The sequence below is a fragment of the Alligator mississippiensis genome, chromosome 6 (genome assembly GCF_030867095.1).
Source record: "Alligator mississippiensis isolate rAllMis1 chromosome 6, rAllMis1, whole genome shotgun sequence".
Classification (NCBI taxonomy): domain Eukaryota; kingdom Metazoa; phylum Chordata; order Crocodylia; family Alligatoridae; genus Alligator; species Alligator mississippiensis.
The window spans coordinates 23,344,765-23,416,853 of NC_081829.1; the positions used below are offsets into that span (position 1 = coordinate 23,344,765).

At 46.2% G+C, this 72,089-nt stretch overlaps 1 protein-coding gene and 1 long non-coding RNA gene across 3 annotated transcripts; one reads left to right on the forward strand and one right to left on the reverse strand.

Moving 5' to 3' along the window:
- Window positions 1-14,735: 14,735 nt before the first annotated feature.
- CXCL12 (C-X-C motif chemokine ligand 12) lies at window positions 14,736-38,348 on the reverse strand. The gene is made up of 4 exons (XM_006260520.4): window positions 38,198-38,348; window positions 32,141-32,258; window positions 28,220-28,306; window positions 14,736-19,300 (listed from the first exon to the last, which is right to left on the reverse strand). Exons 1-4 carry the CDS (start codon window positions 38,256-38,258, stop codon window positions 19,285-19,287), a joined length of 282 nt encoding a protein of 93 aa, XP_006260582.1. The 5' UTR covers window positions 38,259-38,348; the 3' UTR covers window positions 14,736-19,284.
- Window positions 35,953-48,069, forward strand: LOC132251136 (uncharacterized). 2 transcript variants are annotated; one of them, XR_009462989.1, is made up of 3 exons: window positions 35,953-36,511; window positions 46,837-46,905; window positions 47,573-48,069. It is a non-coding gene; the product is annotated as an uncharacterized LOC132251136 (long non-coding RNA). The 2 variants fall into 2 exon arrangements; XR_009462988.1 differs by having other exon boundaries at window positions 46,837-48,069.
- The last annotated feature ends 24,020 nt before the right edge of the window (window positions 48,070-72,089 follow it).

Consider the following 72,089-nt stretch of genomic DNA (forward strand, 5'->3'; position numbering starts at 1 on the left):
ATGTGGCCCCTGCAGGGGACCATATCCCCTGCAGGGGGCGCTATGGCCCCTGTTGAGGGTCTGTGGGCCTCTGTGGCAGGAGCTGTGGCTCCTGTGGGGGGGGGGGGCAGTCCATGAGCTGTGGCGGGGTCTGCACCCTGCAGGAGGCAAGGGACCCACCCCTCCTGAGCAGCCCAGTCATAAGTCCCCCAACACCCACAGGCCCCCCACAATCCACCCACAGGCCCCACCCCTAAGCCACCCTCACAAACCCCTCATCCACATACCTGGCACTGTGGGTCAGAAGTGAGGGGACTGGGGCAGGGGGGCAGGCTGTGGCTTGAGAGTGAGGGGCAAGAGCAGGGGCAGGTTGTTGGCATATCAGTGCTGCTCAGTGCTAAACATCCTGGTGAGTGAAGAGGGTAGGGGCAGCTCTGATTTTTCTATGAGAAAAAAAACAGAAGTAAATGGCAAACTGTATAGATATCTAGATTTTATTTTATTATGAATTGGTAGGCTTCCAAATTGATTTAACATTGTAAATATATCAATAAAACACACTCTCTCTCTGTCTCTGAAAACATTATATATATGTGGTCTTTTGTCTTAATTGTGGAAGAACATAGATTTTGTGGTATCTTAAAGAGTGACCTTGGGATTTTTTTTATCAGGGATTTTGCAGTTTTTAAATAGGGAACACCATAATTCCTGCTAGTGACGCAAGTAACCAGGTAGAGGAGCCTGCTCAGAGATGGAACCCGGGGCCCAGCTGGAGGCGGTTTACCTCCTGGCCACTTGAGGGTCTCTGCTGGGTGTGCCTGTGAGTGTAGCTGAGGCAAAAGAACTGGATGTGCACCTTCCCCACGCCCCACCATCTCCAAGCTGAGGGGAAAGCTTCCCGTTGCTCCCACCAGGCCAGTTAGAACTCCCAGAAGGCCTCCCTGAAGCCCACGTCCTCCAGCAGACTGGAATTAAAATGCCAATAAGCTGACCCCGGACGCACAGGCTCCAGCATGTCCTGGGCCCAAATAAGGTGATGATCGCTGAAGGGGGTTGGCCAGACACTGGAGGAGTAGACCTGGGCAAAGTGTGGCAATGAGATATAAATTCGGTCCAACTGGGAGTGGCACACCTGCTCCTCCCCAACCCTCACTTAGGTGAAGGTGGGGGGTGGGGGGGGCTGCCAGGGGGACAGGTGCATCAGACATCCACCAGGGAGTATTCTGTCAGGATCTCCCTGGGGACACCCACAGTGGCCTGATTCCACTCCTTGCCTGACCCGTCCAGCACATCCAGGGTGACGTTAAAGTCCCCACCAAGGACCAGGCTCTCGCAAGGGTTGATGGTGCCAATGTAAGTGGCAGCCTGGCAGAAAAAGAAGCAGCAGCCCAAAGCAGGAAGGGGAAAAGCCAACATCCTCCCCCACCTCCCCAGAAAGCTCCTGTCTATTTGTATCTTCCAGATATTGTGGGCCATAAGGCCCACCTACTTAACTAATAGCCCACACTGTGTGTGGCCAAAGGTTGAAGGATACAACTAATTTTTCTTTTTTTTTTCCTTTTTTGTGGGACAACTAAGGACAAAAACGGTGAGAGTGACGTGGCAGTCAGAAGTTCAAAATGTGAAAAGAAGTTCTCTGGAGGGGGACAATGAGCAGAGCCCCCTGGGGCCCACTCCTCAAACGCATCTAAGGACGCCACCCACTGGTGCTCTACCTGGAAACATGCTCAAACAAGTGAGAGGTCCCACAGTCTCTAGTCACCTTCCCAGCCAGCGCCTCCTTCCTGGTCAAGTACATGGCCCACTTGGTCAGGGCCATGGCCAGGGACAGGAGGAGGTTGAGCACAAAGTCCCGTGACTTGGTGGGGCCATGGATGGGGTGACCAAAAACAAAAAGGTGGGGATGAAATTCAACCAGAACCTCAGGAGGAGGTTCTGGAGGTGGAGGTGGAGGGGCTGCAGCCTGGCACACTCAAGGGTCATGTGCACCAGGGTCTCCCTCTGCCCGCAGAAGGGGCAGGAGACCGGGGTGTCTGTGAAGCTCAGCACATACACGCCCATGGCGATGGCTCCATGGAGGAGCCACCAGCTGAGGCTCCCAAGGACTCATGAGATGAAGATGGAGTACTGGCTCAGCCACTGGGGTGCCCCAGCCACACCCTCACCAAGCAGGTGCTGCCACTTGGTGTCTGTGAGGGATGCGAGGGAGGCATGATGGATCATGCAGCACACAAGTGTGTAGAGGTGGTAGCAATGGACACTGGAAAAGTGGACCAATTTGGTGTCTTGCAGCCGGCTCAGGTGGTGGAGCAGGAAGCTCTTCCTGCCCCTCCCGACACTCTGAAGAGGGATGGGGTGGCCAGGGACCTCTCCAGCTCGAGCACTTCCCGCTCAAGCTGCTCCCAGACAGCATTCCTCTGCTAGGTGTACCCCAGAGTGTAGCTGTGGCAAAAAGGCAGGATGCACACCTTCCCCATGTATCACCATGTCCGAACCAAGGGGAAACCTGCCTGTTGCTCCTGCCAGGCCAGTAAGAACTCCTGGAAGGCCTCCCTGAAGCCCACATCCTCCAGCAGACTGACACTGAAATGCCAGTAGGCCAACCCCGGATGCCCAGGCCCTAGCGTGGCCTGGGCCCAGACAAGGTGGTGATTGCTGAACGGGGCCAGCCAGATGCTAGAGGAGTGGGCCCAGGCTAAGTGTGGCAAAGAGATATAAATCCAGTCCAACTGGGAATGGCATGCCTGCTCCTCCCCCACCCTCACAAAGGTGAAGGCAGGGGGGCCGGTAGGATGACGGGCACTCCAGACTTCCACCAGGGAGTAGTCCATAAGGATCTCCCCTAGGACACCCATGGCAGCTTGGATCCGCTCCCTGCCCGACCAGTCTTGCACGTCTTGGGTGACATTAAAGTCACTGTGAAGGACCAGGCACTCACAAGGGTTGAGGGTGCTGATGTAAGTGGCCTCCTGGTAGAAAAGATCCACCAACTCCAGGTCCTTCACAGAGGCGTACACGTTCAGAAGGTTCAGGACCAGGCCCTGCACTTGGACCTGGAGGTGCAGCAGGAGGCCTGACACCACCTTAACATCCTGGAGAACCTCTGGTTGCAGGCTTGGGGAGAACAGGGTGGCCACCCCGCAATAGGTGCTGAGAGGTGACTAAAAAAGACCTTGCCTCCCCACTCCATCCACCAATTTGGCTCATCAGCCAGAGTACAGGGCTGTAGTCAGGGTCTCCTGCAAGAATACCATGGGCTACCCCCGCTCCTGAAGGAAGGAGAGCATCCAGCATCTCTGGAGACCCTTCCTGCAGCCCTAGACATTGAGGGTCACAACCTTAAAAGACTTCATGGCTGGGGGGTAGAGTAGATGGTTCAGCAGGGGCCTCACACATCTCACCACCCAGTGTGAGGCACACTGGCTTGTGCAGCACCTTCCCATAAATATAGAGGGCATCTACAAAACTGGGGGCCCACCTATAGATCTGGGCATTGCAGCTTTTGGGCCCCTTGCCTTCCCCTGCCAGTGCCCTTGCAGTGGCATGGATGCTGTCAAAATCTCTCCAGCAGTCTGAGGTGAGATGTACCTTATTGGCAGACTGCTGGGTGTACTAACAGTCAAGAAATGCAAGTAGCTCACCCCTGGGGATTGCCAGGACCGAGAGGTCTGCAGGTTCCAGGGAGCCTGCTGGTTCTCAGGTGTCCTCCTCCTGGTTCTGGGGTTCAGCGGGCTCCTTAGGTACTGTCTGAACCCCATGGTCTGCTAAGACCCTGGAGTCCAGCTGGGATTGGGAAAGCTCTGCAGCCCCTTGGGATGGGGGTTGGGGTAAGGGTGGGGGCAGGGTTCCCTCACAAGATGGCAGGGCAGACCTAGGACCCCCAAGGGTCTGTGCAAGTTCCCCAACAAGATCAGACTGTTAGTCTGGGGACCCCACCTCAACCCCTTGGTGTGGGACCATTGGGCAGGCTAGGAGTGGGGTTTGACTGGGAGTGGGGAGGAGACCCATCAGGCACCGGGGTGGCATTGGTGCCTGTCTCAGGGTCTTGGAAGAAGGGACTTCCCCCCTCAGGACTCAATGGGGTGAGCCCCAGGACCCCTGTCTCCCCCAGATTGGAGGGGGAGGGCTCCGCTACCAGATCCTCCATTGGGTTGGCCAAGGCCTCAGCCCTGCTCCTTCTCTCCCCTTGGCTGCTGCTGATCTCTCTGGGACTCTGCCAAACTTGGTTTGAGGGCAGGGTCCCCTGAGATCACAGGGGAGGTTGGATAATGTAACTGGGGTGCCAGCAGGGCCTGAGGGGGGAGGAGTACTGGTGGCAGGAGCACCCCTGTAGCCAGTGGGACCCATGGATGCTCTCTCCTTCTGGCTCATGGGTCACTTATGACACAAATGCCCCAGGGCATGGCACCAGATGCACCGTAGGTCCCCCAGTATATAGAAAACCCTCACCAGGGCCCCCTGAAAAGGAATTGAAAGTCACCCCTCGGCTTCCAGCCGTGCTCCTGCCGCCAGCTGGATCATGACCTGGCAACAGAATGAGCGCACGTGGCAGAGGCAAGGGTCTCAGCACCTCAGCTAGAGGGCCATCACTGGGGAGGTAACCCTCCGCAGGGTTTGGAGCTGGGGGAGCAGGGCCCAATTAGGGACATAGGGAGGGATGGAGATAAGGACCACCCTGGTCCACAGCTCTTCTAGGGTCTTGAAGGGGACATACTTGCCCTCTACCATGAGCCTCCTCTCCACCACCTTCTGTGCAGAGGCCCCCGAGGCAAGGAAAAAGACCCCCTTGCTATGAAAGCAGGAGACCACCACAATCTTGGGGGCCCCCACTACCCCAGCCAGGGCCTGCACCGAGGTCTCAAAGTGCAGGTTGTTCTTGGGTAGTGGGCACTTCACCTTGTGCCCTTGAGTGAGTGCCAGAAAGGGGGCCCGCCACCTAAGCTGGAAAGGCCAGCAGTGGAGGGTCCAGGCCCCATGCCTTTGGGTCACCCTGCAGCTGTTTGTGGATAACTGTGGTTCCCATGCTGGGGGGTCACCTTGGTGGGGCCAGAGCTAGGGACAGGGACAGGCTGAGTGGGTGTGCTGACTGGTGCAGCACACCTGGTCCCCTCAAGCACTGGTGGTTTAGGCTTGGGAGCAGGGCCCTTGTCCTTCCCACCCCCAGCTGTGGAGGAGGCTGAAGAGAAGCCCCTACCACTGCCCTTTCCCTGCATCCCTGATGGTGGGGGAGGGGGCTTGGGAACCCCTCTGGGGGTGGCCTGGCCAGGGGGGACCCCCTGGCCCTGCTTGCTCCCTGCTGGAGTCTCACTTACCCCCACAGCAGAGGTTGTAGGCTTCTCTACCTCTGGAGGAGGTCCATTGGACTCTGCTTCAGGGTTGGGGCTGCAGGGGCATGTGCCCTCTTGGGGACTTAGCTAGGATCTGCCCCCATAGTGGGGGCTGCAGGAAGTTCTGTGGGGGCATCTGCCCCTCCAGAATGTTCCTGCCCTGCCATGGGTTTACATAAGGGTCAGGAAACTAATGAGGAAAAACAAAAAATACAGTGGGGCTAGTGAAGCTAATAGGGGCAGGCTGGGGCTGTGGGAGAAGTGGGGACAGGTGGAAGAAAAGGGTTCTGAAACTCACTGAGCTATAGCCCCACAGAAAATCAGGTGGGCTATGCCTGGGGAAGGTAGGTGAAGGGAGACACACACACAAGGGCTGGGGAGTCTCAAGCTGGCTTACTCAGCCACACAACAAACACTAGGGCAGGGGGAGTGGACCACAGGACTTACCACACAAGGGCAAAAACACCCAGGGAACACTGCTGAGACAGATGTAAAAGATGCCTGGAGCAGTGGAGGGGCTTTGTTTGTTGAAGATCAGTCTAGGAACCCCTCAGGCCTCCAGCCAGGCACTCAGCAGCAAGACAGTAGGCAGGAAAACAAAGCAGGATCAGAGGCAACTGTAGGGGAGTGCAGGAGTAATCAGTCAATTAGGGAGTAATCCAGTGCAGCTGTGGTGTTGATTGGTGCAAGGTGGTGCAGCAGTGACTCTCCCTCTCCTGAGAGGGGGCAGAAGCCGAACAGATGGCAGCAGCAGCAGCGGTGGTAGCAGCAGTCCAGTTCAGCCACTCAGGGTGTGCTTCAGGTGAAAGTGGAAGTGAAGGTGGGGGTGGACTGCCAAGGCAGCTGGGGTAGGCAAGGCACCTTTAGGCTCCTGCAGTGATGTTGGGATAGGGGCCCATAGGAAGTGCAGGCTCCCTCCCCAGGCTGTCTGCCGACCGTGGCTTCGTGGTGGGTTGTGCAGCAAGCTGGAACAGGAGTGCAGAAGCTGGGGTGTGTTGCTGGGGTGTCGTGCAGTGTAGTGGGCCCCTCCCCAAGGGGGGGGCAGCGGCATGCAGCAGAGAAACCCTCCCATGGTGGCAGGGTGGCAACAGCAACAGCCTGATTCAGGAAGGGGTGTGGCCAGCTTTTTTCTAGAAGCTTCTGAGACAGCTAGCAACAGCACTAGCAGTAGCAACCTGGAGCAGGAAGGGGCATGGACAGCTTTCCCCAGAAGCTCCTGAGAGTAGGCTAGCAACAGGAGCTTGGGGAATAAACAGAAGGAACTTGTCCTCCTGCTAAACGCAAATAAATATGATGTCATAGGGATAACGGAGACTTGGTGGGACTCCAACCATGACTGGGACACAGATATAGATGGCTGGCTATACCCTGTACAGGAGGGATCAAGTGGACTAAAGGGGTGGGGATATAGTTCTCTATGTCAAGGAAAGCTACGCATCACTGCAAGCCAACATTGGCACCCATGGTGGATGACTTGAGACCCTCTGGGTTAAAATCTGTGGAGAACACGGCACAGGGGATACTATGATGGGTGTCTACTATAGACCCCCCTACCCATGGTCAAGACCTCAACCAGGAGTTTGCCAGGGAATTGACTGAGGCTGCGCACTCCCAGTGTATGGTTGTCATGGGAGACTTTAGCTACCCAGACATCTCATGGGAGGAGCACTCAGCCAAATCCAAGCAGTCGCAAAGCTTTCTCTCATGCGTGGATGACCTCTATCTGACTCAGGAAGACTACGGGCCAACAAGAGGTAAAACGCTGCTCGACCTGATACTGGCAACCGGGGATGACCTAATAAGCGATTTAGATATGTGGGAAGCTGGAGGAAAAGCAAGGGCAACGTTGGACCCCTGCTAAACCAGATGGGACAACTGACAACCAATGCCCATGAAAAAGAAAACTTGCTTAATGGGTACTTTGCGTCAGTTTTTCACCAGTCCCATGGGATGCCCCTGCCCACTGTGAGTCAGGAAGGCCCAGGTGAGAGAGATTCCTTGCCCTCCATCGAAGCTGACCTCGTGAAAGAACACCTTCCTATGCAGGTTGGATACCTTCAAGTCAGCCAGCCCTGACAGTTTACACCCAAGGGTACTCAAGGAGCTGGCAAGCATCATAGCTCAGCCCCTGGCATGGATCTTTGAGAACTCCTGGCACTCTGGTGAAGTGCCTGAAGATTGGAAGAAGGCCACTGTGGTGCCTATCTTCAAGAAAGGGAGGAAAATAGATCCAGCAAACTACAGGCCCATCAGCCTAACCTCTATCCTGGAGAAGGTCTTGGAAAAGATCATCAAAGAGGCCATCCTTAACAGACTAGCTGATGGCAATATCCTGAGAGAGACCCAGCATGGGTTTGTTGCGGGTAGGTCTTGCTTGACCAATCTCATTTCCTTTTACAACCAGGCGACCTATCACCTGGACAAGGGGGAAGAGATTGATGTCATATATTTTGACTTTAAAAAAGACTTCAGTCTGGTATCCCATGATCACCTTTTGGCAAAACTGGCTAACTGCAGCCTCAACCTCACCACAGTCTGCTGGCTGGGGAATTGGCTCCGTGGTAGGACCCAGAGGGTGGTGGTTGATGGAAGCCAATTGTCATGGTGCACTGCGACCAGCAGGGTCCCTCAAGGCTCTGTCCTAGGGCCTATACTTTTTAACAGCTTCATCAATGATGTAGACATTGGTGTCAGAAGCAGGCTGGCCAAGTTCCCCAACGAAACTAAACTCTGGGGTAAAGCATCCACGCCTGAGGACAGGAGCGTGATCCAGGAAGATCTTGACAGGCTCATGAAATAGGCGGAGGAGAACCTGATGGTGTTTAACACCAAAAAATGCAAGGTTCTTCACCTTCAGAGGAAAAACCTGCAGCATCCTTATAGGCTCGGCAGTGCTACGCTGGTTAGCGCTACAGATGAAAAGGACTTGGGGGTCATGATTGACCACAAGATGAACATGAGCCTTCAATGTGATGCTGCAGCTAGTAAAGCAAGCAAAATGCTGGCTTGCATCCATAGGTGCTTCTCAAGCAAATCCTGGGATGTCATTCTCCCATTGTACTCAGCCTTGGTGAGGCTGCAGCTGGAGTACTGCATCCAGTTTTGGGCTCTCCAAATCAAAAAGTATGTGGAGAAGCTTGAGAGGGTGCAGAGGAGAGCCACGTGCATGATCAGAGGTCAGGAAAACAGACCTTATGATGAGAGATTGAGAGCCATGGGACTCTTCAGCCTGGAAAAGTGCAGACTCAGGGGTGATCTGGTGGCCACCTATAAGTTTATCAGGGGTGTTCACCAGGATCTGGGGGAACGTCTGTTTACCAGAGTGCCCCAAGGGATGACAAGATCAAGCAGTCACAAACTCCACCGCGACTGATTCAGGCTGGACATAAGGAAGAACTTCTTTACTGTTTAAGCCCCCAAGGTTTGGAATAGATTGCCACCAGAGGTGGTTCAAGCACCCACTTTAAGTGCCTTCAAGACACATTTGGATGTTTATCTTGCTGGGATCCTATGATCCCTGCTGACTTCCTGCCCCTGGAGCAGGGGGCTGGACTTGATGATCTTTCGGGGTCCCTTCCAGCCTGAATGTCTATGAAATTTATGAAAAACAGTACCAGCAGCAACAGCCTATAGTAGGAAGGTGTATGGTCTACTTCCCCTAGAAGCTCCTGAGATCAAGCAGCAGCAGCCTAGGAGAGGAAGGCGCATAGCCAGCCCCTCCCCCGCACTTCCTCATAGTGCCCCAGGACACTGCCTGTTCTTTTTATTTTTTTCTTCTGTCCATTTAGTGTATGGGTTTAACAAAGGAGGATCTATTTGTTCTCTCACACTGTTTTTTTTTCCTTAAATCTATGGCTTGAGGCCAAGTCAAAGTATGGCTAGGGAAGGTTCTAGGCATTAAAGAGAATGACAGATTCAAAGTAAGAAAGCAGTTCTTTCCTCTCTTGCACTGTATTCAAAATTAGCTCTTAATCCTGCAGTAGGGCTCAGCAGAAATACAAAGGTCTGCCCAGGAAGGTTGGTTGGCATGAATGGGATACATAGGGATGTGACACGCTAGCTGGTAGTGATTTGGCCCAGGGGTTTTGAAAGGGTAAAAGATGATTGGAGGGCTTGGGATTCCCTTTCCTCACCAATCAGGCCCCAGAGACTTACTCTTCATGTCCCATGATTGGTCCCTCGGGTCACCTGGGGGGGATAAAAGAGGCAGCGCAGCTGACTTGGGGAGACCAGCAACGGACCACGAGGAAGGAGTTTCAAAAAGCTGGCAAGAGCTGGGCCAATGGGGCAGGAGCAGTTGCCCCAGAAGAACCTGAAGGAGCGGGACCTGTAGGCAGCAGTTGGACCCTCAGCAGTGAGGCATGCAGCCAGCAGGACAGGCTCCCCACTGGGCTCCAGGATCCCCCACGAGAGGCTGTGGCCAACAGGAGAGGCTCCCCAGCTCCAGCAAGGATCTGACCAGTGACCTGAGAGGTTCCCAGCTCTGTTTTTTTTCCTGAAAAAGGTATATGGTTAAGACCCCGTTGGTGATCTGGCTCTGCTCTATAGGGGAAGGAGGGTCCCTACACCTCTCACAGCACTCGTGCATCTGCTCTGATCCCTTTAATTGGAGAGGGGGTATGTCTTGAAGTACCACCCAGGTTACAGGGGCAAATTGATACACCTAACTATGCTCAAATGTAGTTGTGCCAGTAACATTCTGGTATTTATGCTCATTTTAGATGTTATTAGTACCCGCATAGCCATGCTTGCCTCACACTTCCCTTCTGAGCATGCTCAGATTTCACTACATCCAGTAGGATGCAACAGCTCAGTTTTTTCACAGGAGCCCAAAGAAATTGTGAGTGCCTGTGCACAAGTGGAGAGGCTGCTCCAACACACTTTAAATATGATTAATCAAGTCTGATGGAACGTGGTAATCACTGCACTCTAGCAGTCTCCTGCATCTCGTGTATCAGCATTCCTATGCTTAAAAATGGTGGCGGGAGCGCTTGAACTGAAGCTCATTCAATGAACTTTAGTTCAAGTGCACCCACCACAATTTTTAAGTGTGGGGATGCTGATACACAAGACACTGTGGTGCTTTAACTAGAGCAGTTCTGATTAATTAAAGTGTCACCCCCCCCCCACACACACACACACCCCTGGAGCAAAAGTGTAGAAGTGCCTTGTACGACTGTCTCTCTTTAAACCACTTTTAGATGTGACAACCTACACATCTCAAAGAAGCCCAGCTGTTAAGTGGCTGACTGCTGAAGTTACGCTCTTCCTGCACACATGCAACACCCCAGGTGAATACTGCTTATGGCATTTATTTTCATTCCTTACCTGAATCCTTTTGACTGCTAACATTACATCAAGGTCCAGAGAAGAAATATGTGGCCACTGGTGACCAGGTCCAATTCTCTCCAGTTATACCTTGTACAACAATACTAGGCAGCGTTTCCCAGTAAAAGATATAGGTAGACATAACCATTGTATCAATAATAAAGGATACCTATGTAACACTGATTATGTTCTGCATGTGTTCTATAATGGTAACTTTGTATATATTTTTCTCTGCATATCTTCATTAGTATGCAGGTTAACTTGCACATGTTTTCACCATTTGTGGGTTTGAGTTAAAGTATGCAGTTGTGAAGGATAGGTGAAAAGATTTTGGGCCTTGTTACGTATTAATTTTAAGTGGGTCATAGAGCTCTTAAACCGGGATTGTCTGCACATAGACACCTGAAACTAGTTTTAAGCACACTTTAGGCAGCTTAAAGTTCCACCACTCCAGGGCAGGTTTATCTCTGGTCCATGTTGCCCAGCTTACGTTCCATTAATGTGTAGCTGCTCCCCACAGATGAGCTACCCAAGTGGCAGTCCTCTAACAGCCCAGGATGCAGTGTCTCCTCCCACATCCTCCTGTTATATGTGGACAAACTTTCTGCCCCCTGAACTCGGCAGGAGCAGTAGGTCCCTCAAAAGCACCTTTCCTCATTGCTCCCAGCCACCCTGGGAAGTATAACCAGCATCCCCCACAGCCCAATCCCAAATCCTAATGTATTAAAACATAGGACCTTTAACTTACTTCCTCTTAATTTCTTCTTTCTTTTTTTTTTGAACTTATTTTTACTTTACTTTATCCTTCAGTGGCTGAACTTCTTCTTTTCCTCACCCTTCCCCACCCTCATTTCCTTTCCATCTCTCATTTCAATACCCAACTCCATCCCATTAACTCTCTGCCTCCCAGCTTCATGTTCCCACCCTCCTGCCCCAACCCATCTTTCACACACCCCTTCCCAACAAGAGCAGGGGTAGAAGCCTGTCCTGGCTCACCAGCCTTGTAATAGCAACTCACAGCTGTAGTTCCTAGTTAGGCCCATGTTTGTGACCCCTCAAGTGGCAAGTCACAGCTGTGTAGGTGGAGGACAGTCAGAGAAGGTTTTTCAACCTTCAGGTGTGAGTGCTCCAAATTTGAGCTAGCACAAACACTGATCAATGTTTGAACAGCTCAAAGGCAACCTGTAACAAGGCCTTTTGTGTCCACTGGCCCTCCCTTCCAAATAGTGAAGTTTGTAGGCACATAACTGTTGTTGATACCAAGTTATGCAAAGGCCACTTTAAGGTCAGCCTTCCTTATAAACTGTGCAGAAGTCTGCAGTGGGGTGGCTGTCAGTGCAAGTGGGATGTATGTGAGAAGCAGAAAAGTTTTCTGGCAGGAGTCAATCTTGGGATGGTTTTATGGATCATTAACATCTCAAAGGAAACTGTGAGTACAAGCCATTTTAGTAAGTTCAGGGAAGAACTCAGCATTCAGTATAGCTAAGACAGGGGTGGGCAAAATATGGCCCGCTGGCCGAATCCAGTCTACCAGGCCATTCTATCCAGTCCATGGGGCCCCTAAAATTTTAGAAAATGTATATTTATCTTCCCCTGGATGCCTGTAAAAGATGACAGGAGACAGGGGCAGTAGGACCGAGGGAGGAGCCAACAGGACTCATCAGCAAGGCCAGCCTGGCCCCACTTGACCCCCAACCCCCTCACACCCCTGCTCCTTCTGTGTGTGTGTGAGAGAGAGAGACGGAGGGAGGGAGTGCGCGTGTGTGTATGTTCATAGGGTGACTCCCACATGCACACCCCACCATACACATGCACCCACACCCCCCTCACACTGCCTTACATGTAGACCCCCACACCCACACCTCCTCACACACCCAGCCACCCTCCCCCACACGCAGCCCCCCACAAACCCCCACATGCTCCCTCACCCAATACACCCACACCTTTCTCCCCCACAAACATGCCCACACACTCACAGCCCCCCACAAACCTATACCCACTCCCAATGTCTCCCACCCCCAGTATACAAGCATAAGACTTCATTTTAAGCTATTGTGCAATCACCTTTATGTACTCTACAGAAACTCATGTAAATCAAGACAAAAATATTTTCTGAAATCAAACTAATGAATGTTGTAGATGTTCAGTTTTTAGAACTTGGTATTTTGTCTGGTTCTGAGCTATCAAAACCCCTTGCTGAAATTAGTATTTCTAGGGGTAAGGGGAGGGACTTCTGGTGGCAAAGGTTGGGGATTAGGAGGCAGGACTTCCAGTCACAAGATGGAGACCAGGGGGCAGGGCACTTGTCAAGGGGCAGGGCTATCAATGCAGTCCTTGACGCCTTGCCAAAACCCTGTAAGCAGCCCTCCACCCAAAATAATTGCCCACTGCTGAGCTAAGTGCTGACATTCCCTAAGCTCAAGGTTTGAAACAGATCAGAGTCTGAAACAGTGGTGGTTGGAGAAGTGAAGACCTCTACTGGCAGCAGCCAGATCAGCAATCCTAAGCATCACATGCTAACAGTGCTCCTCAGCACGAGTGGCTACAACTCTGGTGTGGGTCTCCCTATCCAGCACTTGCTACTTTTGCTGGTATAGGTGGTAAGAGTCGCCAGAGCAGAGCAGAGCCGTAACCCCTGGCAGTAAGCAACAACAGGGCCTCTGGTGCAGGTCTTCTTATACAGCACTTGCTGTATAGGTAATAGAAAGGGATAGGTAATAGAACCCCCAGACTATAGACCTGGATGAAAATCCCTTCCCAACTGACTGGGCTAATTGGTAGCTCCCTGGGTTGGTTTGCTGGTGACTGTGATCTTTTTTGAGCTATAGTTCAGGGTTAATAGTTATGTTTTTGCTTAAGTTGTATGCTTGCTCCCCTTTTTCCTTATAATAAACCCTGTTTAACATTTGTTTGCAAGTGGGGAAGTTTGTTCATGTTAGAACACCCAGTTAAAATGTATTTTCCCAGATTTCTGGGTGGGGGGCTTAAGCTAAATTTAAGAAGCAGTATAAAACACCTAAAGTTGAATCTGGCCTTTGTTACTGTCATCCAGTGCCTGTCCTATACAAGTTGATAGGATGCAAAACCCCTCCACTGTTAACCGTTTCATCCAGGGTTTAAGATGATGAGATTTAGCTCACCTGCATTACTACAGGATGGTGCAGGTATATGAGATAGGTGGTAACAGTTGATGCCTGGTTTAACAGGGTGGTGTGTTCCATTAAGAAGGAGCAGGCAGCCCAGCAGCAGGGCATTTCAATAAGCAGGGAGTTTTCTGCTAGGAGCTTTTAAAATCTCAGAAGAGAGAGAAGTAGCAAGTTGTGAGCACAACTGCTTGCTACAAGAAGGCTGCTGCACAAGGGGCCAGAGGCAAAAGGCTCACCTTCTAGTGCTGGGACAGGGCAGAGGGGGTTGGTTTTATTTGTTTACTTCTTTGTTGCTTAAAGACTGTGGGTTTTTTGGGGAGTACTGGCTGAGGAGCGCCTCCAGGAGCAAAGTCTGCCAACCGAAGCAAGAAAGCTAGGTGACCTGCTTACATGTGGTTAAAGCAGCTAAAATATACTTTTGTCCATACCTAGACTGTGTTTTGTATATTTATATTCATCCCTCCTTTAACAATCCTGCGAATGAATGAAGTAGTGGAACCTGGAATTAAGATTAGTCAAACTCATCAAGCAACAGAAAAGTTACCACATTACCAAAATGTAAATGTTAGGAGTGGAATGGGAACTTCTAGATGAAACACTTTTCCTTAGAAAATGCTGATTTGTAGCAACTGAAACTTCTTTTTAGGACGATACTCTGGTTTCTGTGCAAGAGTCTCAGGATGGAGTTTCAAATATGTTATTTATAGTCGCCTCCTGTTAGGGACAGATCCTGAATATCCCAGAATCCTGATGCCCACAAAGTCATGTGACCATCCATTCTTTGGTTACCTGTACTCTGAGTCTGTGTGATTTCAGGGAGACTTAATTGAGACCATAAAATTAACTAACCAAAAAGTGTACATGTAAGTGTTCTGACTGGAAGCCTGTTTGCTGCTTGTGTATAAAGAAGAAGCAGGGGAACATATCTTCTATTAATTTAAAACCAATGAAAATATCATTTGAATACAGATTTTATTAAGAAAATTATAAATGCATACATATTACTAAAGGACATTATATAGATATAAAATAATTTTATCTTCAAAATATTATATGAAAGGAATAGTTTAAAAAGCACAACGTATAACACCTCCATACAGCTGCCTTTCAGAAAAAAAAACTTTTTTTTCACATTATCTGGGAAGAGATTTTTTTTCTTTAACAGAAACATAAAATACAGTATTTACCACATTACAACAACACTGAGTTCTCAATGAGTAGAAAATGGAAGACACATAGCCTTTCTATTGTGACAACATATACCTCCTTCTTTGGGTGTTATTGAAGCTTTGTACTTACAAACAAGGTTGTTACGTAATTGGATTGTTTGAAGAAAAAGCTTATTTTGGTAATAAGTGCTCATAAGTATCTGGTTACTGTAAATAACATATATCAATAAAAAGATTTTGGAGAAGAGGGATTGTTAGAGTTTGCAACAAAGGCAAAAGAGCAAAATGGAATTATATAGAACTTCAGTCAAACGTATACATTCATCTTGTAATACAACCTTCATTGCCAAAGACCAACAAGCTCAAACAACACACTTGTTAGCAACATATTGAAAATTTACCCTTCATTCTTCCTCAAGCAGAATTCAAATAATGTCAAAAGCTATTACACTTATAAAATGAATATAAACATGGATTTTGGTACAGTGATAAAGACCATATTTTCTTTCCTTATTTTTTTTATATGGAAGCCTATGGCTGTAATTTAAAACATCCATGTGTGAGGATTTCACATCTACAGAAAATGCACTTTTTGTGTCATTTCAATGTTTGGTTCCCTTCCTCTTCACATTGAAGTATGGCCACTGCCTTAATCTTGTATTCTACTGTTTCCTTTCCCTGAATTTCTTGTTGGTCACCTGTTAAACGTATAAAGCAAAGCATACCACAAATCCTTCTTTGTGGTCTGGGTTCATGTAACTGATGTGTCATATCTTGCTAAGATTGAAACAAGACGTGGGAACACAGAAACACACACATGGGATGGACCCCCCAGGCCATCAACTTCAGTCTTAAAGGACTACGAAATGAAGCACAATTTAAATAATAGTGCAAGAAGCTTTACATTTTATGGCAATTATTTCTCTAGTGTAAATAGTGTGTCTGTCACTTGATTCCTGATCAATGTTCCTGATGCAGATAGAAGTAGGCAAACAAAGTCCTCTGTTCAGATAGGTACTGGCTGAGATTAAATGTTGGTCTATAGTGAAGTCCCAACTCTGCACCTAACATTCCAAACTCTTAAGTTACTAAGAAGACAATCAGCTCCACCATAGCCACTCAAGCAGGCAAGGTTCTTTGGGTAGATGTGGTATCTTTTATTAGACTGACTAAATAAAATATATCACATCTACTCAAAGAACCTTGCCTGCCTATGTCCTTAGACCAACACAGCTACAACCAACAACTCTGCACCATATCCACTCTGCATTCAGGTCAGCAGAGATATTGGCTCAGTCAACTCTTACTGTAGGGCCAGGGTGGAGGGAACCAGTCCACCTGTGAATATCCCCATTCATTTCAACAGCATTAGTTATGCAAGTAACAAGGATTTGCAAAAGTAAGTGCTGCAGGATCTGGTCCATACTGAAAGACAGTCAAGTAATAGCGCAGGCAGATATTCAATCGTCAAGAAAAAAATGACCTGCAAGATACCCCAGTGAATCTCTGGTTTTGGACTGTTACTCTTTTCCCCTGCCAAACATCTACTTCCTTATCTAGTGTGGAGACTGTTCCAAGTGAGGCATGTCCTTCTATCAGTGTGACCTGCACTAGCCTTGCCTAGTCGTGCCAGTAGCTGAAACTCTGAAGGTGACCCAGACCATAGCAAACACTGTTCCTTGTAGGGGTGCCCCAAAGGAGGATCTGGCTGGGATATTCAGGAAAATCCAGGCAATGGCACCATTTCAGCACTTCTACCAGGGTCCCCAACCAGTCTAGATAGGATCTACCTTTGTGAAGGGGTAAGGAGGGGAGATCACAACCAGCTACCACCACAGGTTCTGAGTGCACTGCCCAGTCCAGCCCACAGTGAGCATAACAGATGAGTTGTAATACCTTCAGCCCTCATCCTGCAGCTGGAACTGGTGCAGAAAAATAACCTTCCCCTCCTCCATACCCTCCCCCCAGCCACTGCTTCCCCAAGTGGGGCTTCAGGCAGTCATTTATTTGTACCTCTAGTTCCAGTTGCAGAATCAGGGCCTTAAGCACCACACAAAAAATACACGTTATGTTTAGTGCAAAGCTAACATGTTCTAGGGAGAGAGGCAGCATGGTTAAGAGTTAAACCCAGTGTTCTCTGTCTTATGGTATGTCACACGGCTCCTCACACTGTGAGCTGTTTAGACAAGTAGAACTGCTGTTTTACCTTCCATGAGGATCCCTTTTAAAGGAACACTGGTGATCTTAATATCACCTCTTAATCCCAAACCACCTTAGCCCCTCCTACAATTTATAACATAGATTTCTAGTTCTGACTCAAAAACCTATTTCATTCTAAATTGACCCCCAATAAAGGTTTAGAAAGAGTGTGTGAGGAGTCCACTTTCCAGCTTGTGAGCAAGACAGATTAAAATTGTGCGCCAAAACAGCCATTCCTATACACACTCCCCAGAGTAATTCCTGCCTCTGAAACTGTTGCATTCATTTCCAGGCAAGTCAATGACAATTACAGATGCTTGTACAAAGAAAGCATCTGGACCTGAGATAAAATAAGCAACACAGAAAATGAGTTATTTAATGGATATCTTGGTCCCATGAGTTCTTCCTGCCTTTCCACAAATAACAGGATCATGTTATTTAATGGTGCGCAAGACAAAAAGGAGTGGAGCAGAAGTGACAATCATGTTCTCAATTTTGGGGCAGAGCTTCTAATTAATTTCTGCTTAAAATCCAATGGGATGACATGGCCATAACAGAAGCAACATCTTTTTGTAGGAAGAAAAATACTTAACTGGCCCTATTGACTAAAGTAGAAAATAAAGCAGTTTGGAGTTGGACGGACTCTCTCTTTGGCACTGAAGTTACTTGCAACAGAGGACTGCAGAGCAAAACAACTCTTGCCCTTGCACAGAATACAGGCTGCATGTATAATACATTCCTTCTGAAGAAATCTGCCCCAATACATAGATGCAACACTGGACATTTTTTACAGCACGCACACATACAAGTATTTTGCTAAACGCTGCATTCACAAGACGTGCTTTCCCCATTCCTCAATGTACAGTGTAATCAAAAGATTGCAGGGCCTCTGAGATGCTATTTCCTTACGCTTTATATTTTATGCACTTTTGTAAATGGTTATGGAGGTGCAAATCAGGGAAGAAATAACAGGCTTTGTAAGGGTTTCAAGAGGTGGTGTTTCTCTGCCCTGGGTGATGCCCTTGTGCAAATGAAGCTCTAGATCAGTGTTTCCAAACTTTTCTTCAGCATGACCCCATTTATGGCCCCATTTCCTCAGCATGACCCCTCACTCCCAACTCACAGTCCCCTACCCCTGCGATCCCTTCTGCTGATGTTGTGATCCCATTTGGAGTCATGACTCACAGTTTGGGAACCATGGCTCTAGATACTAGATCATACCATCAGCAAACAGGCATCTCCCCACCTGTGAACAGTGAATGCTTGACTGAATGTGCACTCAGAAGATACCCATCTCTGCTGTGCAAATATAGGCAAAATAATGTTCCTCTCCTGTACCCTTTTCTCTAATGTAGGCCTGGAAAACAGTTTGGCATATGGAAACAGGAAAGCCCATTTCTTTTTATGTTAAGTCATTGGGAACATAGGAACAGTCAGGTTAGATCAGACTTGTGTCCTGTCTCTAGCAGGGATCGGCATCAGCCACTTCAGTAGAAGGTTGTAAGACTCTGCAGTCACAGAAAAGAGCAAATCTACTGCCACGTGGGGTTCATCCTGATCTCTAACATTAGAGAAAGACTGTAGTGCAGAAGTTTAAACATAAGGCTTAACGCACCTTCCAAAATGGTGGTTATCAATATAAGCCTGGAAGCTTTTCATACACATGTCCAGTCCACTTAAGAATCTTCCTGTGTTCTTGGCTGAAATAACTTCTTGTGGCACTGATTCCTGCAGTATATTTATATAATCTAAGTGCACTTCACACCTCATGACCTGCAAGGTAAAATCTCCTGGAAGTCGGCATGAACCAGAAGTGACTGCTAATTAGTGCAGGGCCTCTATTATCAAAGACAGAAACAGTCATGTAGGGTTAGTTTAAATTCATATTTGCCACCAGTGCTTTATGATAAACCAAACTGTATAAAAAGTTTTTTCTTAAAAACAAACATATCTTACTACATAAAATAGTACTGGGAAAGCAAGCCAATTTGTGCAAAAAAAGCGCCTTTGGAAATGCATGGAGCCTTGCCTTTGTGCTGCATGATAACAGTGAAATGTATTCGTTCCCTAATACTGGTTATCTGTTCTCTGGTCCTACAGTAAGAAATCCTGCAGACGGCTTACAATGCTTGCCTCTTACATCTTGAACCTCCTGTTGATGAAGAACAGAGTGAAATACTATTAAGGTTTATTTCGGAGGAAAAGGTCTTCATTATCAATTATACTCAAATAAGGGTTGTGAATAATCTGTGTCAAGACTGTAAACCAAAGGCAATTCTTTTGCAAACCCTCCAACCACTATTTGCAAAACTGTTCCATGATGTCCTCCAAAAGGAGCTGTTGGGACCCTGGAGGGGGAGTCCAGCAACAGTGGTTATTTTGGTAGTTGATGTCAATCACAGTTAGTAAGGTGTTCAGAGATAGTGCAGGCTAAGCAGCTAGTACTGGTGGGCAGGGAGATGCAGTGAAGAAAAAATGGGGAAAGGAAAGAAAAGATGGGATAAAATCCAATTTTAACTGTGTAGCTGGCACCAGGATCCCTCAGAAGCCCTCTTGGCCCACTCAGTGAGCAGTAGCCTCAAACAGTCACCTGACCGCGACAGTTTTGCTAAACATTAATCAAAATTTTCCCTGCAAAAAGACACAAGATCTTAGGCCCAATATTCCACTCTCCTCAGAACTGAAAATCCCAGGTCCATACATGCATCAAAGTGGGAGAGTAAAATTTTCACCTCTGTATCTTGATCATAAAATGGAAACTGGATCATGACTTTATCATGGAAAACAAAGTTCTCTTCCAGTTTTAGCTTATTTCGGCCTAATCTACTAGTTCCAACAAAACAAGTGACATTTTCTTAATAGGCCAACTGTTAGCCAATGTAAATATCTACATTGCCACACCCACCAGTGTTTTTGCCATTGAAATTATCAATGGAAAAATCCAGAGATGTGGCTTGTTACTTAACTCTGCCACCTTTTATCACATGGACAAAACATGAAGCATATGACTGAGGCCAGAAGTTGCTGAATCTTTATCCTGGCTTTAACTATGGCTCCTTGTGAGGTTCACTTGTCTATTCTTGTGCCTCAGTATCCCCATCTAGAAAACAGGGGGCTAGTACCCAACTTCAAAAGGATATTATGCAAATGAAGCAGTTAATAACTGGAAGGTACTCTGTAAATACAAAGCACGATGCTATTATTTGCCTCTTCGCAGTATTTTAAGTGCAATACAAACTCTACAGAGCACTTAAAAAGCTTTATATTTTTTTAAGAACAAAGATGAAATGAACTATTTCATGTCACTGTACACAGTGCAAATTAGGAAATCCTAGTCATGTGAATGTTCCCTGGGGTTTTACATAGGATTGCTGTTATTTCACTGACAAATGGCCCATATTTTTAGGATGTGCCACTGCAGAAAGTTGGCTCTCCATTTAACAGTGTGGATCCCCAGACCCTCTTGCCAATTAAGATAAAACACAGCATGCTCTGCACTTTCTTACTGCTAACAGGGTGGGTCTACATGAGATGTTTACTGCACAATTGACTAATTAACTGTGCAGTAAATGTCTCAGCATCTACACGTGCGCCCCTATTAGGGCTCAGGAAACTAATAAACTCTGGAGCAAAGTAGTACTTGTAAATACAAGTACTACCCTGCTGCAGTGTTTTTTCACGCACAGCAGCGCATGTGTAAATGTTGACCCGGCTGGCTGGGGCACAAGGGTGCTTCAGTGTTGGGGTTGCCTGCCGACATCTTTGTGCCCCAGCCAGCCCCTCTGCAGCAAACTAAGTCTGATTGCAGCAGCCTTGGGCTGGCAGGCTGAGCCCCTGGACCCCCTGCCAGCCAGGGCTGCTCTGACCCAGCTCAATGTGCTACAATCTGGGCATACATGTAAATAGCACGCTCAGAGCTTCCCAGGATCAATAAACTACAGAGCAATAAGCTCTTCTGTTTATTGCTTCACATTAATGGCATATGTAGATGTGCCCACAGTGTGATGAGGAACTCCCAGACAAATTGTCTTTGTGACTTTTAGCTGAGTTTTTCTCACCTTTTTTTTTTTCATGAAGACAATGAATTGCTTTAATTATTAATCAGTACAAATACAACAAGAGCTCTTTAAGCATATGTCAAGTAGTCTCCCTGGGTCATGAGTGCTCTAATATTAGATCTGCAGGGCCACAGTTTATCCTTGATGTAATGGCACTTAATACCATTATTCCAGTTTTATACTGGTGTAAATGAAATCAGAACACAATTCCTTGACTATCTACCTATAGCGTGTACCAGTCCTGAGTACCTCACTGTAGTTAATGCATTTATCCTCAAAAGTCCTTCTGAACTAGGAAAGTGTCCTTACCCCTATTTTACTGGTGGGAAACTGATGCACAGGGACTTGCCCAAGATCAAATAGGAAGTCAATGACAGTTTAGAGCATCAGCCATAGGTCTCCCTAATCATAGATTAATGTCCTAATCACTAAACCATCTTTGCTTCCTGGAGTGTAAACACACTTGCATGGATCTAATCAGGCATGTTACTGCTGCTGTTTATTTTTATAAGGGTCAAGATACTGACCAAATTAAAATTAAGGAGTTTTTAAGAGCATTTCAAATAGATTCAGTAGGGAACCAAGGCAGGGAGGTAAGTCATTTGATTTTGTATTCATTGTTCCTATTGAAGTGAAAAGGAGTTATGGGTCCTTCAGTGGAAATTCTGAGCACTCTGCACATTGAAAAAAAGGAGCTCACGTGACACAAATACAGGAAGGGCTCAGTGAAACATGGGAGGATATTCACCGCAATGGATTGTACACGGTTATTATTTACAGATGAGGACAATCAGAAAGATTGCCACTAATTGATTTAAAGGATTAAAACTAACATAACAATCCTTTGCTTCTATTACAAGTGACCATTCAAAGACAAATTTCCTTTCCCTTCCAGCAGTCTACTCAGGGTGAGGCCTTTTCTGGGTTTTTTTTTTAAATTATCTTTGCCAAATTCATCAGCTTTCTTGCCTGTGCCAAGACTGACAGCTGAGTTTAATGAGTTCCAACATCTCAGGCTTAAATAAGCTTTGGATTTTGGTCTACACTAACTTGACAATGGACAAATGAGGAACAGGCTCTGATCTTTATTTATTCTTACATCTGCCCCTTTCTGGAAGGCTTAATTTTGTAAATCTTTACTGGACTAAGGAGGAGAGTGAAGGATTGTCAGGACTGATCCTGTAAGTTATTACTAGGACTATTCAAAAGTGAAATATAATTTGTTAACAGCTTCATGAAAGGAATAAATTGCTCCGTGTCTATAACAGTGGTTGTGGATTGAATGATGACCCAAGAAGGTAAGGAACAATGGGCCCCTTGGGACTCGGAGCGGGGGGGCAGCAAAGGCACCAGTCGCAGGGCTCAAGTGCCTATATACTAATGCTAGGAGCATGGGGAACAAGCAGGATGAACTAGCGCTCCTGCTTGCACTAAACACCTATGACTTAGTGGGGCTAACAGAGACCTGGTGGGATTCATGCCATGACTGGGCGGTACATATTGAGGGCTATAGATTGTATAGAAAGGACAGGTCGGGGAAGAAAGGGGGGGGGTTGCACTTTATGTCAGTGAGCAATATACATCAACCCTCATCAAGACAGAATCCGAGGTTGAGGAAGTAGAAGGATTGTGGGTTAGGCTACATGGGGGGCAAGGAGAAAGGGATTTGGTGGTAGGGGTCTGCTACAGACCCCCACACCAAGGGGTAGAAATAGATGCGGGGCTCCTGAGGCAACTCTCAGAGACCATAAAAGCTAAAGAGGCGGTAGTCATGGGGGACCTAAACTACCCGGACATCTGCTGGGAGATGCAGACAGCAAGGTCCCATCGCTCACGCAGGTTTCTAACCTGTGTACAGGACCTCCACCTGACACAGGAGGTGCATGGTCCCACTAGGGGGAATGCCATACTGGACCTGGTATTGGCAACGGGAGATGACATGATAGGGGACCTCCAGATCTGTAGCCATTTGGGAGACAGTGATCACCTTATAATAGAATTCAACATAAGACGGCGAGTGGGTAAGGTAACTAGTAGGGTGAAAGTGCTAGACTTTAGGAAAGCTGATCTCAAAGCACTCAGGCGATTAGTCAAGGAAGCACTGCAGAGTAGGAGTTTTGATGGGATGGGAGCCCAAGAAGGGTGGCTGTGCCTAAAGGAAACGATCCTTCGGGCACAAAGCAAGACGATCCCCGAGCGAGGCAAAAGAGGGAAAGGGGCCAGGAGGCTTCCATGGCTGACCAGAGAAATCCAGGGCAGCCTAAGGGCCAAAAGGGGAGCACATAAAAAGTGGAAACAGGGTGAGATCACTAAAGATGAATATACCTCCTCTGCTCGTGCTTGTAGGGAGGCAGTTAGGCAGGCCAAAGCTACCATGGAGCTGAGGATGGCAACCCAAGTAAAGGACAACAAGAAATTGTTTTTTAGATACATTGGGACTAAAAGGAAGGCCCAGGGAGGAATAGGACCCCTGCTAAATGGGCAGAAACAATTGGTGACAGATAGGGGGACAAGGCTGAACTCCTCAACAAGTTCTTTGCCTCAGTGTTCCTAAGTGAGGGGCACGACAAGTCTCTCACTGGGGTTGTAGAGAGGCAGCAGCAAGGCGCCAGACTTGCATACGTAGATCCTGAGGTGGTGCAGAGTCACTTGGAAGAACTGGATGCCTTTAAGTTGGCAGGCCCGGATGGGCTCCATCCGAGGGTGCTGAAGGCACTGGCTGACGTCATTGCAGAGCCACTGGCGGGAATATTCGAACGCTCGTGAAGCACGGGCCAAGTCCCGGAGGACTGGAAAAGGGCTAACGTGGTCCCCATTTTCAAAAAGGGGAGGGAGGAAGGAGGACCCGGGCAACTATAGGCCAGTCAGTCTCACCTCCATCCTTGGTAAAGTCTTTGAAAAAATTATCAAGGCTCACATTTGTGAGAGCCCGGCAGGGCAAATTATGCTGAGGGGAAACCAGCATGGGTTTGTGGCGGGCAGATCGTGCCTGACCAATCTAGTCTCTTTCTATGACCAAGTTACGAAACGCCTGGACACAGGAGGAGGGGTGGATGTCGTATACTTAGACTTCAGGAAGGCCTTCGATACGGTATCCCACCCCATACTGGTGAACAAGTTAAGAGGCTGTGATGTGGATGACTGCACAGTCCGGTGGGTGGCGAATTGGCTAGAGGGTCGCACCCAAAGAGTCGTGGTAGATGGGTCGGTCTCGACCTGGAAGGGTGTGGGCAGTGGGGTCCCGCAGGGTTCGGTCCTTGGACCGATACTCTTTAATGTCTTCATCAGCGACTTGGACGAGGGAGTGAAATGTACTCTGTCCAAGTTTGCAGATGACACAAAGCTATAGGGAGAAGTGGACACGCCGGAGGGCAGGGAACAGCTGCAGGCAGACCTGGATAGGTTGGACAAGTGGGCAGAAAACAACAGGATGCAGTTCAACAAGGAGAAATGCAAAGTGCTGCACCTAGGGAGGAAAAATGTCCAGCACACCTACAGCCTAGGGAATGACCTGCTGGGTGGCACAGAGGTGGAAAGGGATCTTGGAGTCCTAGTGGACTCCAAGATGAACATGAGCCGGCAGTGTGACGAAGCCATCAGAAAAGCCAATGGCACTTTATCGTGCATCAGCAGATGCATGACGAATAGGTCCAGGGAGGTGATACTTCCCCTCTATAGGGCGTTGGTCAGACCGCAGTTGGAGTACTGCGTGCAATTCTGGGCGCCACACTTCAAGAAGGATGCGGATAACCTGGAGAGGGTACAGAGAAGGGCAACTCGTGTGGTCAAGGGCCTGCAGACCAAGCCCTACGAGGAGAGACTAGAGAAACTGGACCTTTTCAGCCTCCGCAAGAGAAGGTTGAGAGGCAACCTTGTGGCTGCCTATAAGTTCATCGCGGGGGCACAGAAGGGAATTGGTGAGGATTTATTCACCAAGGCGCCCCCGGGGGTTACAAGAAACAATGGCCACAAGCTAGCAGAGAGCAGATTTAGACTGGACATTAGGAAGAACTTCTTCACAGTTTGAGTGGCCAAGGTCTGGAACGGGCTCCCAAAGGAGGTGGTGCTCTCCCCTACCCTGGGGATCTTCAAGAGGAGGTTAGACGAGTATCTAGCTGGGGTCATCTAGACCCAGCACTCTTTCCTGCTTATGCAGGGGGTCGGACTTGATGATCTATTGAGGTCACTTCCGACCCTAACATCTATGAATCTATGAATCTATGAGTCTGCAATGGTTATGTCACAATTTTTTAAAGAAAGTTAGGGGATCTCGACTCCCACTTCCCAATTGTTTTAATATATTTTATTGATTTCACCTAACTGTGGGCTCATCTACACAAAATGCTTACTGCACATTAGTCTAATAACACCGCACAGTAGCATGTCACAGCAAAAAGCACACCAATAGCCTACTGAGAAGTGTTATTAGGCTAACACGCAGTAAGCACCATTAAATAATCATGCACCAGCACTACTGCACAGTAACACTAGGTAATGTGCATTTAGTTAGTACTTTATTAAAGAAGTACTAAGCTATATCTGTAGCATCTAAGGCGTATTAATGAACGTGTAGAAGTGCTCTGTCTGCGTTCCATGAGGGTACAATGAATATAAAGCCACAATAAAGGTAAGCAGAATGAGTGAGCAAAAAGCTTTTCTACTGAAAACCATCTTTGATTTCACAATCAAAGCAATAATTCTAATACTGTAATTTGAAAACGTTTTCTTCCCAGCACCTACAATATTATAAGATAAAAATACCTAAGCACCAACAAGGAATAAGAAACATTGACATTTGGATTTAATTTAAGCAATTTACCGAAAAATAATAATAATAATAATAATAAATTCCCACATACAATAGGGTTTTTGTAGAATGAAACAATTAGTCACTTTTATTGCTAGTGCATATAGTGTAATGTCACATTTCATACAATTTCAGTACAAGTGAAAAAATATATGGCTGCTTGAAACTGATAGGCTAAATTAACATTCATAGATCTATACATATTTATTTTACAAACTGTTAGTAGTTTATAGATATATCAATTTTAAACTACCAACATTCATATGGCTCCATTTCAAATGTATGAATTATTTGATGAACTATAAATATATTCTGAAATATGTTTAACTGAAGACGTCAATGCTGTTCACTAAAATATATCAAACACCTGCCCCATGAAAATTTTATAGATAGCCCTGATTGTCTTTGGAGCATAGAAGTGTCATTGGTGCAAGCCATGATTGTAGGATTAGAGGACATACATATACACTTGATTTCTTCTTATTTAACAAAATTTGGACCAATTTCTCATCTATAGCCTGGTATAAATCTACTGAGTTCTGTGGAGTTACTTCTGGATTAAAACAAAGTAGTTAAGATCAGAATCTGACCTGGGGTCAGATTCAGGGCCATCCAACTTCAAAGGAGATGACCTCAAACTTTACTTGCGTAAATTAAAGAAGAATGGGAACCAGCTGGATTGTGCACTTACTTAAGACAAGTAAGATGAAAGCCAATGACCAAATTCTGCAGATTCAACAAGACTCCTAAGCCTGTTCCTTGTTTCACATGTGCAAGTAGCCCCACTGACTTTGGCTGAGCTATCCATCTGCCTATACAAGCCTTAACTGGGACTCTTAATACAGTCAAAATTCTGTTGGATTCAATAAAAAACAGCAATTTGTAAAGGGGACCACATGCTGCTCTTAGTAACACCAACATCTTAATCCAGAAGCTTTCCAGTGTAATCAACTGAGATTCATACCAGAGGGATGAGATTCCAGCCCAATGAAAACAGAATAGAGTGCTGGCAGCAGAGGAAGGCACAGAACATCAGATGAGATGGAAAAAGCTGGCCCAGTTGGAATTGCTATCAATTTGCTTTCTGTGTTTCTTTCTATCCTTTCTCTCTCACCACCCCATGGCACTGAAGGACCCTATCTGTCTCTCCCTGGTGGAATCTGTCCCCATTTCCAAACAGGAAAGACTTCTATCTCTGGCTCATGAAGACAACTTGGAATGCACCAACCAACCTGCATCACATTATTCCCCTCCTGGGGGTTATACTTCTGCCTCCCCCATCCTTACTCAAGGGCTTTTTCCCCTCTGCAAATGACTGGATTGCAGCCCTCCTTTAGCAGACACTGGGACAGAATCTGGCATGGTTACTGAGGGACAAAAAAGTTATTAAGCTAGGTTATGGTGGATTCTGCAAGCATAAATGGCCTTGCTGCTCTGAATGCTGCTGCTGGATTTTCATGGGGTTGGGCCCTCTCCAAGCAAGGAGCTCTTTTCCCCATTCCCTGGATCCATCCCCAATCTGAGAAAGGTTGAAAACCCCTTTGGCACAAAAATGACTGATAGTCTCAGCTCTGGGCTCACTAACCACAACAGTCAATTCAATTTACTCAGAAAGGGAGTTACATTTGACTACTGTGAGGGGAAAAAAGGCCTATAATTTGCCAGATACATTTGAATTTCCTCTGGCAGGGTGGGAGAAGGTTTATTCATAGCAATGTACCTTGTCTTGGCAGATATAAAATAGGACTTTGAAATGACCAGAAGAGGGATGCTTTTGCCTACTAACCCCCATACGCACTCAGCTGCCTGTGCAGACAGACTCACACTGTAAAGTGGACAAGGAGCTCCAATGATACTAAAATAAGAGAGATGTTGAAGTAATGATGGATCACGTTGGGCATGCAGAGAGGGGTCATAAAGGCAACAATTTCCTTGGGAGAACTGTTGTTTTAAAAGGATGATTTAGGGAAATCCAAATCAGACTCATTAGGACATCTCTTGCCCTTATACTGGCAAATCTCTCTTAGAAAATACAGAAAATGCTACAAAACACTGTTATAATACATACTAGGAAAACTCTAAACCCATCTTGACAGCAATGCCTGATTCCACTGAATACTTTGTCCACATAGTTAAAACCAGCCCTTAAAGTTCTACCCTTTAATAACATGGGATGTGTTAGCTAAGTCCTTTTTTTTCATCTTACTTGTTTAAAGCTTTCTCCAGATATTCCTGAATCCACTTTAACTTGGGATCAACGCACACTTGCTTGCCAGTGTTCTTCAGCCTTGCACTGCCAAAGGAAGAGAAGAGTTGCAGTATGAGTGCAAGGGATAACATTCTATAGCAGGGGGTACTTGAGAAGTGGCTAGGGGGTACACATAGGCAGGCAGGGATGGAGCACTGCCACCTACCACCCTGCGACCAGATGCGGGGAGGGCGGGGAGCTTGCATGCCGCACCCACCACCCCGTGCTGCAGCTGCTCTGCAACTGGCTGCACGTCACTTCCCTCCTTCCTGCCGCCCATGTCCAGCTACTGGGGGTACACTGACTAAAAAAGGTTGAAAGCCCCTGTTCTACAGAATGCCTCTTGAACCAAATTCTGCTGTGAATGTTGTTAATGTCTAGCAGGATTTAGCTCCTCATCTGACTTTGGTTCATTGGCTTTTACTGTGCTGTATGAACGAACACATAAATTCACTCTACATTTTATAACTAGCATCTGAGTTGCTATCAGTTATGGGCATGTGGGAACTGTATTTTACTTTAAAATAAATGAAAAACACATGCAGTTTAAGCAAGAGGTATGGTAGGTAACAAGCATCACTGGGTGCATTTACATGAGACGCTTTGAATGCAGTAGAGTAATTCTACTATGCATTAGCACAGCAGGCAAAAATCCATGCTAATGCACAGTAGATTTAGTCTGCTGAACATTAACATCACAAACAGACTATTCATTTGTACTAACGTGCAGCAACATCGATTAAACTTAATGCACTGTAATTATAGTGCATTCATGAATGTGTCGCTGAGCCCAGTGAACCTTGACTCTTGCTCAAGCTGGACTTTCATACAATTTTACAACAAAAGCAGAACCAGACCTTCTGGAGGTTCTGGTCATGAATTTCAGGATCCAAGACAGAGAATAATCTAGTAGTAGTGCCACATCAGAAAGCAACTTTTTTCGTATTTTTTTTAGTCAGCACTTGAAACGGGATTACCAGAAATCTCTTGAGAAAGATTGTCCTCATGAAATTTCTGACCTGGATTTGCAGATTCAGGTGGTTTTTAGACTTTAAATACAGATGAGGACCCATGTTTCTGCACGCTTATCTGACCAAACTCTTATTTCCCAGCCTTTAAAAACCAAGCAGTATTACCTAGCCATCTCAGCTTGACCCTTAGGTTAAATGGGATGTGTCAGGTAGAAACAAGATATACAGTACCTCATGCATTTCATCTAAAGTTCAGTGTACCGTGGCTCTAATCCTTTAGGTACTGAGTACTTCCTACGAGTGCTAAGGAGCTTCGCCTCCAGCCAAATACAATGGGAACTGGCATGAGCTGCTCTGCAGTGCCACAGCAGCAACAGTATTGATGTCAATGGCACCATTCATGTCTATGTTAAACATGTGCTTAACTACTTTGTTGGATTGAGGCACAAATGCTCAGCATCTTGTAAAATCAAGTCCTTCTTGCATAAGTCAATTAAGTAAATGAAAGAAGTAAGAGACCTAAAATGCTGCTAATTCTGAAGTCTACTCGTGTCCTTGTCATAAATGTGAACAACTAAGGAATTGATCCTGCAGTCTTTACATAAATAATGTTCCAAGAGGATCTAATCCTGATGTGTTTCACAGCAATGTAAATCTAGAATACCTCCACTGAACTCAGTGAAGTGATACTAGTGTTAAGTGAGGGCAAATCAAGCCCACTGTTCTTATATGGGAACAGAGCACAGAGATGGTAACAAACTTAAAGCACTTACAAACATTCTCTCTGTATAGATTAGGGCCAACTGGCTTTAAAAGGAATCTTTCTTCAAAACTTAAGGACTGGCCCATAAACTCCTAATATGGGATTCTAATGAGATTCTTCCATCCAAAAACTGATGGATTCTAAAATAAGTAATCTGAATATTTATATAAATCAAACATGCTTGTAGCATGCGCTCACTGAATTCAATGCCCCAATAAATTCTGCTAAAATGGAACTTTCTATGTTAGAATTTATTTTTAAAGGTTTTTAAGAAGTGTCATATCCTGTGTGCAGATGTGCCCTGGGTTCTAGCACATTTCAAGTTCAGGCTCTCCTTTAGAAACATCTCTTAAGTAATAAAACATGAAAAAACAATGGATTATCTGTTCTGTATATACTAACAAACTGTAAACAATGGCCAGGCCAAAATGCAGGTTATTTCCATTTCAATATTTCACAGTCATATTCCCCTCTAATTACCGCACTCCCACATTAATCAAGAGAAAAAATGTATATGGCATCAAATCTAAAATACCTTTTTCTTGAAACTACTACAGATAAATCCAGATCCCCACAAAGTTATTACAATGAGACTCTTGTGAGGAGTAATAGGTAGCTCCAGAAGTACATAAATTCATGTATGCATGCTATTTTTTCTGAAGGAAATTAGGGGACTTGCCTACTTGTACATCTTACCTAGTCAAACACACTTGTTTTTCCCACTTTCACAAAAAGCAAATTATTCCCTAACTTGGACGAATTTTTTCCCCACTGTACTGCACAACAATGAAATGTGAGGCATCTGCAGGAAAATATGCAAGATTTATCTACACTGGATTCTTTTAAGTAAGTACATACATACTGTATATTTTTCAACTGAAAAAGCAATTGTGTTCACAAAACAAAATGTGTCCTTGACTAAACATTTGCATTTTTGAGGATGTTCACTAAAGCACAAGGTGTTTTGCATGCAAAAATATGCCAAGCAACAGGGGATAGGCATGGGGGTGGGAGCCATTGTTTGTTTGTTTTTTAAGCTGTTACAGTTTAAAGGGCCACACACAGCTCTGGATCAGTGAAGGTCCACGCAGAAGAATCTGTGTGGAAATGACTCAGAAGTTGTTGAGATTCTCTCTCTCATGCAGAGGGCAGCAGGAGCTAATAGTACTTAGGTCTGGTTGCGAAATTATTTCCCTGCTGTAAAATGTCAGTAAAAATAAATTTAATTAATTTTCCTCTAAATCTGCCTTTCAAATTTTGAGGATTTCATTCAGAAAAACAATGTATATTTGATTTTCTTCAAATTCCTCCTAAAGGAATTTCAAGGAAATTAACACTTTAAAGAAAACAAATTAATTAATCAGAAATTATTTTCCAATGAGAAAATTTGTCTGTGAATTTCTGACTAGCTCACCTTGTAAATGCAAACATAGATGGTAGCCATACACATCTGATATTGTACCCGACACAGAGATAACCTAGAACACCTTAGCTTCCTATATTAACTTCATGAGTAGAGAGAGATAGTTAGCCATGTTTATCTTAAGTCAGGCAAAAGTCTTGGCAGGGTTACACCTTTAGAAATCAGAGAGACTTTGACAAAGTAGGCTGTCGCCTACAGTGGCTTACGTCTCTCTGAAGTAGTTAGTCTCTAAGGGTGCATTCAGATGAGCGTACACATGTGGTTTGTGGCACAGCAGACCCATCTGCAGCACCACAAACTGCACATCACACGTGCAGGTGTTCACCGTGCTGCTAATTAAGTCTGGTGTAAAAAAAACCCACACCAGAAGAAACCAGGGCAGCGCACGTGGCAACAGCATGCACTGCCCAAAACTGGACCCTGGCAAGCCAGAGCCAAGCTCTGGTTCCCAACCAGGCTCCACATGTCTGGATCACCACTGCTGGAGCCCCAGGAGGCCCCCAGGATTCCAGGTAAGGCTGCTAGGGCCAACCCAGGTGGGGCCAGCCCAGGGGCGTTCCCCGGGGACAACTAGCACCACTGCTGCTAGTTGTCCCCTGGGAATGCATGTTCCCACTGGTGGGGATGCACCCTAAGATGCTACCATGCCCTGTCTTCTGCCATATTCACCCCATTTACCATTTAAAGTTAAGCAATGCGTTTAAAAATGTTCTGAGACTTACACAATCTGAAGCGAACAGTTGGGTGTGCTCAGGATTTTGAGGTGCTTAATGTTGGCTCTGGCCACATTGCTCTCGTAGAATCGACAGGGACATCGGTAAGTCAGGCTGACAGGTTTCTCTGTGGAATACAGTCAGAGAGAAGATACACATCACCTGTATTATCTGCTGCAGAGTATTGCCATGCAGCATGAGGACTCCTCTTGGGTCTCTCCAAAGTATAAAAAAAACTCATGTAAGTAAAGACATAAAGAAAAGAAAAGAAAGTAAAGAAAGACATAGAAAAGCTCTGTTTGTCAACAGCTCCCTATAACAGCTCTTTCTCCTGTTCCCATGGCATCCTTTAAATCCCACTGCTTGTGATTTTAGAAGACAAAGACAAGTGTGAGAAATTGTAGCCTGAGAAATGGAGAAGAGATTAGAAGAAGTCTCTCCATTGTCCAGAAAGCTTTCTAGTAATTAGACAAGATAACAGCTAGAAGAGTGGAGCACTTGTCCTCGGTGTTATTCTTGCCAAATTATTCTGACCTGAGGCCAAATGAGGAGAGAAAAGAAAGCCATGAATTCCAAGGAGGCCAAACAAAACAAACAGCCCTGCTCAGGTGCAAGCTCTTCCCTGCTGCAGTGTCTTAAGGAGCTTTCCCAGGGTCCAGTGGTTAGACCTTTACTTGCTTTAGTGAGCACTTACTCTCAGAGGGATGGGGCACATGAGAAGGTGCCTCCCAGTGGCAGTCAGAGCTGCAGGATCTCAGCACTTTTAATGAGCAGATCTGGAACCCTTTAGACTATCAGCATCTGAGATAACAATAGTACTTTATAACACTCTGGAGTCAGTCAGTGAATTCTCCACAGAAACTTCTGGAGCGTCCCATTTTGGAACTACCATAATCAATGGCAAGCCTGCCGCCCACTTCAGTAAGAGCAGACGACAACCTCAGAGCCTCTAAGTAATGCATGTGCAGAGCTGAGGGGAGCAGCTTACTTTCATTCCAGCATCTGACCCTGGACTCCTTCCTCAGGGCTGGACTTTCATGACTGTTTGGAAGGACTGTCTTACCAGGACTCCTGCATGTGTACAGCTGAAAATCCAACCCTGTCTAGAAACTTCAAAGTCCTGTATTTACTGTGAGAGCCAGAAAAAGAGGCCCTTTAACTTGCCAGGAGTTGCCTTGAGACTCACAAATTTCCAACTGTTTCCTGTTGGGCAGTTTTTCAGTCTCTAATTGTGAAGTCTTGGAGGGCAGCTTGTTTATAAAGATGGACCCAAGCCATGGAGTTTGGATTAAGAAATGAGGTCAGATCCAAATTCGCTCAATCTCTACGGTAGTTTTGGACCCAGTTTAGCTACACAGCAGAGCTCACAATATCCAAACAGAGCTGCCCTCAAAGGCAGATGCACTCTCGAGAGCAGAACAGGGCTGTGTGGCTCTTAAAACTACTGAGAAGGTCAGAAAAGATTCACCTTTTATAACTGCACCTGATGTTCACATACAAAAACCCTGGGCGCCAACCGATGCTTATCTGTAGCTACTATCAAACACACCCTGGGGCTTAGTGGTAAGCAACAAACCTTTTTCCAAGAAGGAAACTGCAGGAAAATGCTTGTCACAAACAACTTTTATAGCAAATTATGAAACATTCTGATCTCAACTGCAGGGGTGAAAATGCAGAGAAACAGTATTAACTTCAGTAGAATTGAACAAGTTTTAGATAGGTGATGAAATCTAGACTGATGTATAAAGAATGTGGAGGATTCCTTTGGTTAGCATTTTTATCCCAAAGGGAACCTGAATGTTGTTACAGACTAAAACTTAATAACTCATTATATAAATATACAAGTATAGAAGAAAGAGAGAGACACTATACAAGGATATCACTTTAGAGAGCAAATATAGTTAAATAAGTTTTATCCTAAACAACATACAATTGGTGTAGTCTTAAACCCACTTATTTTTTCACTTTGTATCTAAATCCAGTTGGCGTGATTAATACTCAGCTAATAGAGATGATCTAAAGATGAAATATTGCTCCTTTTGTAGCCAGTGGGAGTTTTACCTTTAACCTCAATAGTTCCATAAATTCCCACTCCATTCCAAATTCTTCCCTTTTCCAAGAGTATATACACAATACATAGCGAGAGAGACAATTTTGCACCTTCCAACAGTGGGTGTTCCCTCCTAAACAAGGAGGGAAATGCAAGTCCCAGAAACCACCTACATTTCTGAGTGAAAAACACAAGGGGGTACACAGCATTTGCATCTGGTCAGCCCAAGTCAGGGGACCTCTCTCCTGTAGCTGCCCAATTAGTGCTCTGGCATACTTAGCCAGCACATGCATCCTTTTCAGTTCTGACTGCCACCCACCAGGCTGCCTTCAATGACACAAAAGGTATACTTTAACTTCTGTAAAACTTGAGTGGAGACAAGGCACTAGTTCTACTGAGGGTTGGGTGGGGGAAGCAGCCCTTGGGGCAAGAGACATAATGCTGCACTTATGCAGATATTAGCTATCCTACTATAAAGCTAAAAAGACGCATGCACTTTTAACTCAAATATGTCAAAGATCCACCTGAGCCAACTGGGCACATCAGGTCAGCACAATTAAGGCACACCAGTTTCTATAACCAGTAGCACACAAGGCACAGATGCAGCCAGCATTACACCCAGCTGCCTTTGACTCCCAGGACTGAATGACAAATTAGGCATTTACTGCTGGGGGGGGGCGTTAACCATTTGACCATCACAGCCTAGTTGCTATTGCAGGGGTAACTGTTACTATCCTGCTGTGGAGGAAAGGACCTCACACCATTTACTGACATTACGTGTGGTTGGCACTCTATCAAGAGCTGAGAACCTATCTTACCTTGCAGGAAAACTACCTTATCTTGTCTCCATGAGTTTTTACAACTCAGAATAGGTTGACAAGAGAAAACCACTGCCTAGGAAAAACAGCAACATCCCAAACAACTGCGAGGTGGCTCCTTTCTCTGAATGCAGCCAGTTTAGTTAGGCACACATAGTTTGGGCTTCTCTACACGGAGGAGTTCATTGGGCAAGGTGTGAATTTCAAGTGCATTGTCTAATGTGCACCAACAACAGTGAGCAGTAGGAGCAAGGCTTTTGTGCAAGTTGGCAGATCCCGCTTGCAAATAGTCAACTTGCATTTTGTATAAACTGAGCATGTCTAAGCAGGGAGACTGACAGCAGCATAGCAGAAGGACCAAAAGCAGAATAGTTGATGCCCTGCAAATGTATACTTACTGACTTCCCTGTGCAGACCAGCTGTTAAATCTTGGTTGTTATACTACTGCACCCCACACCCCACCCTACCCCCACACTACATTTGGATTTAAAGTGGTTCTCCGGTCTACTTTAACCCTCTTCCAAAGTGGGATAAGAAAATCCACTTATACCGGAGCAGGCAAGTCCAGGCGGAAAATTATGCCCATAAACTCGAAACTTGCAGTACTAGGAGCCTCGCGCTGGTGCCCCGGAACCTGGCTGAAGAAGGGACTGGGAGGTGTGCGGGGCCGGGCCGAGCATCCCACGCTCTCACCGCTGGAGAAGCCGCTGGGATGGCTGCCATCACCCCGGGGACCCTGCTCTCTGCGGGTCGGGACCTCCCGACTTCGATGTCGGCACAAGGCCCGGCAGGAGCAGCTGCGCCCCCCTACAGCTGCTTGGGTCTTTGTGGGGTGCAGCAAGGAGAGGGGCGCAGCTTTGCAGCGAGGAACAAGCCTGCGGGGCTGCGCCCTTGGGTTTGGGGACGGGGTTTCCTTTGTAGAAAGGCTGGTGTCTAGACAGGCTACTCACCACCTTGGGTCTCCCTCCAGCTGTCCTGGCCGGGGGCAGACTCACACCAGCCCCGGGACCCAGCACACCACCCTCCAGGTGTTGCTAGGGCAGCAGCGCCTCCCATTCAAGCCGCTAAAGTCCAGCTCCCCAGGTCCTGAGCGTTGAATGGAAGAGAAAAATCTCCGGGGAAGTGGAGGAGCGAAGGAAGGGGCTTCTAGAGCTTGGTCCTTGCACCTCCGCACGCAGGGGCACCTGGCCGGCGGCAGCAGCGCGGGCAGGATCGGGCCCGTCGCGGACCCCTGGGCGGGTGAGGGAGGTGCAGTCAATCCAAGGACCGTCCCCTCCCCCGGGCTTCATTTCCAGGTCAGAGAAGAACCCAAATGGGAGTGGATTCCGCGGAGCGAGGAAGTGGTATTTGCTCGTGTTTCCCGTGCCGGGAACGAAGGGTCCTGCTGAAACCGTGCGATCCCCCTGAGTTTCCCCTGGCCAGACCCGAGCTGGGGGCTGAGTAAAGCTTGACCCATCCAAGCCGCTGCGGACACTGATGCCGGGGCCTCGGGGAGCCCATCTGAACCTAAAGGTGAGACCGATTTGTTGTTACAAGTCTCTCATTAACTGCAGCGCTGTCACCTCTCGACCCCGCAGAGCTCTGGACGTCCCTGGTGCCCGGCGCCCATCAAGGGAATAAGGATTTGTCCGGTGTCCTTCACTTTTCTGCTTTGCATTGAGCTCCGCAGCAGAGAGCGGCGTCCTGGTTCCCCGCACCCGCCTGCCTGTGAGGGGCTCCACCTGCGCGGCGCTTCCCTTCGCCCCCCGTGCGGCGCCCGGGTGCCTGGAGGCGTCTCTTGGTCGCGGGGGACCCCCGCCTGCGCCCGCAGATGCGGTTCTGCGCGGTTGTTCTCCGCAGGGAGGGGCCGTTTCTGGAAGGGGCTGTTACCGCGGGAAAAATGTTCCGCGAAATCGCGAGTGGTGCTCGGATGCAATCAGCCGCCTAAACAAATGGGGGTTAGAGCTTGTTCTTCCTCGGGGTGGGCTGGAAGGAGACATCCAGGTTTCAGTCCGTTGCCGAAGTTACCGGCCGCCCTTTCCTGTACACGGCCAGGGATCTCTTCAGTGGAAACAAAAAGCTGCGGGGCTCCTCTGCAGGCGAGGGGTGCGAGAAGCACCCGCGCGTGGCTCGCAGCCCGCCGGGACCAGCGCGGGCAGGGCAGGGCAGGGCAGGGCAGGGCGGCGGGGCTGGCTCGTGCCGAGGAGGCCGGGAGGGGCAGCCGATGCCCAGCAGAAAGCCGCAGGAGCAGCCCGCACGCCCGGGGACGGCTCCTTTCTCCGCACCTGGCCCGGGCAGAAGCGGGGCTGTGGGAGCGCGCCAAGCGCCGGCCAAGCGGACACAGCGCCCGGGGCCGGGCGGCAGGCGGCCGCGCACCCGCACAGCGCCGCCGCAGACACGACACGCGGGGCAAGCCCCAGCCAGGGAGCAAACGGCCTTCGGCGGACACGGGCCAGCCTGCGCACTGCGGGCAGCGACACCGGACCTCCGGGACCCCGCTGGGCGCCCGGCTCACGGGGCTTGGGGGCACTCGTGCCGCCGCTGCCGAGCTCCCAGTCACTGCAGCTTCTCCCGCTGCTTGCCGAAGAGGCTGCCGGAGCTGGCCCAGGGACAAGCGTGCCGGGGCAGCGCGGGGGGTGTCGGCACCGGTGCAGGCGGAGGGACTCATTGCAAACGCACCCTTTCCACCCAGAGCCCTCCCTAAACCCGCACCGGCGGCCCGGCTCCCCCGGCAGCTCTCCGCCACCCACGGTGGGCTCGGTTGTACGGAACCGGGGAGAGCTGGAGGCGGAGGGGGCGGGGACGACGTTTGAGTTTGAAGACGTGGAAAGCGCTGGGAAGTCTGGAGCCCCCAGACTCCAGTTGTTTGCACTGCAGGACCTTGCAGCGAGGCCACAGCCCCAGACCCAGCCCTGTCCCTGGGCAAGCCTGACGGGGGGATCGCCGCAGACCCCCTTGCCTGGCCCCTCCTCTGAACCTAGACCCTGCGTGAACTTGCCGCGGCGCGGAGGTGACCCCGGCCCGGCGGGACCAGAGGCATGAGGAGGTCGCGGGGGGAGACGATGGCTCGGGCAGGTTCCCTTCTGTGGCGCTCTCCGGAGCTGAGCTTTCCCGGCCCCGAAATCCCGCGGGTCGGGAGCATTCCCGGAGCCAAGGAGCGGCAGTGCCAGTGGGGGGAGAAGCGGCTGTGCAGAGCAGCCCGCCGCGGCCCGCACTTACCGTCGGAGACGGAGACAGCCGCCAGGATCAAAGTCACCAGCGCCAGAGCCTTCACGTCCATGCTGGGCAGGCGGCGGGCTGCAGGGGCAGAGGCTGGAGCTGGAGCCTGGGGCAGCTGCGGCCGAGCTGTGCAGGGCCTCCTCCTCCCTCCTCCCTCTATAGCGGGGCCGGGGCCGGCTGCCGGGCGGGGCGGGGCAGGGGGAGTAGCTGGCGGTGAGTTATTGGCCTCGGCAGGCTGTTACATCCCTCCTCTGCTGGTAGTATTGGACATCAACCAAACAGCGGGGCTGCTGCTCCGCAGCCGGCGCGGACCAAGGCTCTGGGCACGGAGACTATCGGGTGCCCAGGGCCGCGCCACCGGCTGGCGCCCGTCTCGGCCCCGGGGTTAAGCCCTGGGTCCCGGCGGGCGCGGCCGGATCCTTCCCCGCGCCGACGCGGGGGCGGGTGGGGGCTGCGGCCGCGCTAGAAGGGAAGGTGGAGGGGGGCACTGGCACCGCATCCCGGGCGAGTGCCCGGCATCACCTGCCAGGTGAGCCTGTGACCCAGACAGGACCACGGGATCCTAGAAGGGCAGCACACCTAGAAGGGCTGGAAGGGACATCTGGAGATCACCTAGTCCAACCCCCTGGGGAAGCACATCTGCTACTGGGGGGGTGAGGGGGAGACCTTCCCCCTGGAAACTGCTTCTACCCCCCCCCCATACACATTGATCCTGAGCCCCCTCCACACTGGAGGGGATGAGGTGAAGTCGGTTATTTACTCCCAGTTCCTTCTTCCCGGGTCTTTATTCCTGGTTCCTTTTTTCAAAGCTAAACTATACCGAATAAAAGTTTGTTATTAATGAATTACACATCCTAAAGAGAGAGAATTTCATTAGCTATGCATAAGTACTAATTAATATTTAAAATAATATCCCACATCAAGTACAGAGCCCTAAATGAAGGTCAGATTAGGATGGGATTATGGGGCAAAATACTTTTTGGTCCATCCCAAATTTCCTGTCAATGCCACTGGAGGACTGTTCCAGAGAAACCTGATCAAAGTCCTGCCTGGCTCAAAGCATGGTTTGGCCAAGCCAGGCTGCCAATTGACAGCACCCATGCTCACTGTACTAAATATAATCAAACAAGGAACTGTTTTTTGGGGCTGGGATTATGGCTAGAAATCCTGTTTGGGCTACCTCACAGTATACTTCTGTGCCACCTGGAGACTCTCCCAGACACATCTGACCAGAGTCTTGCCTTGTCCAGAGTGCAATTTGTTTGTGCCAGGCTGCTAACTGGCAGCCCCCCATGCCTACTGTACTAAGTATAATGGCTTGAATAAGGAACTGGTTTTGGGCTGAGATTATGATTGGAAATCCTTTTTGGGCCATGTCATACCACGTCTCTGTGGCACCGGGGGACTGTCCTTGACAACTCTGGCCAGGGTCTTGCCCAGCCCAAAGTGCTGCCAACTGACAGTCCCCCCATGCCCACTGTACTAAGTATATGGGCTTGAATAAGGAACCGGCTTGGGCTGGATTTATGGTTGAAAATCTTTTTTGGGCCACCCCACACTGTGCCCCTGTACCACTAGGGGACTCTCTCAGACATCTTTGGCCAGAGACTTGCCCAGCTCAAAGCACAGTTTGTCTGTGCCAGGGTGCCAATTCTGAGAGAGAGAAATTCTCTCTCTTTAGGATGTGGAATAAGGAACCAGGAATATAGAATTGGGAATTGGGAATAAACAACCAATTTCAGCCTGATCTGGAAAGGTGGCCCTCAGCTTGCTGCAGGGAAACACGTTAACTCCTTTACAGCTGCTCCCATCTCATTACTTCAGTGACTGTGGGATAACTGAGAACAGCATCTGGGCCCAATTATTTCAGTGGAGATACTCCAGATTTACACCAGCCCATTTGACATGACAACCAGGCTGCCATGTGAGGAGAGGATTGCCTGGGTTCTCTTGTACCTATACCTAAATGGTGCCTTTTCTCTCATTAGCCAGACCCAGCTCCACAAGTTCTCCCCCACCGCTCCTTTGTCTTGCAAAGGCTGCTGCCTAGGATGGCACCTCCACTGAAAAGCCCCATGGGGTTGAAGAGCAGGGCGGGTTGGCAGGGGCCACTTACCCTGAGCATTGTCAAGTGTAAGTGATTTAAGCGTGTCTTCACTGTCTAACATCCAAGCCCACAGGACCCTGCTTGTTGCCATTCAAGACATTAAATAAACAGAGAGGCTTTGATTGAATCCAAATCCTTGAGTACATTAAACAGGCACCCAAATGCTGGATGAGGGGCATAGGACAGGACCACTGGACTGGGGATACTGGGCCTGTCTGAGAGTACTCCTGAGACAGGATTTACACCTGTAGGCACAACAGCAAGGGCTCAGGAGGTCAAGCGCAGCCCTCTGGCTAGCCCCAGGCTGATGACTCAGTTGATGACTCCCAGCTGGCAATTCAGGTCCAAATGATGCAGGGCTCCCCCCCAGAAAATGCAAGGGGCTGTTGTGTCTCTACTGTCTGTCCCACAGCCCATGTGAGGCCATGGAAAGACTCCCGCTGCTGTGATTGGGTGATAGGCTAGCATTCCCCAGGGCTCAGCACTGGCAGGCCCTTAGGGGATGTTCAGATGAGCACAGTCATGTGGTAAGTGGCACTGCAAACACGTTTGCAGCGCCACATACCGCACAGTCCAGTGTTCTCCGTGATGCAAGGGTGTGTTGGCCAAGCACGCGCTGTGCCCGGGTTTTTTTCCGCAGGATATCCAGGGGTAAAAAAAAAAAACGGAAAAAAAATGGAACAACACACTCAGCCAGCGCATGCTGCTGAAAAGCAGAGCCAGACCGCCCAGAGCCATTGCACTGCCAGCCAGCTGGCCCCAGCCTCCCCTACCCAACCAAGAGCAACTTGCTGCATACCAAAGCATGCGTGGCATGAGCATTCCCCAGCCCAGGGACAAGTAGCAGCGGCACAAAGTGCACCGCTGCTACTTGTCCTAGGAGAACCAAACGTCCATGCACATCTGGACATGCCCTTAGAGTCTGTTTAATTAAACCACTCATCACATTACTATATGAGCCACTATAAATTAACTGTTAGGCGCTCACGTTTTCACATGAAAAGTCAACAAAGCTTGGGCTCTTGCATCACTTACACCCCTTGGAAATAGAAAGACAACTGCCAGAACTGTACTAATAAATGGTGTCTCATATACATGATGGGATTTGTACTGCAAATGTTTAAAAGGATGATGTCTATTTCCCAATTGCTATATGCCCAGGCAACAGCAGTGAGACAACACAGAATTAGTCTCTTAATAGTTTCTAAGTAAGTGCTAATGTGAAGAGACTAAAGGAAGGAATAAAAGAAGGAAAAGAAAGTCCTCAGACCATGACACATGAACGAGCAAGTCAAGCTGTCCTGACTTTAAAAAGCTGTGAACATGATACAACACCTAAAAGCACTTTTGCCTGCTCCAATAATGGCAAATTTACCCCAAGGGAAAAAGGGGCTAAATGTACCAGGCTTTCAAATGCCTGCCTTTGAATGCAGAACCTGAGGTTCTTCACACTTTTGAATATACATATTTATCTGTGTCTACCCTGGCATGATTTGCTCCAGTCTCATGCCTCTGGTTCACCTCTTCCTTTATATGTCTACCCAAAATTAGGTTTAATCACAGCCTTTGTTGTTTTCATAAAATTCAGAGTGTAGACCCTCTTGTTGCAGGATAAAAGCCTTTTATTTCAGTACTTGCACAACTGATTCAAGCACAGTTAAAACAGAAACAGGCTTGCAAATTCTTTGGGAGCTTGTTTTGTGTAACAATGGCATAATGGACCCTGGAAGGAGTACTGCTACCACCACTACAACCTACAAAAGCATGCACACACAGGCCAGAGTCACACCTGGTCAATAACAGACATGGTTATTTAAATGCTGGTGTGTAGCCCAGTCCTAAATACATCACATAGCAATGGTCCAAATTCACTCACCATAAGGGCATGGGCACAATTTAAAGTATGCCACACAAATGAGGAAAAAAAATCCAAACAGCTTTTCTATTGGGACCATAAGTAAGAACAGGTGAGAACCAGAGAAGATATGTGGGATACATCATTACACCAACAAAACACTGCACCAACATACCTCTAGAACAAAGTACCAGCAATTATTCATATTTTTTCCCCTTTCACCCTTCCTCTGGTTCAAGCCTGCAGTCCTTATTCAAGTAAAACAGCTATCACCTGCTTATAATATTCACACCTTAATGTGGCCATAGGCAGGCAGGGGGAAAAATATAAATAAAAACTAATATATATAATATTCACACCTTAAATGCAAACTCACTATCTCCTCCTTGTGGCAAACTGGCTAAGTTGCAACCAGCAGCACACTTGATAAACAAATGCCCAGCTGCAGAAGATGGGAAGTGGAAGCATATCAGTCACTACGCACAGCAAAGATGATCATCTTGATTGTTTCAGGTGAAAGAACAGTGTGTTAACAGCACCCTGTAATTATGGCTGGTCAGAGACACTTCATATTTCAATGTTTTTCACTGGAGAGTGCAGACTGTGGTAATCATTTTGCTTTGCAAAATCATATCAATATCACTAACATCTCCTCCTTCTTTCTTTCTTTCATATAGCTTTAGGAGCAAAAGCTATCATCACAGTTTTAATTCCAAATTCCCCTACCAGACCAGTGCCCTGCTGGAAAGAGAGTGTAACTCTAGGATGTCACCCTTAAACTTGTATCTGAGGCAAGATATTATTGTATGCCCCATGGTTTGGTCAGGGTTTCTGCAGTCATAGCCAGGTGAGATTTTTAGGTGCCAGGTGGCCACACTGGCTATGTCCAGTGCATATCCTATTAAGGGTTGTCCGCATGCTCCATGGAAGGTTGAAGCCTGGTTGTTGCACTACTGGGTCAGAAACAAGGGATAGGGACAGACATTACATATAAACCAGTTTAAGTGATCAAAAACTGGTTTAAACCTGTAACAAAACAGATGTTCAGTGCACATATACCAGTTTGAAAATGGCTGAAACCAGTTTAAGATAAACCTGGTTGAATATAGTATCAGATTGAACTGATTTGGGTCAAACTGGCTTATGCAGTGTCTGTCCCAGACCCCTTGCTGGTTTAAGATAAACCAGACACCCCCAGCATCCCAGTATGCTCTCTGGGCTGGACAAAGCTCTCTGCTCCACAGCAGAGCTGGCCCCTCCCCACTGCTCCCTGGCCAGAGCTCTGGCACAGACTGCAGGCATCTGCCTGCTCCCCACCCCTCTCCTCCCCATCCCCACTGCCTTACAGACACCTCAGCATTAGCTAGCAGACCACATGCTGGCTACAGTCTGTGCTGTGGCAGGACAAAGGGAGAATCAATGGGTAGCTGGTAATGTCGCTTTGTTTTCTTAATGGGGTGATAAACACTGTTATCAATTCCCTGCTGGGCTGCTGTGTGGGGAGGTGACCCCTCCTTGATCAAAGCATCCTGCCAGGGCCTGGCCATGCCCCCATGAGCTCAGCACTGGGATGGAAAGGAAGGCTGTTCTAGCACCCCCTAGCTTCTAGCCTGAGCCACTGCAGGCATGTCCCTGCATTTCCTTGGTCTGTTCAGTTGGAAACCAGATCAACTTAGGCAGGTTAGACTAACCTGCAAAGATTGAATCAGTTCAGGCTCAGGCTTTTTGAATGCTTGTCCCTAGCTAACGTGTTTATTTGGGAAGGTGTTTTTGGGGAGGATGGTGACAGCCTTCTCATGTCCTACTCTGGTCTCTTGACTTCTCGAATTCCTTGATTTTCTCAGTTTTTGAATGCCTGGGTCCACAACTAATGTCACCGAAACAGGGACTGAACGCCTTCAACAGGCCTCCCAGTCAATGGAGCAAAACTCAAAATCGAAGAGATTACATCTCATTTAAGAAGAAAAACATTTTTTTAAATTCTAACAATACCAAAACTTCCTGTATCAATAATTTCAAAAGTATATTTGATTTTTTTGTTTTGAAATGACTTTTCATTCAAAATGTTTTATTTTCTATATATATACCATCTGTATATATAAGGTATAGATATAATTTTTCAAAGGCAAAATGAAAACAATATTTCAAAATGATGTTGTTAAAATCTTTTTTGACCAATCCAAAATTATGTTTTCAGAATTTTTCTTTTGTATATCAGTTCATAAATGTTGTCATTTGTTCAGATGGAGAACAAAGCTAGTCTTAAGAATCTTGAAACCTTGTATAGAAAAAGGAAATTCTTTTACATAGCTCTTTTACAAGTTGTGAGATGTTGAAAAAATTGTTTAAAAATAGACAAAAAGAACAACTAGCAAAAAAAGATGTAATCTAAAGAAAAATTATCTGCTGTGCTGAATCATCTACTTCAAAATATTTTATTTTTAATACCAGAATAGAAAATTCATTGCACAATGTTGCCAATTTGTGAATATTTCCTTGTAGAAGACAAACAGAATAAACCAATGCTTCCCAGATTAAAATTATGTTAATTAAGATTAAGATTATGTTAAATAGGATTTAAATTTAAGATTTAAAAACATTGCACAGAGGTTGTGATTATCGCCAAACCTAAAATTTCAGACCCATAAAAATTAGAGTTTAAGTTAGATTTCATAAAATAAGTCTAAATGATCTGATTTAGGTATTAAATTTCTTTAGATAGCTTGTCTTTTAACTAATTTTAACTCCCCAAGAGTTAACCTATTCTCAAATTTTTAGAAAAATCCATTCACTATTCAAAGAGTGAGGGTTACAATTTTGGGGAAGATACAATTTATTTTCAATATGTAACAGAATGGTTTGCTTTAACAAACATCAATTGTGAAGCTGCAAAGGAATCTTCCACAAAGTTTTGGTGAAGTTAACCTACTTTTTTCCAGAACACTAAGAAAGAGAGGCTCTCTGGTCAATTTTAACACAAAATAATGTTAATTGTGATTACCACAACTTTATTACATAATAAATATATAATAGCTCTTGTAACCATTGTTATGTGCTGCAGTGCCTGCCATGGGAAAATATTCATGACCATTTTTCCATATGGCAAATATAATATAGCAATATTATATGTTCCTGAAATATAATATATGCTCCTACTGTCTAGAATTTTGATGAGAAGATTGCCATCACATAAAACAAACAAGTTTTATTTCTCAATTTTAAAAATAATATATCCATAGTACTTTTTCCTAAATGAAGAAAATCAGTATTTTGTATAACTCCATTAATTATAAATGCAGTTTTCATTAGTAAAGATTTTTAAGAAAACAGACATCTTAAATGGGGAAAATTATCTGTTTTCATTTTGCTTTCATTAAATCAATAAATATTATTTAACAGTGATTTTTTTACATTTCATCTATGTATTAATATCAGGGGTATTTATTGAGTTATGTAACAAAATCTGTGAAAAACTGAAAGCTGTAGTGACAGTCTATATTATACTTCATGGTAACTTACTTTACAAGGAAGTTATACTTATTCTAAAGCTAAGAATTGTAATCCCAGGAAATTCAGAAATTCAGTGTTAACATTAATTGAATTTAAAAAATCCAAAGAGACTAAAATCTGGAAATGAACTCTTAAGGTACCCAAGCAACATTAATTCTTCTTTTATAGTGACACCGGCAATAGCCATATGATTGCAATTAAGCCATTTTCTTATCTGTGGTCCCAAAGTAGGTTAAACCAATGTTAAAGAAAGGCAGTTTCTTTTCCCCCCTGCTTCCACTTTTCTTACCCCTCCTCTTCCTTCCCCTCCCAATATCACTACAAGGCAGATATTTGACTTTTGCATGCCAAAGCAGTATATTTCCAGAACTTATGATACCATGACAACGAAATGAAAAACTCAACTCTTAAAATCAGCAGCCTGGCTCCATAACTAGAGACAGAATTCTATTTCACTTAATAGATGACCAAAATTCAGCTTGTGACCAACTCTGAATTATCAACTGAAGTGACCCACTGATTCTGTTACCTCTCTGGGTGCATATGTGACTCCAACCATAGGAAAAGGGAGACATCTGAGCATCTTTGGATGATGATCCTATTCTTATAATGGGGCACTTATATATTCAAAGTGGGGTAATAGAATCAACCCTATACTTTGGTTGGGTAATCCAGTGTTAGTTGCAAGTTGCACTTTGATCCTCAAATACGAGAAATAGAAGTTATCCTAAATTCTTATAATCAAATAACTCTTGCCATAGGATCACTGGAGCACAGAGTTAAAGTTGTTTTGGTGCCTCAGGGGAACAAACATTAGACCGCTGACAGACAGAAAAAAACCCCAGTGCTTTACTGGAGGAGGAAGCACATTAGTTCAACTTGGCTCCCCAGCATCTGTATAGATCACACATTATTCAATTTTTTAACCATTTTTTATTTCCTTACACTTTTATTTAAAAGCTTTAAAGATATATTTTCTTATTTCTTTGTGTAGGTTCCTAACACCTTCTTAAGAAACTGTAGCAAGTGCAATATTCAATATAACATATCTGTCATTTAAACAGCACAGACTAACAAGAATGAGATGTCTCATTTGCCTGCTTTACTGTGTAAAAAATCTACCAAGTTTCAGATGCTGTTTCAAGTTGTCTGTTCCCATTGCTGTAGATATCCATAATGTGTGTCAGCCCCAGAAGATTCCTTGGAGGGCAAAGTGAGAGATCAACTAGAGGTCAAGTGAGTACTGTTTATAGATGGTTAACTGAACTGACAGAGAACTATAGTAGTGGCTTCTTGTTACAACATTTTAAGATTTAAACTTGCTTCCCTGGGAGTTTCGCATCTGACTTCAATGGAAGCAAAGCTGGTCTGTTAGGGAAGAATTTTCCACTGAAATCCCCCCAGTTGCTTTCATCCTAACCTGGCCTAACCTGTCAAGGAGCCCCAAACTATGTACATTTCCTTTGGTTTCAAGTTTTGTGACAATATAATTCTTGGACCACATTTGAAAGTTTGGAGCGAATCTGAGCCAAGTTTTGCCTGAATTACTTCTCTCCCCCAAGCAAGCAGATGCCCAAGGGGAATTTTAGCCAAGATTGTACAAAACTTTCCAGCTTTGCTTGGATTTCACTTTGAAATTTCAGGTTCATTGAGTTTTCAGGACTCTCTAAAAACCAAAATAGTTGTTTTAACAAGAGACTCACTATCACCTGTGCAAAGAGAAACCATGAGGTTTGCACAATGCTGAACTCAGCTCCAACATCTGGATCTCCCCATGGGACACCCCTACTTGTGAGGAGAGCAGAGAATTAGAAGTGCACATCTGAAAGGAGAAAGCATAGCTGGACTGAAACTTTGGTTACCATCTCATTCTATTTACATATTTCCTTTATTCTCTTTGGAGTTGACCCTTCACTGCTTCTGCTGGGATCTGGAAATGGGCTTGATGAATGAAAGCTGGAATTCAAACACCTGAAACCCTTCAAGACATTCAGGTCCACAAGTAAACTTCCCAGAAATTTGCTCTGTCAGCCACATCACAGTTCAGAAGCTGGAGAGTCCAAGTATCCCCTAACAGCCACGTGGGCCAACTTGACATATTTCCCTAAGCAGCAGAAGGGGAAGGTGTAATGTACAGGCCAGTTTGTATATGTCATACTGCCCTCTAGTGACTGGAGATTAGAGCTGATTAAAACTATTTTTTTAAAGAAAAACAATACCACAAAAATGTATGTAGTGTAACAGTAGACTAGGAAGAGGATTTCGTTTCCATCATTTTAAAGGAATTCCTTTTGGTTTCTCAAAAATTCCTATGGATTTTCTGTCTACATTTTTAGTTTTGAAAACTGAAATATTTAAAGAATTTTGTTAAATGTTGAAATAAAAAGGTCAACTTTGAAATGTTTTTCTTTTAAGAAATCTTTCAGTGTAACAGATAACATTGTAAATAATGTACTGATAAATAAGGGAAAACTATTGAAAATAGGAAAGTAAAAAAAGAACAAAATATGAAAACTTTTTTTTTCAAAAATTGAATTTGGGGGGGGAATGTGCTCATTAAAATTTCCTTTTTCGAGAAATAATGCCAAATTTTTATTTAAATTGTTTTCATAAGAAAGTTTTTTACTTTTCTACTGGAGACCAAGAGAAGATAGAAGCCCTACTAATGTTAAGCTAAAAGAGATTTTCCTTCAGGTCTGGTGCTGGTGACTTGACTGACATTGCTGACATTGAAAGTCCTGAGGTCCATTCCCAATGAAGTCTGTGCGTGGAACAACTAGCAAGCAGGACATCTGCAAGATGCAGTCCTGGGTGGATAAGAAAGATGAAGGGAATGAAAGGACTTTTTGGCTTCCTCAGAGGCTCCTGATCATGTGCAGCACAAGAGCTGTTAGATTAGGGAGTACGATCTCCCATACCTGCAATACAGTACATGGCCTTCCTGACTGTTACAGTTCATGGGGGACATAGGGTTATTTTCTTTGGTTCTGAATTGGAAGTTTGGCTCCTCAACACCCAGCTCACACATGTGGACAGAGGTATCAGAGCCCAAATACCAGACAAAACTAAAATGAGACTACATATTAGTCAAAGCCACAGACACAGACTTGAGATTTCCCAAGGTCTAGGGCATTTGGAGCTGGGAATTCAGCCAGATCAGTTAGAAACTAAAGGACCCAGCTGCAAAGTTCAGCCCTGGGGTCAGGCTCCCTTAAAATGCTAAAAATGAGATGGGATTGTTTGGCTCTAGGACTTAAGCTGGAGCCCATCTCTGTTTGAAACAATCCAACCTGGGATGGCTCTGAGACCACCCAATCTTGCACCTCCCCAGACGGAGAAATAAATTTGCACTGCATCTGACCATGTTCATAGGAGTCCAAACAAGATGAGTTTGGAGAAGTTTTGTGGTCAGGGACACCCTGTCTCCCATGTGTTCTGCTTTCCCCTCTCTTCCCCCTGCCCCCCTAGAATCCTCTGTGTCCTCCTTGCCGTCTGTTACGCTGGTGTCTTGTCTCTGCTGCCACGTAGGGTGTGGGACCAAGGAAGGAAACATACTGCGTTAATGCCTATTCCTTTAACCATACACCCTGCCAGACACAGCAGGGAAGGTTTGATTCAAAGTGACAGTGACTGGATATGACCAACATAAGAAGGGCAGGACTTAGGGGGAGGAGCTTTTCCATTCTCCCAGAAATCATGGGGAAAGAAAAGCTGGGGGCACATTTCTGAGGGAAAGAGATGAAAAGAAAAGGCCTCCCCTTTTTCCTCCCACTGGTTACACGCATGGGCGACTGGTACCTCTTGAGTCTGGGGGGGCACCAGCGGCTGATTGCCGACCGGGAGGAGGGGTCCCCCATTGGCCAATCACTGACACCAAAAGCACCAGCAGCAAAACTGGAAGTGCCGGCGGTGCTTCTCTCGGTGCCCCCACTCCCTTGCCAGCACCGATTTTAGGGGGGCACCAGCCGGCGCTTCTCTTGGTGCCCCCACTCCCTGGCCAGCACCAATTTTAGGGGGGCACCAACCGGCGCTTCTCTTGGTGCCCCCACTCCTCTCGGCACCCCCACTCCCCACTGCCCCCCTTACATGTTGCCTATGGTTACACGTATGTTCATATTAGTGAAATCTAAGTTCGGGACTATTTCTGTGGATGTCTGCCAACAGAAATGAATTAGCATGCATGTGTGGTATATACCACAGGGACTGAGGTGTTGGACAATAATCTATTTTGAAAATTGTTTGCAGTGAAAATTGTGCTCCAGGCTGCAAGCAGCTGTTGACTCTCAGATGGACACAGAGATTGGGAACACAGCTTGTTTATTGTGGTGGAAATGTTTAATCTGCTGGAAATGTACTGATGCTCATCAGCAAAAGTTGCCACATGGTAAACAATTGTTTAGCTTGCAAAAAGCAGTCTTTAACATCACTTAATTTATGCATCAATCAGACACTGGGTATTGTGCAGAGGCATAACAGGCCAGTACTGTGCCCTGGGCAGTCCTCCATTTCTCCTGGATCCAGCTCTGGCAGCAGGGAGGGTAGAGCAGAGTGGCAGCACAGAAACAGAATCCAGAGGCTCTCCGCTCCTTGAGGGAGAGTGTAACCTCCTAGGCCAAGATACTGGGTGGAGATGTCATCGTGATCCCAGGCTCCGTATGTGCCAGTAAGTTGAAAAGGTGCTGTTGTCTATGTCAGCAAAGAGTGATTAGGATCTAAACTGTGATCCCCAAGATCACCCATCCTGCCCTGCATGTGGGGCATGGCAAGAGGTGGGATTGTGGATCAGATCCCATGCCACCATTAAATTAACATCTGCTACGGGCCTATGTGGAATATTTCATATATTTCCTTAGATACTATTCAGCCAAGCTATGTATCATTAGGTCATTTCATTTTCTCTTTTAGGTTAACTGCCCTGATAATTTTTTAATCTAATTGCATCACAGCCACAGACAGGACAGACATTGGCTACCATGTGCAGGTGGATATGAATTTTTAAATATTCACAGCTTGGTTTTGGTTCTTTGGGGGGGGAGTCTTTGTTTGTTGGTTGGTTTTAATTTGGCAAGGTACACACATGTGAAAGACAAATTCAGGATAAACTCTGTTATGAAGTGTACCTATTTATATTCCACATGAAATATGGCCAGGCAGCTTTTTGTTTCTCCTCATTCCCTTTCTTTTCCTTTTGTGGGAAAAGTATATTTTTCCCAACCACATAACATTCAAGAAGTGACAATGGTTTTTGCTTCAATCATTCTAGAAAAATTTACTTTGGGCAAGAAAAGAAAGAGTTTTGCTATCTTAATTTTAGAGGCTGTGGTTGGTTCCAATATACCTAATTCACTAAATTGTATTTAAATAGCCACGTTCACTGGGTTAGAAACCTCAAACTTGGCTTGTTTTGTAGAATTGCTTGAGATCTAAACAATAGGCTATATTTGAAGAAAATTGGCTGGGTGACTTTAAAATTCTGCACATAAACATTGATTTCATGCATTCCCACAAAAGATACTTAATGCAAATTATTTGAACTCATATAACTGCAAAAATACTTTAACTAGAAATATGAACATTATCTTGCTTTTCATACAAAGTTTAACTCAAATGTAAAGAACATCAGCCTAGCAGAATAAAGGAGCTACTTAAATTTGACATATTTACCATTTGTATGTCATTCACGAAAGGGACACAGTTTTCCACTGTACATGTTTATCACCACTTTCCCAGTATTCATATTCAGACGATTTACAACTGAATTTTTAAACTTAGGACCAGATCCCCAAATCTGTTCCAGCCCTTATTGCAGTCACAGCACCATAAAGGGAGAGAAATTTCTTAAGAGCTCTGTAGCTGGAATTCTTTAAGTTTTGGGGAATCACCTGTCAGCCACAAGCTAACACATTCAACTCCACAACCATATTCCATCATACTGGCAGGTGTTGGAGGCTGAAAGGCTGTGTAACCAGAACCGGAGCATACTGTGTTCAGCTATTCAAGGCTCTTGGATGGCCACTAAGGGAGTATAGTCAGCCAACAAACCCTATAGGAAACTACAGGGCCAAGAAACTACAGTTAGTTCCACTCCCAATACAAGTTTCATGCTGCAGAAAATGTAGTGCTTAAAGATTCATCTGGTTTTGTACTACAGCAAAATCATCATGCCAAGTTTCTAGTTTTTTCCAGTGCCTTTTTCTATTTCCTTGTAATTCAAAAGCAGAAGAAGGAATTTTGATCAGATTAAAAATAAAATAAAATAACGGGCAAATGTTAAGAATTGAAAATTTCAGCCAGGTGAAGAGTTTGGAAAGGTATCTGAAAACAAAGGGTGGTAATGGACACTGTTTTGCAACTTTAGATATAACAAGAGCCTATTGCAATATCTCCAGGAAAAATTTAAAAATATATCCAGTTTAGCTGGAATTAACTGTAAGAGTGCCTATCAATAACTGAAGAGTAAAAACCACAATGTAGTTATTAGAATTATATGATCATAGAATAATATGATTTTTAAAAAGCAAGGGCCAAGAAAGCTAGTGGCAGTTAAACTTACTAGAAAGTAAAACATGACAATCTGGATCATGGATTTGGTCCCTGAATGTAAAATCAGGATTTATAACTTGAATTCATCTTTCTCTCTGACAGAGTGTAACTGACTGCCTTTCAAATTGCAGAGGTGTACCTAGTAGGGTTTGCATCCTGGGCAGCTATGGGCTCTGGCTGGTGTCCAGATCCCTGGGGAATGATGGCAAGGGTGTCTAAGCTTCCAGCAGCTTTAAGCTTCAGCTGTGACTAGAGGGGAAAAGAGGCAGGGGATGAAGCTAGAGGGGCTTTAAGGTCCTGACAGGTAAGGGAGGAGGTGTTTCCCAATTTAAGATTTAAGCCTCTCACCTGCTCCACCACAAGTACTACCGAATGCCATTCTGCATGAAGATATAAAACCCTTAATTCAGTGGGGGACAAGGGGGTTCTCCCTGCTTTCACCCCCTGGTTCCTTCCCCTGCTCCCAGAACCTGGGCCTGTACCTACTGGAGCAGGAGCATAGCTATGTTCATTCTGGTGCTCCCCAGCCTCTATTCTAGTACCTTCCCTTCCCCAACTTTTTTACCTTGTAGCAAATGCTTTCAGTATTGTATGCTGAAATAAGCTCTGTGCTAGTAACATCAGGGATGTGTTTGTACTAGTCAATTCTGCACATATAAGACAAATATCCAATGCTTTCACTCATGTGAAGGTCTATGCGTGATTTACAGCATTGATGGTTCCATGCGGGTATATCTTTCTCTTCTACATTTCTTGATTGGGTTGTGCTTGCTGTCAAACAAATGATCTTAAAAGGAAGCAGTGAAACAAAAGCCTTCCGTATCTCCCTCAGAAAGTAGCTTTTTTTATAATGCAAATGCCCTGGCCAGGTGGGCTGTCTGCAGCTGGGATGCAGGGGTTAGAGTGCTTTTTATAAAGGTCATAAAACCCCTTGGGTTCAGTCTTTACTTGCAAACAAAGCAGGTGGTGGATGCTTTCTCCCTGCCTCTCCTGCCCCCACTCCTCCCCCCCCACTAATGAGTGTAAGTGAGAACCAAAACAAAGCTAATCAGAGCTTATCTATACTAGCAAAGAAGTCAGACTGATCACCAGTGCAGTGGCAGTAGTGGAAGCATTAAAACAATCTGGGCTCGAGGTTGGGGCTGTTATAACATGGTGGTAAAAATGCCTGAGTCCTGCTCTTAATATCTACAAGAATCCCTTTGTACTGATGTGATGGATCATACTTGCATCCTTGAGTTTTAATTTTTGGCCAGATATCTACATATCTACCTAGTCACCGTCACTATGCAACCTCCATTTACCACCTTATCTGTCTTATGATACAGCTTTCAATGATATGACCATATACTACTCTTTCCACAAGATGCTTGCTTTGGACAATGCACAGGATGGGCCCTGCTTAAGAATAAGGCAGCTCCTCAATGTTTCATTTTATCCTCACCATCCATTCCATTAACCACACACCTTCTGTATTAAATGTGGAATGATTCATTTTACCTGGGCTTTTTTGCAGAGTGGGTTATCAAAACAGCATCTGAGCACCTGACAAACTTTGATGGGTATATCTGCGTGGCAAAGCAATGCTATTACTCACACTTTATGTATAGGAACCTGATGCCCAAAGATATGAAAAATAGCATTTTCAGAAGCATCTGATTTAGACATCCACCACTGATTTTTGTTAGGGCAACCACTGACTTGTTACACGTGGCACTTGTTACCTCTTTCTCCCTTCTGAAAATAGGCTCCAGGAATCATAAGGAAGTGCAGAATACAGTGCTAGCTGTGGTTTAAGGGACTTGCCTCACATTACATAGAATAACTGTGTCAAAGGCAGTGCTGGAATTTAGCTTTGTAGAACTGCATCTCATTTTCATAATTATAAGGCCACCTTCACCTATGTGCAAGCCACACCTTGGAAGCATACTCATAGTAAGGGTTAGGAAAAGTTCAAATTACAATGAATGTTCTTTTTAAAGATAATCACATACACACACAAAGAGTACAGTACATAACTATGCTTGTACATATACACATGAGCACACACTCAAACCCTGTGTACACTGAATTGTGTACACATACATGTGTGTGCTCTGCATAGTGCACTTACTGTCTTTCTCATTCAACTATATTGGATATGGCCTGTTTTTGTGGTTGTATTTTACCCCAGTGTGTATTGTGTTGATGCACAAGCACAAAACAGCACAATGTCTACACATTTATTACCTTTACATTTCCATCCAGGCTACAGGTTTGGGGCAGGGGGAGGGTATTAATGATCTAGGGAGCCAGCAAGTAGCACCTCTTGGAAAACACATCGTGTATCCTAGGGGAAGTTCCTGGCTATAATTCTGACAATTATTCTGCAAGTCAGTTTTGGGACAAATAATAGCAGCTGCAACACACAGCACTATGCCTTATTTCTTGACTGACAGTGGTATGATACTGTTGATTTAGAAAGTATGGAAATATACAGATTGATCTGGCCTGCCCTCACTGTCACCAGAGTCAAGGAAGGAAATGGTTGGAAAGGAATGGGAAAACTAAAACTGCAAATGGAATTCTAAGCATTAAGAGTTCAAGGCTAGCAGATCCTCCGTAGCCTAGGACTGCTGTCTCCAGAGGTGCCCATACAGAAAGGATTATTTCATTGGATAATGGCCAAGTGAAAATGGGGTTTCCTTCCAAACCTCCTAGCCAGAGGGCTTTACTCAGTTTTAAATCCAGATGCTGTAGAATAAGATAAAATGGAGTTTCCCAAACATTTCCCCCTTTTCAGGCCTTGAAGGATGGATGGTAGGACCCAGCTTGTCAGACTGATAGCCCAGGGCAGCTATGCAGGACTTTTAAAGGAACAGGGGGAGGATCAGAAGAATAGGAAATGCCATGTGCCTGTCTTGAAAGGTGCTGAGCTGCTGAGAGCCCTTAGGATCTCACAGGAGTTGTTCAGCATCTGGCAGGGTCCGACTCACACTTATGTTTGCTGTCCTGAATGCTCTACCCTCTTAGTGTCCCTCCTTCTTGGCCCATTCTTTATCCCATTCCCTCTTTTCTATGTCTCTTTCCTTTCTCCTCTCTCAGTCATTCTTACACTCTTCCTTTAGGTTTTTATCCTTGCTTCTTCTGTCCCTTTCGCTTCTCAATTTCAACTTTCACTTCTTTAAGTTATGTGTGTGCTTAAGTGCCTTTCTGAATCAGCCCACTTGTGGTGATCTGAGAGCCAAAAAGACATGGCAAGTGTTTAAAATCCCAGGAAGAGTTTGCTATGGTGGCAGTTAGAAAAATATATTTTACCTGTAAATTAGGGATGTCTACTGTAGAAGTCAATAAGTTGTGATCTTATCATGAAATCTTCTGGTCTGGATACATTGCACCCAAGAGTGCTAAGGGAACTGGAAGACATCATAGTGCAGCCACTGGCAAGGATATTCAAGAACTTGTGGTGCTCAGGTGAAGTACCTGAAGATTGGAAGACAGCCAATGTGGTGCCTGTCTTCAAGAAAGGGAGGAAAAAAGACCCAGGAAACTACAGGCCAATCAGTTTGACCTCAGTCCCTGGGAAGATCTTGGGAAAAGTTATCAAAGAAACCATTCTTGACAGGCTAACACAAGGCAATGTTCTGAGAGATAGCCAGCATTGGTTTGTTGCAGGTAGGTCTTGCCTGACCAATCTCATTTCCTTCTATGACCAGGTGACGTATCACCTGGACAAAAGGGAAGAGACTGATATCATATATTTGGACTTTAAAAAAGCTTTTGACCATGATGTCCTTATTAAAAAATTGGGCAACTGTGGCTCTGACTACACCACAGTGTGATGGCTGGGGAACTGGCTCCAAGGTGGGACCCAGAGTGTGGTAGTTGACGGAACTGAATCAACATGGCACTCGGTGACCAGTGGTGTCCCCCAAGGCTCTGTTCTCAGACCTGTACGCTTTAACGTCTTTATAAATTATCTGAACTCTCGTGTCAGAAGCAGACTGGCTAAGTTCACTGATGACACCAAACTTTAGGAAAGAGTATCCACACTTCAGGATAGGTTTTCAAGGTTGGTGGATGAAAACCTGATGGCATTCAATATGGAGAAATGCAAGGTGTTCCACCTCAGGGAAAATTAACCCACATCACACTTACAGGTTCGGCAATGCTACACTCGCTAGCACCACAACTGAAAGAGACTTGGGGGTCATGACTGACCACAAGATGAACATGAATAACCAATGTGAAACTGCAGCTGGCAAAGCAAACAGAACTCTGGCTTGTATCTACTGATGCATCTTGAGCAAGACCCAGGATGTCATCCTCCCACTGTATGCAGCCTTGGTGAGGCCACAGCTGGAGTACTGCATCTAGTTCTGGGCTCCACAATTCAGGAAGGACATTATGGAGTGGCTTGAAAGAGTCCAGAGGAGAGCCACACACATGATCAGAGGGCAAGAGAACAGGTCTTATGAAGACAGGTTGTGGGCTATGGGACTCTTCAGCCTGGAAAAGTGCAGGCTCAGGGGTGACTTGGTGGCAGCCTATAAGTACATAAGGGGTGTGCATCAGGATCTGGGGGAACACTTGTTCACCAGAGCACCCCAAGGGATGACAAGGTCCAATGGTCACAAACTCCAGCAAAACGGTTTTAGTCTGGACATAAGGAAAAACTTTTTACTATCCGAGCCCCTAAGGCCTGGAACAGACTGCCTCCAGAGGTGGTGCCAGCACCTACTCTGGACACTTTTAAGAAACATTTGGATGCTTATCTTGCTGGGATCTTTTGACCCTAGCTGACTTCCTGCCCCTTGGTCAGGGAGCTGAACCCGATGATGAGGTCCCTCCTAGACCTAACATCTATGAAATCCATGAAATGTATTAAACATGCTTATGGTGTCCTTTGAAAGGTCCCAAAGAGATGGTAACAAGCTGAATATTTTTTATGGAAAGTGTTTGTTTCCCATGGAATTCTTTATTTTTTGTCAAACAGAACAAAATAAAATAAAATAAGTCAGAACCCAAAAAGGTTTCAGATGAAAATGGAAAAAAAAATCCATTTTGGGGTTCTCCACACCCCATTTTCCATATTTAAAAAGAAAACCTTTTTCCAACCAGCTTAATTTTCAACCAGCTTTAGAGTTAAAGGCATGGTTTTTTAACTACTAAATTCATAAGTCTAAGGTTTTAACCAAAAGTCTAAAATTGACTGCCTATCTCTGCCTGCCTTATTATTATTATTATTCTTTTTTCCATTATTACTATTATGAATACAGGGTCTGTGCCTGTGCAAGGTGGTGCAAAATACTTAGACATGATATGGAACAGAAGTTTAGTTTTGAAAAATACATTTTGATCCCCTTTTTGGGGTCATACAGTTGGCTTGGAGCTGCTGCCTAGTTAGTTGTTGAGAGAACAGAGGGAATGAGAAGAAGAGATCGCAGAGACGTCTTTGAAATCATGACAGTGGTCAGCAGTACATCCCTGCTATGTTCTCATGACTCATCTTCCTGTAAGCAAACCAGGATAGAAAACAGTGTGGTGAAGTACAAGACCCTTGGAGTATGTATGATTGATTAGATCTTATGATTCATAAGAGGTCCACAGACAGAAGCCACAGGATGGGTTTCTCTTCAGGATGGGCAGGGATTCCAGCTGGGATGTTCTAGCCTTGCCTTTTTCAGTATAAATCTGATCAGTCTGGAGAGAGTAGGTAGTGGTTTGAAAGCAATATAATAAAACCTTTCTGTCTATTTGAGGAAATCTCTTCTCCTTCAACTACATACAAGAAGAGCCTCTGTCCTCACATGGTGCCTGAGGCTATACAAGGAGAGGGGTCCTTTCTGTATCATCATCCCCATGGTGGGGGTTGGTACTAGGAGAAAGAATGCCCAGGTCAAGATGAAGGGTCCTCTCCCCAAGGGGAAGTCTGATAATAGAGTGGTGCCTGTAGAAACCAGGATGCATTTTTGTACATAAATGCCCCTTGTTCCATATAGTGTAGGGAGCATTCCTAACCTGTTCTGTTAAAACCAGCTAACCTTACAGAAGACATTGCCTTTGGCTATCTGTAAGAGACTGAAATGGCTTAAGACAACAAGTAAAGGTTTTGTTCTTTTAATTTGTCAAATCAGATGGTGTGATTCATTCCAGTGCTGAGATGAAGCTTGGAGCTGCTTGAGCATCTGCAGTACTGCAGAGATCAGCAGCTGACAACACTCAAATTCATACTCTCTGACCTTGAAAACATCTGTATTAACATGCCTGTTTGGAGGAACACTGTCAACTTAAAAATAAGTATTTTTTTTAAAGAAAGAAAAAACAAAACAACAAAATAGAATTGGGCAGCTGCAAATCCAAGGGCCTTGATTTAGGATTTTAATCTATGGAGCAAAGAGTACAATGTGCTTCACAATGTAATGACAAGAGTGATTATGCAGCACTAATACAAAGTCTTACAAGATATAGTTTTCCCCAGTGTATGAAAAAGGTTTTTTTGGTTTTGTTTTTGAAGAAATTTTTTCTGTTGCAGATTATATAGGGTAATCAATGGGAGGTCTTATTCTTTCCCTTGTTCTCTCTTTCCTACAGTCTATTCTGGTAGAAGGGTTGTTCCCTCAGAACTGGGCTTTAGTGTTGGGCTGAGATTCCTGAAAGAAAGTATTTCCTTAATATTGTTTATTACTGCTTTTGTCCCAGATCTGGTATATGTAGTATAAATAAAACAAGTTATACTAGGGTTATGTCCATACTCTGATTTCCCACATACTGTTTTCTTCTCCCTGGAATGACAACCTTCAAGACCTGAGGCCTCTAATACCACTCAGCAGAGGTGTCAAGCAGATCAGTAATGCTGAAAAATAAATGACAAAAGAACCCAAATGAAATATACCTTAAGATTTAGAATATCTCAGGCCAAATCATTGGGAATCATGCTTCAGCAGTTGCCCTGCTTCATGGCTGGAGCCTCCATGGATAAGAAGTTGGATTGGGGGGTTTCCAATGTCAACCTTTTCTGCTCTGCATTAGCTGTGATGAATTTTGCATTGCTGAGTTATGCTTTCTTATATGCCTGCAGCTCTGTTTATTTTGAAATCTCTTTCTGGGATTGAGGAAATTTATGAGCCAGCAATATTTCTGCTTTAAGGCACTTCCCTTGCTCACATTCCTTCGTCTGGTCATTTACACGGGCAGGGACTGCTAGGAGAGGTCAGGGGGCGTTCAAGTGGTATCTAGGGCTCAGAAGGGGAACATGTTTTCTCACACAAAAATAAATAAAGGAGAAATATTTCCAATGAAAAAGAGGAACAAGGCTGTATTATCTGCCTAGGCCTACCACAAAACTGCAGGGTGCCCAATCCAGGAACATAATAATACTTAGCAACTGGCACATATGCACAAAACATATGCATCCTGTTAATCCCCTTTGGGCATTCCTATATTTTCAGATTCAAATGGAGAGAAGCTAAAACCTCCGTATACAAGATCCAAATGTTCCAGAGTGCAAGCCAGACCCATATCCAGAATTTTGCAAATGGGCCTTCTCTGTATGCTAGATGATCAGAAGATATCATAGTGATGTAAGTAAGCATCCCATGAGACAGAATTGTGGACTTGTGTCCCCTCTAGGACAGTTTACTTCTGCACATACCATGACAGCCCCTGTTGGGCCAGAGTTGGGGATATCTTTTCATGGGAAATACAGGACACAGAAAACAGATGAGCATAAGGGATGCACTTTTGATCTCTGGACTCTCAGTGAACTGTAGTCATGCCAAATCCCGAGCCAAGCCCAAATATGAAAACCGGAGCATATCTCAATTTTAAAAATGTTATTACTGTATTGACAAGCACCTCCCTCACAGCCCCCCACCAGCAAGCCAGCTCCTTACTCCCACTCCCCCCATTCCCAGGGGCACGGGGAGCGCATTTGAATCCCAAGCCACTACAGACAGTGTTTAGGCTACACACTGTAATGAGGGCACATATCAGTGCCTTGGGGATGGAGGAACTCCCACAGGCATGCTCTGTAAGATAGGGTCCTTACTGCTCCTGGAAAGTCACTCCTTGGCCATAACCCTGCTGCCTCCCTTTCCCTCTGGGACACTATGTCAGGCTTTGGCTTGGGTTCAGGACAGTGGAGTGAGTGGTGCTGACAGGTGGCTCATGGCCTGCCATGCCCCAGTTCTGGGTGGTGGCAATAGGGTGAGTTCCCAGTATGTTTCCGGCTATTTCTCCCATGTATGTAGGGGCTGACTTGTGGAAGTCCGAGAAGCCATGACCCCCTCACATCCCCTTCCCAAAGACTGTTCTAGAACTCAGTTTGCTGCTGTGGCGTAGAGGGGAGCATGATTAAGCCATGCCCCTGGAGGGGACAAAGCACAGTGGTCATGGTGATAACTGCTATGCATTTACTCAGCGTTTTCCTAGAATTTTCCAAGGCAATTAAGAGGTACCTAACCCAGGTAATGTGACACTTCACTCTTCCTCAGTGCAGGATGCTGAGGGGATCATACACTGAATTAATGCACTTCCAAGGGCAGCATCTCATGTTACCAGTTTGCCAAAAGCAAACCTCAGTTCTTCAACAAGCTTTGCAAATTGTGTATGGTAGTGGAAGGCCATGGCAAGTCTGTATCTGGACTGGGGAGCAGTCCGATGACTCTGTTGCTCCTAGACAAAAGCCACATTGATGGTTACTTCAGTTAGCTCCAGGTCTTCAGGAGTCAAGTAGTTCAACTACATACTGAGGTAGCTTTTAAGTTTGATCCTCACATTTAAAAGGATACCTGCCCTCCCCCAAGACCCGCCATAGCTAACAATTCCTTTCAAAGATTCTTACTCACCCTGCAGCAGCATCTCTTGCAGAAGCGGGAGGGCATACATGGATATGCTTGCCTCTCGGCCACATATAGAGCTCCTGCCTGCAGCACAGCGAGAAAGTGGGATTCCTAAAATGAGAGGTCACAGGTTAGATGGTTTCCCATGAGCAGGTAGTGTAGGCCTCGCTGGGGTATGGATTAATACAACCATTTATCAATGCATATACAAATCATACACAGGTCTGAGTAACAGCATGAACTAAAACAGGTCTGAAAGAATAACTAAGCATGAAGCCTGTGTGAAGCAGCTAGTATTCACTTTGGATCTGGCCGATTCAGGGGACAATGATTTGATTTGGTGATTTGAATCACTGTCCCAAATCGAATCACCCAGGCCCACCACCACCCGCTCTCCCAGCCCCAGCAATGGCTGCCTTGCCCGCCGCAGCTCCCAGCACTTTGAAGAAAAGCCCTGACTCACTGGGTGCTGCCGGGTGTGGGGGGGCAATCCCCGCTGCCCACCACTGCTCCATACTGCGTGGGGAGCTCGGCATGAGTGCCTCAACCCCTGCCCGCTGTCCCAGCCCCCCCACGGCTGCCCTGCCTGCCCCAGCTCTGGTCCCTTAAAGAAAAAAAATCCCCAAAACCCTGAATTCACCCATTCCTGCCTGGCATGGGGCGATCCCTGCTGCTCCCTACTGTCCCATACCATGTGGGGCACTCTTCCACAAGCCTGCCAAAGCCCCAAGGCTGCTGCAGGAGCTGGTGAGGCCTGGGGTTTCTTTTGTTGTTTGTTTTCTTAAAAGGCCGGTGCTGGGCCCAGCCAGGCAGCCACGTGGGAGCCTGGGGGAGTGAGAGAGGGGTTGGCGGGCTCGTGCAAAGCCCCCCGCACAGCGTGGGGCAGTGGGGAGCAGCGGGGATCACCCCTCCACCAGGGAGCACCTGGTGAGTGGGGCTTTTTTTCAAAGCACGGGGAGCTGGGGTAGGCGGGGCAGCCATGGGGGGCTGGGGGAATGAGCGGGGGTCAGGGGGGCTGTGGGAGCAGCCAGACGATGAGTGCTGGAGGGGTCCCCTCATGGTCCACTCCCACCTCCTCCAGTCCCCCCTTCCCCGCCTCCTACTTGCCAGTTCCGAGTCTGGCTGCAGCCCTGCTGCAGCAGGCCGGGACTGCCTGAATCATCAGATGATTCAGAGAGCTTTGAATCAATTCAGACCTTTTATTGGTCTCCTAATTCGATTCAGATTTGGAGGTTCAGCCACCAAATTGGGTTGACTGTCCTCTGGATCGAATCACTACCTGAAGCTTCTCACAGCCCTACTAAGCTTACCATATATGGCTGAAGCAGAAAAGTTACAATTTTTACTTTTCATAGATGTCTCAGAAGGCCAACAGATGAAAACACTGGTTAAGACTGGCACAAAGCATCAAAAAAGGATCAGAGTGGCCTGGTAAACAGGTCCTCCTATCTAGTAGGAAGGTCACATTATTTGAAGAAAACTAGATATGAATGTTGTCAACTAAAAAGGTTTTAGTGATTGGTAAGAACTAGGTTGTGTGTGCTATAACAGAGTTGTTATGATCAAGGTATAAAAAGGCCCTGGGAACCTGCAATACTTCGTACTGAACTAAGGGCTATGTTTGAAGCTGGTGCTATGTATGCAAATATGCCTGCTAGCATTATGCATTGAATGGTCATGGTTGCTACTGTCTAGGCTTGTTTGTTTACAGTAAATTTGGCCAAGCTCTTGCTATTCAGAGATGAAGCCTGCAGTCTCTCTATTATAACAATGAGGTCATTAGGAGCAACTGTATAAAATCACAAATGGCATCCTGGCAAAGCTGTCACTGGACCAACTTAAACTGAGGGATCCTGATGTGACCAGCAAACCTATCCCTCTAACAGCACTGGACAGAGTCTGACACTGATGGAATCCTAAAGGCAGATCCCATACCCACCAGGAGCCCCAAACCCCAGATGGAACATGATTGGACAGGCTTGGACACAGAGAACTGTAAGTCCGTTAAACCTGCCATTGTTAGGTTTGACTCACAGGCCATATTTTGCCCACCCCTGATATAGTATCTTTTCATGACCAATAGGGAAGAATAGATGGAGAATGTGAAGGTGATGGAAAACTTGGAATGAAGCAACACAATATGACAGAATTCATGATCCTAAGACATGGGACATATGAGGTCAGAAGAAATAGGCTGCTAGATTTCAAAAAGGCAGATTTCAGCTGAGTCAAGGAGTTAATAGACATGGTGCCATAGGAAGATAGACTGAAGTATAAAGGCTTCCAGAAGGGCTGGGAGCTTGTACAGGGCAAAATATTGGAAGCCCAACAAGAAACTGTTCTGACACAATGGAAGCACAAGAAGAATAACAAGAGACCAACATGGCTGTCCAAGTTGCTTCTAAGATGCCTCAAATGCAAAAGGAAAGCAGACAGGCAATGGTAAAATAGGCAGGTCACTAAAGAAGTTTATCAGAAAATAGCAAGAATCTTTAGGGACAAAATCAGGAAGGCTAAGATAAAGAATGAGCTGCACCTTGCAAAGGAGGTTAAGGACAACAAGAAGAGGTTCTGTAAGTATGTTAGCCACAAAAGAAGGACCAAGGATGGTGGGAGTCCACTGTTGAATAACCATGGAGAACTCTAAACAGGAGATGCAAAAAGGACAGAGCTACTCAAAAGATAGTTTTCCTATTCTTCACAAAAAAATTAAGATGCAGTCAGATACCTAATAAGGATTACTTGGGTGAGGAAGAGGACAAGCTGAAGGATGAGATAACAAAAGAGACAAAGAGCTGTTGATTAGTCTGAATGAATTCAAGTCAACAGGGTTGAATGAACTTCATCCCAGTGTACAGAAGGAACTTGCAGAGGAGATCTCACAGCCCTTCATAATGATCTTCATGAAGTCATGGGAGATGGCTGAAATACCAGAGGGCTGGAAAAGGGCCAACACAGTGCCCATCTTTAAAAAGAAAGGCAAAAAGGAGGACTCAGGGAACTACAGATCAGTTAGCTTCACCTCAATACCCAGGAAGTTACTAGGGCATATCCTAAGGAAGTCCATTTGCAAGCAGATCACAAGCAGCCGGCATAGATTTACTAAGAAGAAATTGTGCCAAACAAACTTGATCTTATTCTTTGATAAAGTAACTACTTAGACGAATGAAGGGAATGCTGTAGATACAGAGTACCTGGACTTCTGCAAAGCTTTTCACAAGGTCCCACATGACCCTCTCATAAACAAATTAGAGAAATATAGACTGGGCAAAACTACTATAAGGTGAATAGACAACTGGTTCAATAGCTGCAAGCAAAGGATAATTATTAACGAATCCATGTCAGAATGGTAGAAGGAGTGGAGTCCCACAGGGGTCTATCCTGGGCCCAGTGCTGTTTAACATGTTTATTAGTGGTGTGGATGCTAGAACTGATTGCTTCTTGAGCAAGTTTGCAGATGACATGAAACTGGGAAGGCTTGTGAACACATTGGAGGATGGGAGTGCAGTTCAGAAAGGTTGTGACAGATTGGAAAGCTGGCATGGAAATAACAGGATGACGTTCAACACTGACAAATATAAGGTGCCACACCTCAGGAAAAATAATGAAAAATACAAATGCAAAATGGGAGCCATCTGGCTGGATGGAAAAACTATGGAGAAGGATCTGAGAGTCTTGGTACATCACAGACTCAATATGAGATTGCAGTGTGATGCAGGGAAATGCATTTCGGGGTTCATCAATAGAATCATTAGGTGCAAGACACAGGAGGTGATAGTACCCTCCTATAGTACTGTGTGTAGTTCTGGGCTCCACACTTAAAAAGACATGGTGAAGTTAGAGTGGATACAGAGGCAGGCAGCAAAAATGTTAAAGGGCTTGGAAGGCAAGTCATACAAGGAATGGTAGAAAGAAATAGGTATATTTAGCTTGTGGAAAAGGCGCTTAAGAGGAGACATGATAGCAGTCTTCAAATATCTGAAGGGCTGCTATAAAGAAGAGGGAAAACCTTTTTCATTGAGTAGGACACATACCAATGGCTTGAAGTTCCAGGTTTAGATTGGATACGAGGAAAAAAAAAGTCTTCGCTGTTAAAACAGTGAGGCAGTGGAATAGACTACCTAGGGAAATCTAGAGTCTCCATCTCTGGAGTTGTTCCAGAAGAGGTTGGACAGCCACTGGTCAGGGATGATATAGGCACAGGTATGTCTATGATGATGTACTATGGGTATTTCCCTTGCTTCTGGGCTTTGCTGGTTGCCACATGAGGATGGGAAGAAATTCCCCCCTACCCCCTCCTGTGCTGTCAAATGAGTCAGGTTTTAATTAAGTCATAGTTTCATAGTAACTAGGGTCAGGAGGAACCTGAACAGATCATCTAGCCTGACCCCCTGCCACAGGCAGGAATGAATGCTAGGTTCACAAGACCCCAGACAGGTGATCATCCAACCTCCTCTTGAATTTGCCCAAGGTAGGGGTGAGGACCACTTCCCTGGGAAGTTGGTTCCAGATTTTGGCCACCCTAACTGTAAAATATTGCCTTCTGATCTCTAACCTAAACCTATTCTCCATCAACTCATTACCATTGTTCCTTGTCACCCCAGGTGGTGATGGGGAGAAAAGGGCTCTACCTATTTGCTGTTGATCTCCCCTGATGAATTTGTAGGCAGCCACCAGGTCCCCCCTCAGCCTCCTCTTGCTGAGGCTGAACAGGTTCAGGTCCTTCAGTCTCTCCTCATAGGGCCTGTCCTGCTGCCCTCTCACCAAGCGGGTGACCCTCCTCTGAACCCTCTCCAGGCTGGCCACATCCCTTTTGAAGTGCGGCGCCCAGTACTGGACACAGTACTCCAACTGCGGCCTGACCAAAGTCGCATAGAGGGGAAGTATCTCCTCTCTGGACTGGCTTGAGATGTACCTTTGGATGCGTGACAAGGTATGGCTGGCCTTGCTGGCTGTGGTCTGGCATTGGCAGCTCATGTTCATCCTGAAGTCAGTAATGTGTCAACAGCAAACTCGGACAGCATGCTTTCCACCCCCTCGTCCAAGTCGCTGATGAAGATGTTAAACAGTACGGGCCCGAGGACCGAGCCCTGTGGTACCCCACTGCTCACATCTCACCAGGTTGAGTATAACCCATCCACCACTACTCTCTGGGTGCGCACCATCAGCCAATTTTTTACCCATCCAACTGTGCAGGCATCAATGCCACAGTCGCTTAATTTATTGATGAGGATGGGGTGAGAGACAGTGTCAAAGGCCTTCTTAAAGGCTAGAAATACTACGTCCATGGCGACACCATCGTCCAAGGATTTAGTTACTTGGTCATAAAAGGCAATCAGGTTGGTCAGGCAGGACCTGCCTTTGATGAACCCATGCTGATTGCCCCAGAGCATGATCTCCCCTGCAGGCCCCCCACAGATGTGCTCCTTGATGATTCGCTCCAAGATCTTCCTGAGCACCACAGTGAGGCTTACAGGCCTATAGTTACTTGGGTCCTCCTTCCTCCCTTTTTTGAAAATTGGGACCGCATTAGCCAGTTTCCAATCCTCCGTTCAATCCCCAAGTCTTCCTCACAAGCGTTGGAATTGGCATTGGTGACAACCATGGCTGGGATTTGACCCTGATGTGTCAGTGCTCTTACTGGGACTTCAGTTCAGAGGTACCTGGCTACAAAATATTGTCCTTCTGCTCAGGGTCAGGCCTGCTGCTCATTTAAACCAGTGTAAATATAAAATAGCTCACCTCTGGTCAATGCAGTGGCATCTGAATTTACACCAGTTTAAGAGCATCAAGCCTCTAATATTTGGAGTAAACAACTGTGACATTCCACACCCCCAACACAGATACCTATTCAAAGAATAAACATTTGTCATGACACATGCCTTTCAGATGTTGTAAGTGTCAAACTAGTTGTTCTGCAGATCTAAGCTGCTGCGATAATGGCTTCAGTTTTGGACTTGCGCTACCCTAGGTACACACATATGGATCTGTTTACTAGGGCTGCACAAAGCTTCGGTCGCTGATTCGATTCGGCGGAGATTCGGCCTGATTCGGCAGCCGAATCGCTGAATCCAAATGAAAACAGGAGACCCTTTAATTTCACTGAATCAAATTGGAACCCTCCAAATGGATTTGGAGAGATTCAGAGAGATTTGACAATTTGGCCTTAGACACAGCTTTATATGTTTTTTCTACATACTTCAAGGTATCAGGTGGCTCATGAATGCTGAGATAGTGGGGAGGATGGAGCATCAGCATCCCACGGGAGCATGGGGGAGGGGGCTGTCCCCAGTGCGCTCAGTGACGGACCTGGAAGTGGACCAGACCATGTCCGGGTCCTCCACGGAGCATGCAGCCCACAGGGTATAAGGCCCAGAGGCCCTAGTGAGGGGGCAGAGGAATGGCCCCAGTAGGGTGAACAGTGGTCCTAGGAAGAGTCGAGAGTAACTGTGTGGCCCATGAGCTCAGAGAGTGGGAATAGTGTGTGGAGGGGCCCAAGAAGGCAGACCCATATGGGAGATTGGAGTTGCTGCTCAAGAACGTAGCCAGAAAACCCTCAACTGATCAATGCTGGGGCCAGGACCAGGGTGGTTGAAAGGCAATAGTGCCCACCACAAGGGATGGCCAGAGCCAGTTGCCTGGAGTCCCGACTGGCCTAGAGGTGAGGCCGGGACCTGTGAGGCTAAAGATCCTGGAGGGGGCCACTGCCAAGAGGGAAAGGGGTCTAGGAAGTTTGCAGTCCAGAATAATGGTGAAGGTTAGGCTGCCTGACTAGGAGGGATCCAGGTCAAGATCCATAATGTCAGTCTGGAATATAGTAGGGCCTAGTATGGGGCTGGAGACACATAATAATGCCATCTGCAAGGCATAGGACATGGTAAAGGAAAGCTTGGAGCTATGTATTACACCAGTAGCAGGCAAAATATGGCCAGAGGCTGCATCTGGCCCACCAGGCCATTCTATCCAACCCACAAAACCCCTAAAAAATGTAGAAAATTAACATTTATCTGTCCTGGCAGCCTGTCAATGCTGACAAGAGCCAGGGGCAGTAGGACCCAGGGGGAGTCTCAGCAGGACTGTACAGCCCAACTCCACCCACCCCCAGCCATTTCACTTCCTTCCTGCTCCCGCCCTGCTCCAGCACTATGTAGCCACCAGCTGCATTGCGGGACCTGGGAGCACGGACCCGTGTTGGTATGGGGGTGTGTGTGTGTGTGTATGCATGTGCCTATGTATGCAGGCAGGGACAGTGTGTGTGTGTGTGTGTGTGTGTGTGTGTGCGCGCGCATGCAGGCACGGATAGTGTGTGTATGTTTATGCAGGGATTGCGTGTGTGCGTGCGTGTGTGTATGCAGGCAGGGACAGTGTGTGTGTTGGTGTGTGTGTGTGTGCATGCGCATGCGTGCAGTCAGGGATAGTGTGTGTGTGTCTGTGTGTGTATGCAGGTAGGGATAGTGTGTGTGCAAGCAGGGATAATGTGTGTGTGTTTAGGCAGGGATAGTGTGTGTGTGTATGTGTGTGTGTGTGCATGCAGGCAGGGATAGTGTGGGTGTGTATATGCAGGGATAGTGTGTGTGTGTGTGTGTATATGCACATGCACAGGCAGGGATAGTGTGTGTGTGTGTTCATGCAGGGATAGTGTGTATCCAGGGATAGCATGTGTGTTTGTGCATGTAGGCAGGGATAGTGTGGGTGTATATATGCAGGGATAGTTGTGTGTGTGTGTGTGTGTGTGTGTGTGTGTGTGTGTGTGCAGGCAGGGATAGTGTGTGTGTGTTCACAGGCTGAGTCCCACACACACACCCCACCATACACATGCACCCACAGCTCCCTCATACTGCTATACAGGCAGATCCCACACATCCCCTCACACACGCCAGGCACCCATTCCCACACAAGCCCCATACCCACATATCCACACACATACACCCACATGCTCTCTCACCCCACCACAGCCTCTCATAAACCTATACCCACTCCCCACAATATACAAGAGTAAGACTTCATTTTAAGCTACTGTGCAATCACCTCCATATACATTCCACAAACACATGTAAATCAGGACAAAAATATTTTTTGAAACCAAATTAATGAATGCTGTAGATGTTCACTTTTTAGAATATAATTTGTTATTTTTGTGGTCTGAGATAGCAAAACCTCTTGTTGTAAGGAGTACTTCTGGGGCCAAAGGGAGGGACTTCTGGCAGCAAAGGTCAGGTTTAGGGGGGCAGGACTTCCGGTCACAATATGGCAGCCAGGGGCAGGGCATCTGTCAAGGGGTGGAGCTACCAATGTGGTCCTTGACAGCTTGTCAAAACTTGGTAAGTGGCCCTGCACCCGAAATAATTGCCCACCCCTGTATTATGCCCTTGGCATCGGGGCATTAAATGGGCAGCCTCCCGCCTATATACAAGTTTTCTGAGTTACATCAGAGGCATGGCAGGAGAGGCAGTTCAGTGGACTGCCCTAGAAAGGTGGGTGGGCCAACATTGGGACTGGCCTCAGGATGGCCACCTGCCACACCATTTACACTAGCAAAAATCAGGAGTAACTGCACCAAGGGCACTAGCTAAGGTTGTGCTCTGTGTCTCCAGGAAGCATGGTGCCTTTAAGCCATCTCATTTTGAAGCTGTGCAACCCATGTGCTGCCAGGAGTCTCCTCTGCCCCAGCTGCATATAAGCTACCCCTAACAGCCAGGATTTTTTATCACTGTGTGCTCGGGGATACCTCTCCTACTCCTAATGTAAGGGCCCTAACAGGCTGCCCAGCCTGGGCTAATTGCCTAAGTGGCCACACATACCTGGAGCCCTGACTGGCAGCCATACCCCACCTAATGAATCAGCTATCCACTGTCTGGGCCTCCTGATTGGCTGCTGGGAAGAGCACCCTCCCCATTTAGTTCCACTTAGGGCAGCCAATTTCAGGCCCGCCAACAGTTCTTTTGAAGATTTGTGCTGCTAAGCCTCTCTGATTCTGTAATCATGATTCCCTGACCCTGCTTGGCTCTGTCCCTGGACTTTGGTTTTTTTTGGATATTCCCCTTGGACCTAGTAGCACCATCCTGGTTCATCCTTTCAGTTCTGAACCTTGCCATACCCTGACTTGGCTCTGTCTCCTGATTCTGGCTCTGGCTCCTGGTGTACCCTGACTTGAGCTCTGTCTCCTGACTTGGCCTGACTTTGGCATTGGCTTCTGACTCCTGAACCTTGTTTTGGCTTCTGATTTGGGCTCTGACCAAGGATTTCCCTTTGGATCTGGTGGCTTGTCTCTGATTCCTGACCCTCTGAATTGGCCTGTGGTTTGGCCTAACCACTGGCCTAACCACTAAGCTAGACTGCCAATGACCCTCACTTAACACGCCCCCAAAACTTGCCTGTATCAAGTGATTTTTCTTGCACCTGGATGAGGGACTCTTAATGCCTTATAATGACCTGCAGGGGTTGTGTTTTGGACAGAGAACCATTCTCATCAGTTTGAAACCAGTGCCAGTTAGATCATAATAAGGATGCTGGAGAAGCAATGGATCTAGACTTTCTGAGCAAGTGATATCTGACAGAGACCAGCACTTTCTGGGAGTAGCAGAGGCTTTGATTCAAGGACCCTGAAAGGGCTTTTCATGCGGAATCCCAGGATGAGCCAGAGAAGGTGGGATTTTAATTTTGCCACTTACATAAATGAGAAAATATTAAAAGTTATCTAGAAAATTCAGACCGGGTCCAGGACAGCAGAACAAAGCAACCACACAACCTTTGTTGCAACAGGAGAAAAATTATTTAAACAAGTTATTGGAAAGAAACCACTGGTACAGGAAATAAAAAAATAATATGGATGCAGTGCTAACTGTTACCAGTACACTGGGTTAAATTTTCTTCACAGCTGCACCAGTGGAAGTCCACTGAGGGGAATATTTGGCCACATATATTTCAAACAGCACAGCGGAGAAACGTTAAGACAGATTCCTCCCAAAAGATCACAGGAAATCATCTGCAACTCAGCATTAATATAGTTTATGGAAGACTTCAACTTTCCAGGGTCGAACACAGAACAGAACCCCTTATGTTCCAGTGCCTCAGTTCTGCCACAACTCTGGCATTTGGCACCAGTCCATAGACAACCAATAGCACAAGACAACATCATGTACTAAATATGAAGGTCAGGACTGAGGTGCCTCAGTCTTTCTCTCTGCCTGCAAGCTATGTCTAGAACAACTAACTTATTGTTTTCATGGGAACTGAACCAAAACAAAAAAGGATACCTTACCCACTCACCCATTATTGGAAGCAAAACATTTGGTGAGGAGTTTTCAACATGTGCAAGGTTTGCCCCTAAGCCTTCCTATAACATTGGGAAAATATACTACTCAGCTTGTTTTCTAAATGGGGGAGAAAGGAATAAGAGCAAGGAGAATACATTGAAGAAGCTAGAAAATCTGAACCATCCCTGGAAAAAGAGAAAAATCCAGGTTGTGCATCTATTTCCTTTGTATTCAGAGCCCATGAATCTAAGAATGTATTTCCTTCTAGGACCAAATCCGATTTTGCTTATTAAGTGTCTCAGTGAACTGCAGTGTCTACATATGATTTAAGCACTTTGTTGGAAAGAAGCCATTAGAAAAGGAAAAACTATTCCACTCTGAGTCTCTGAAAAACCATTCATGCACCTTCCTTCTTAGCATGCTATTAATCTAGTCTTAAGACTAAAAAAAAAAGAACCCAAACAAACAGGAGGAAGGGGACCCACCTAACTTGTATCAAAATCTCTATAAAATTGAGAGACTGATTGACACTTGCCTGACAGTATTCAGTAAATGAGGGTTGAGCAACCCTAGCTCTGTCTCAGTAACCACGGGGAGCTTCCTCGTCCAACAGGCCGTCAGTGTGAGCCACTCCTGGGATTTTATCCTATAAATTGGATCTAGCTGTATTTCATTTGCCCCAAAGTGTCAAGAGTTTCTAGGACAGCAAAACACTGATGGGAGGCTAGTCCAAGCTTTTCACCACTAAGTGCTGGGCCCAGACTGACATTTGGATCCAAAATTTCCAAACCCAGCAACA

Excerpts from the sequence above, each read along its gene's own strand:
- CXCL12 (XM_006260520.4), bottom strand. The coding sequence starts at position 38,258 with ATGGACGTGAAGGCTCTGGCGCTGGTGACTTTGATCCTGGCGGCTGTC. Across the intron at positions 32,259-38,197 it reads GGCTGTCTCCGTCTCCGACG|AGAAACCTGTCAGCCTGACT; the intron begins GTAAGTGCGGGC and ends TGTATTCCACAG. Across the intron at positions 28,307-32,140 it reads AACTGTTCGCTTCAGATTGT|TGCAAGGCTGAAGAACACTG; the intron begins GTAAGTCTCAGA and ends TTCCTTTGGCAG.